Raw genomic sequence first — 72,089 nt, 5'->3', positions numbered from 1 at the left:
ATACTCGTAACTTTGAATAAAAGAATAATTAGGGAAACTAAACAAAAAATGTGTGGAATAGGAACCGGTCGACGTGTATGCATTACACATCAACTGGTTTGGGTCACGCACAATGACATTGCCCACTGCCAAGATACCGGTTGACGTGTGGGAGGCTACACGTCGACTGGTTCAGGTCATCCGGTCGACGTGTGGAATTTTATGTCGACCGGTTCTGGGATATCCAAACTCAAAATTTTTCACTGTCCGAGATACACCAACATTGATAACCAATCACCCTACATACCATACCCACATACATATTTGAAAACATTTTAACATCTAATACATTAACAACAATAACAATATTAACATAATTTACAACACGTTACATGAAATACACTAAATGATTTAGTGTAAATAAGCATAATTACAATTCCCCAATGGCCAAATATATAATGAATCTGAATATTTCACATGCTACAAAATGGTACATTTGGGTCAACACCTTACAAAATGAGGTCTAATACAAAAAGTAGCAAAATATACATTATCCTAATCCAAGCTAAAGCTGTGGTGGATGGTCGTCCGCCACTTCTTTTTCCGAATCTAAAAATATTAAAATAATGAGGTGAGCTAAACGCTCAGTAAGAAGTGTCTAATACACACTTCTTATGACCCCGTGAATCCACGTAAGGAATAGGTAAAGAAAACAGGATCATAGCATAGGGGTATATGACAACAACTTCAGTGACAAGTATATAACAATGGTCACCCAAATACATACACACCATATATTCTAATGAAGTGCAATGTCATGCAAATGTCGCTCCTCATATCCGAAACATTTCCGTTTCAACTTTCAAACCGTTAGTGTAGTCCGACCCAAGGCACCTCTAAGGCGTCACGAAAGGAGGATTGGCTAACCATCCAAGACCACAAGGCACCTCCAAGGCGTCGCATCCGGCCTGGTTAGCTCTGTTGGGATTTATATGCCTTGGCATAGCAAATTCCTGTTTGGATTAAAGTGACATATGTTCCTGACGTTTATGAAATATTTATATTTTATACAATTGGTGAATTCAATGTATTATATTTCGATTCATTATAGAATTGATAATGTCCATTTGATTACAAGAGATATTTATATATATGTTTGTGATGACAATCAATGCATGATATATAAATAAGTAATCATAAATGGTTCATAGTCGGTAATTATGGATGGACTCATAATTAATTAAGATTTGAACTAGATCCGTGTCAGGTTGAGATATATTGCGAGAGCCGTCGTATGCAATTGCTCCCTATCACCGTCATGGCATTTGACTCTTAAGTATGAGAAAATTATAGACTCTTTTATTAATTAATAATTACTTTGATTTGTTCGGCGGATTCTTCGGGATCCTTAGACCGACACTTTAGGTAGTTATGTAATTAATAGTTAGATGGTTATATTTTCAATATTTGCATCATTGCTACTTGTATTTATTTTGTATTGATTATGGTTGATCACAAAGTAAATTCGAAGGCCTTCGTGTATTTTTAGACAAAATGATTTATTATATATTTATTTATTTAAATTATTATTTTTGTCAAACAAATGTTTTATTGTGATCGAGCCAGAAATAATCAAAGGTACCAAAATAAATATATTAATTAAGTAGTCGGATTGATGGCTTTATTTATCCGATAACTAATTATGCATAGAGGGGTCAAAGTGCAATATTGACTTAGAGGTTATTTATTATTTAATTGGAGTTCAATTAATTTCTTTTAGTGGAGTAGAAATTAATTTATGAATTAATTGAATTGGGTCCATGGACCGGGCCAATTATTAATTCATTGTAGCCAATAAAATAATAGGCCCAATGGATTCTCACTCACAGCCCAACTTGATATTGGAATCATATTAGATTTGAGACATGTGAATTAGAGATTGAGAAGGATTAGTTGTTTTCTTTTCTTTACCTTTATGTTGCCTATAAATATACATGGTCTATGTATATTTTAGGGGTGATTTTTAGTAGAAGGAAAAAGGAATATATTTTCTCTCTCTAGAAAATTAGGGTTTATGTTCTCATCTAATGGAGGCTTCCACAAGCCTAATTTTCCAAGGTCATTCATGGAGGCATATGAGTGATTCCTAAAGGCAAAACAATTACCAAGAAGATGGAGATCCAAGAAGAATGCATCTTGCTAAGGAATCTACAATAAGTGAGAACATTCACTTTAGAGGAGAGATCTAAAGTTTACTCAAACCTTAATGTAAGTATTCAATCTTTTAATTGAATAATACATCATGTTTTATTTTTGCATAAAACTTGTCTCTATGTAATGAATCAAGATCTATGAATTTAAATCCCTCGAAAAGTTTTTAAAACTAGCACGTTTCCTAACAGTGGTATCAGAGCATGGTTTGATTCATTACTAGAGATCATGATTTTATGAAAATTCATCATTCATGGATCCAATTTTGATATGCATATATTTATTTATTGATGTATGTTGATGTATGAATTAATATATTGATATATATTGATACATGATGATGTATGTATAATTGTGAATGGATGATGATATATGTTTTGGGCCATGGATGAAGCTTATAGGAATATTGAATGTAATTTTATCTTTGGATGAATGTAATTAAGGTTTTGATTTAGCCGTTTGAAAGTTCAATGATGTAATTTAATTTTTTCCATTGTATTTCAAATTGTAAATATTTTTAAAGCCATGTAATCTTCGTCAAAGGATGTTATGAAGCTTCAAGAACGTCCAAGAGGGTTAAATTAGGCTTCAGGAATTTTCTGGGATTTTTTAGAAATTTTTCAGAATTTTTCTGGAATTTTTTAAGGCCTAATTTAATTTCTAGAATTTTTCGGCGATTTTTCGGCGACCGGAGAGTTGTCGGCGGCAAGGTTTTGGCCGGAGATCAAAAGGGATTGATGGGAAATAATCCCATGTGACGCGGCTAATGATAGACCCTCGCACATTACTTAGAGCATATAAATGTTAAAAGCTGAATCCATTGGCCATTTAAATTGCTTCTGTCTGTTATTTATTTATTTAACTGATGCATGGAATAATTAATTGTTTATTATTATTATTCATGCATTGGATCCATGATATTTAATTAAATGACTTGATTTATATTAATTAAATTATGAAAATTAATTGGATTTGATTACTAATTAATTTGAGAGCACTTATTGGGAAACGAAAAATTATTTTTGTAAATTATTTTTAAAGTGTGCTTCAAATTAAATATTAGTGAATCATTTAAAGTCCAAATATTTTCTAAATTTAATTGGATTAAAATCAAGACGTTTAGCATACATCATATTATGTATTTGAATAAAATGAAAACCCTAATTATGAATGATTAAAAAAATTGAGTGGGAGCGGGGATTTTTATACATTGCCCCATAGCCTTCGTTATTAATACCATTGTAATTAGATCTTCAAAAATAAGGCCCCACGCATGATTTGAAGAGTCTTAATATTACAAGAATGGTTGTCTCATGAAAATAAAAATATTAAATGTTCATTGTAATTAGATCTTTAAAAATAAGGCCCTACGGATGATTTAAAGAGTCTAGATTATAATGACAACATATTTAATGTTTTATTTTTCGTTAGAGCTTTAATAACGTTATACACTCAATCTAAAATCAATAGTGTTAGCTTCCCAACGGAGTGGTCTACACTAGGTGATTTTAGAAAGGATAAACATAATCGGGAATCATTTCATATAGATAGACAAGACATTGTCTTAAGAAATATGGAGATGATGGGATTTGTCCGCCAATAACAATAATGAACTTCGCCAACCGAATAAGTTATTGGTGTATTGGTTATCCGATTTTTCATGCAGTGGTTAAGGGACCCACATATTATTTTAATGGAAGTGCTCACCTAATAGCAAATGAATCTCTACAATAGTAATAATGAACTCCTCCAACAGGATAAGTTATTGACATATTGATTGGTTGATTTATTATGCTACAGAGTTGAGGGACCCACATTAATTAAAAGGGATTGTTCACCAATAATGATAATGATCTCTTGTTCGATTGAGATTTATTATATTATGTGGTAAACAAACTCATTTTAATTTTAAATATGCATGACAGTATTAATAATTCACCTTGCATATTGTATGAATGCATTTATATTCAGACTAATTATGTCTAATCCATTTTATCTGCTTGCTAATTTCAATGTATGTGGACTACATTTATAATGACTAGAAAAGGAATTTAGATATTTTATTCACAACATGGTGGTACAAATGTATTTACTACTCCTAAAACCTAATCCTTTTACTTGAAGATACCCAAGAGAACATTAATGCTTTGAATAAGTGAAATAAGACAAATGAGATGAATTAGTGCAATATTCTAGAGTTTACCTCGAATACGCTCCAAAGCTAATATTTACATTATTTTATTTTCTTCAAGCATCATGTTAAATGTCAATAAGATGTTTTGGTGAGATTAGATAAAGAGTATGCTAAAGTACTATATCAGACTTGAATAGCATCAAGATAGCCTAAGGAACTCCAGTATGAAATCGAATTTTGGAAAATGATTGTTTATTATTTAAAATTAGCTGGAGATCAATAGGGCTGACTTGGGTGGTAAGTTTCAAGTTGACATGATTATTGCCTTGTTACCAAACTTGTTCGACTCTGTTAGAGTGAACTAAATAAGGAATCAGTTTGAGTTCACACTCGCTGATATTCTTATAGAATTGGTAACAGATGAAGGGATAATCAAGAGTTTGGGCGTTCCTATCAATCTAACCTAGTCCATACCATCTTCTTCTAGGCCCAAGTGGACGGGCAAAGCAAAGAAGAAGGATGATAATAGGACTAGGCTAGCACAAAACATAGGTATCTAAAAGGTTAAAGGGAATAAGGCAGTGTATGTTGAGGGCGAATGAAACTGTTTCTTTTGCCGTTAACTAAAACACTATAGGACGAACTGTCTAAGCAATGACGTGGCATAGGAAAATATATATTTAATCATTGAGCTATGTTATGTGGTTGCATCTATTAATTCCTGATGGATAGATTCTGGAGCCACTAAACATGTTTGCAATTCATCGTAAGGATTTCAGGAATCCAGAAGCCTTGATGATATGGATATATATTTATCTTTTGACCTGATGCCAAGGTTGTAGTTAGGTCAGTAGGAGTATTACATCTGAAATTAGAGAGTATGAGGATATTAGTATTAGAGAACTATCTTTATGCACAAAAGTTAGACGCAATCTAATTTTTGTTTCACTTTTGGTTTATAAAAACTGTGTTGTTATTTTGTAAAACTGGTTTTATAAAATTGAATAGATATGCTATTGCTTCTGGTGCATTGAAAGATGGTTAATATACTATAATTACAAACTCTTAAGATTTGCAGGATGTAAAAACTAATGTTGCATCTTCTAGATTGAATGTTAAGAGAAAAATTGTTATTCCTGACTCATTGTATTTTTAATGTCTATTTTTGGGTTGTTATCAATCAAAATAAGATTCAAAGATTGGTCAATGAAGGTTAATTACCTAGTGAGGCAGGGGAGCCTAAACCAAACTTGTGAACCCTGTTTTGAAGGATAGATAACTCTTAGGGCTTAATCAGCCAGATGAAATAGACATAAAGGACAATTGGAGTCGGTACACACTGACACGTGTGGTCTTATGAACATCCAAGTAAGATTACTCACGTTTTGGATAAGTTTATCTGATGCAACACAAGTCTTAAACTCTTGGTATTTTCTGAGAAGGTTAAGACTGATGTGGAACACATATTAGGTAAACTTATCAAGACACTTCGATCTGATCGAGGATATGAGTATTTCTTGGGATAGTGCAAAGACTATATGGTCAATGAGGGTATTATGTACCAGTTTTCCGCAATTGACGCTAAATGTATTTAGGTGTCAAATAGGAATAATAGAATTCCACTTAACATGGTTAGATCTATGATCAGTTATGCTACATTATCTCTTTCATTTAAGAGTTTAACGTTAATGACATCGATGCGCATTATGAACTGCATTCCATCTTAGTCTGTCTCAAGGATACCGTTGAGCTGTGTTTTTTACTAAATATTAGTTTGAATTATGCACATATGGGGTAGTCTTGCACATGTGCGCTTGATATGGACAAGTAAGTTGGAAGCAGATCCTAGGCATGCTAGATTTGATAGCTACTCTAAATGTCACTAGGATGGATTATTTTATGATCTCAAAGATAAAAGTTGATTGTTTTCACTCACTGTTTATCTATAGGAGAATCATATTATGAATCACATACCTAGTAGCATAATGTTAGAGAATTTGGTATGAGTACCAGATGTACCACATGTGAACACACTTATTATAGAGATTGAGAATAATAAATGAATTCTCTATTGATGCGTCAGCATCATCTTGTACGCAGATTCCTGCATCGGTACATTAATGTAGTGGGAGGATTATCATCCAATCCGACAGAATCATGTTTTTAAGTGAGACCATTATGGATATCCCTGTTAAACATGAGTTGGACCCAGTAAGCTACATGGAAGCATGAACCGATATGGATACAGATCGTTTTGGCCAGTTACTATGAAATCAGAGTTGCAATCTATGTATTCTAATAAATTCTGGGATCTTGTAGAACTTTCTAGTAGGGTGATTCCTATGGTAGGCAAGTTAATCTACAAAAAGATACTAGAAGATTTTTTTTGTGAATAAATTATGAGTGTACAAGGGAATGTCATTATTTTTCTGATTCTATATTTATATATGACATCCTACTCATTTAGAATGATGTGGAAGTTTTGTCATCGATAAAGAGGTAGTTGTTCAATTACTTTTAAATGAAGAATTTTCAAGATTTAAGCTATATTCCTAGGATCAAGCTTTTGCAAGATCAGGTTAAAAGGAAAATAGGCTTATCTTAATAATCCTACATTGGAAATTTTTTTATCAGGTTTAGTGTGCATAACTCAAAGAATGAGTTCTTGCTTTATTGATATGGATTGCTCTCTCTAGTAAGTAGTTTTTCAAGACTATCAAAGGAGATTGAGCAAATGAGACTGGAACAATATGCTTCGGCATATGAGAGTCTCATATATGCCATGGTCTATACCAAACAGGACATCCGCTACATAGTAGGGATAGTCAGTAAAGATCAGTCCAATACTGGACTTGACAACTAGTCTGTTGTGAAAAATATCATTAAGTACCTAAGGAGAATCAATGATATCATACTCATTTATGGATGTGATGATATGGTCCTAGTCAGGTATGCTAGTTCTGATATTCAATCAGAAGTAGATACTATGAGGTTCATGACTTAGTGTATGTTCACTTAATGGAAGGGAAATCAGTTGGTAGATTGTTAAGCAGATTTCAACTGCTGACTCAAACCTGCAGGTGGAATATATTGCAGCCTTAAAGGCGGCAAAAGAAGCCTATTGGTTTGATCTCACTGATTTAGAGGTTGTGGAGCATACTAGCCTGCCTATCGAGGTATATTGCGACAATAGTGCAGAAGTAGTCCAAACCAATGACCCAAGGTTCCATAGATGAACAAAATACACTGATAGGAAGTATCATGTTCTACATGATATTGTCCAGCAAGAAAATGTACTTGTGGCTAGAACATTGCATTGGAACACAACTTTGTTGATCCATTAACAAAGGTGTCGTCGATCAATAGTTTTGATCAACACCTGGATAACATTGGAGTTAGATGCAATTTGAATTGGCTATGAGGAAAATGTACTTGTGGCTAGAACATTGCATTGGAACACAACTTTGTTGATCCATTATCAAAGGTGTTATTGATCAATAATTTTGATCATCATCTGGATAACATTGGAGTTAGGTGCAATTTGAATTGGCTATGAGGGCAAGTGGGAGCTGTTGGGATTTATATGCCCTGGCATAACAAATTCCTGTTTGGATTAAAGTGACATATGTTCCTGACGTTTATGAAATATTTATATTTTATACAATTGGTGAATTCAATGTATTATATTTCGATTCATTATAGAATTGATAGTGTCCATTTGATTACAAGAGATATTTATATATATGTTTGTGATGACAATCAATGCATGATATATAAATAAGTAATCATAAATGGTTCATAGTCGGTAATTATGGATGGACTCATAATTAATTAAGATTTGAACTAGATCCGTGTCAGGTTGAGATATATTGCGAGAGCTGTCGTATGCAATTGCTCCCTATCACCGTCATGGCATTTGACTCTTAAGTATGAGAAAATTATAGACTCTTTTATTAATTAATAATTACTTTGATTTGTTCGGCGGATTCTTCGGGATCCTTAGACCGACACTTTAGGTAGTTATGTAATTAATAGTTAGAGGGTTATATTTTCAATATTTGCATCATTGCTACTTGTATTTATTTTGTATTGATTATGGTTGATCACAAAGTAAATTCGAAGGCCTTCGTGTATTTTTAGACAAAATGATTTATTATATATTTATTTATTTAAATTATTATTTTTGTCAAACAAATGTTTTATTGTGATCGAGCCAGAAATAATCAAAGGTACCAAAATAAATATATTAATTAAGTAGTCGGATTGATGGCTTTATTTATCCGATAACTAATTATGCATAGAGGGGTCAAAGTGCAATATTGACTTAGAGGTTATTTATTATTTAATTGGAGTTCAATTAATTTCTTTTAGTGGAGTAGAAATTAATTTATGAATTAATTGAATTGGGTCCATGGACCGGGCCAATTATTAATTCATTGTAGCCAATAAAATAATAGGCCCAATGGATTCTCACTCACAGCCCAACTTGATATTGGAATCATATTAGATTTGAGACATGTGAATTAGAGATTGAGAAGGATTAGTTGTTTCCTTTTCTTTACCTTTATGTTGCCTATAAATATACATGGTCTATGTATATTTTAGGGGTGATTTTTAGTAGAAGGAAAAAGGAATATATTTTCTCTCTCTAGAAAATTAGGGTTTATGTTCTCATCTAATGGAGGCTTCCACAAGCCTAATTTTCCAAGGTCATTCATGGAGGCATATGAGTGATTCCTAAAGGCAAAACAATTACCAAGAAGATGGAGATCCAAGAAGAATGCATCTTGCTAAGGAATCTACAATAAGTGAGAACATTCACTTTAGAGGAGAGATCTAAGGTTTACTCAAACCTTAATGTAAGTATTCAATCTTTTAATTGAATAATACATCATGTTTTATTTTTGCATAAAACTTGTCTCTATGTAATGAATCAAGATCTATGAATTTAAATCCCTCGAAAAGTTTTTAAAACTAGCACGTTTCCTAACAAGCTCAACCATACTCCCTTCTAGATTACACTAACACCACGGACCATTAGGCGCCTCCTAGGCGTCCGAGTTTTTGCAAACACTTTTAGAAAACTTTTCCCAAAACAATTTCACTTGTTTTAAAGACATTTTTGTTCCCTTTTTCTATCCCAATGAATGCATGGAATATTTCATACTTCAATTCATCAATTCCATCATAAAATTCTCACACATGCTATATAAAACAAATTTCTAAGCTACATAACTAAAGTTCCATTTAATATCAACTTTGCATAACAAGCATATAAGACATGAATTCAATTTCATATAAGCATGTTTAAATACTATAGAACAACTAACAATTTATCACATCTATTCCATACTTTCATTTAAGCAATTTTTATAAAAATTTATACTAATTGAACATGCTAGACATCAATTCAAGTTATAAAACTCATAAAAGTACAAGAAATCATGCATTAGAACACCTCTACCTCAATGGAGATGAAAACCCTCAAAACTCCAAATCAAAGCCCTAATTTTTGAAATTCCTAGGATGCACCAAAGTTGCAATTGCTTACATCAACTTGAAGATCTCGCTGAGCTCTTCGATTTGCCGCAAACGGCACCCAAAATTTCCAAAAGACGAAAAAATAATTAAAGATTAAAGCTTGAAGCCAAAAAGAAAAGAAAAATGAAGAGGAAAGAGGGAGAGAGAGCTAGTGCCGGGTGAGAGAAGGAGAACGAGGCCAATGTTGGTCTCTTGGTCACAAAATCTCTAATGGTGGGTCCCACTACAAAATTTTCTTTTTGACTTTTCTTTTTCCTTCTATTTCCCACTATACACACATATATGCATATAACTATATAAAATGGTACACAACCACATTAAATATGCACAAAATAATTATGTATATATGCAATGAACCCAAAATAAAATTTCCGTACACAACGATTCCGGTAGCGAGTTCCACCCGAGATTATCAAACCCGAAAAATGGAGAAAAGTCGAAATGACAATCGGTGCATTTTCAAGAGTCCTGAACTCAAGGAAATGTTCCACCCAACTCTTGAACACAGCCGGCACACCCTATGATGTCCGGCACGCGAAACGAGAAAAAGACAAAAATACCCCCGAAAATTAGAAAATTCCAGAAATTGGAAAATGACAAAATTCAAGAACCTTACAGATATAATATTTGTATTGTGTGTTAGGACATGATAGATTAGTTTTAAGACCCAATGAGACTATTGTATTTTTTTTTTATGCATTTTAACAGGTTGTAGAGGGATTTTTCCTGTAGAGGTCATGCCGATATTTTTTTTAATATTTTATTATTATTATTTTGATATCTTTTTAGATCGCTACACATACATGACCTCATAATTTTTAAATAGAACCTGAAGAATAAACTACTTTCAGTACTAATGGATAGGAGGGCGCACATACTCATCGATCAATTTACTAAATTAGTCTTCTTTTTCATAATTCATCTTCCCTGATATAATTCATCTCCCTAAACAACCATTATTGTAAATTCAAAAATCACACAAAAAAATACATTAATCATAATCAACTATGCATGTATGTAGAAAAACAGATGAATCTAACATAACATTCTACCATGGTCTACATACTAATTGTAAATAGGTAAGTATCGTCCACGAAAGAATGTTAACACTCTCAACCATTAAACAAGGTAGTAGCAAAATTATACACCCTTATCATGATTCATCTCTCTAAACAATCATTAATGTAAATCCAAAACTCACACAAGAAAATACATTAACATAATCAACTATGCATGTATGTAAGACCATGCATGTATATAAAAAAAAAAAAAAAAGAATCTAACTTAACATTGTGCACGTACGTACTAATCGGTGGTAAGTATTTTTCAAGAAAGAATGTCAACATCCACTCCCAACCATTATTATATAAGATAGTAGCAAAATTAGAAACTAGTAAAGGGAAATTAATAATACTTACTCACGGATAGGAGGGCATTGATGAATAGGTAGAATTGTAGACTACACTTTTGGTACGAATTTATTAATATTCATTTCAAAATGAATCATCTTCCCAAACAATAGTAAATTCAAAAGTCACACAAGAAAATATATTAACCATAATCAACTATGCATGTATGTAGGACCATGCATGTATGTAGAAATACAAAAGAATCCAACTTAAAATTTCTAATAGGGTGCACATACTAATTGGTAAATCGGCACACAAAAGAATGTTAACATCCACTCTCCATCATTATATAAGGTAAAAGCAAAATTAGAAACTAGTAAGGGGAAATTAAAGGCAAAATGGGTTCTTCTTCAACAAACCTCAACACAATGATCTCCAACTCTCATCGGCCTGATGGTGATGAAGAGGAGCATTTCTCGTATGCGATGCAACTGGTGAACTCCACTACACTGTCTATGGTTTTTAATACCGCAATAGAGCTGGGCCTGGTGGAGATCATAGCCAAAGCAGGGCCTGGGGCGCACCTCTCCCCTATAGAGCTCGCGTCCCACATGCCTACTACTAACCCGGAGGCACCCGCCATGCTGGACCGGATCCTCCGGTTCCTGGTCAGTTACTCTGTGCTGACTTGCTCCGTCAGCGATTGTGACGGCCGTCCCCAAAGAATGTATGGATTGGCACCTGTCGCCAAATACTTTGTCAGGAATGAAGATGGAGCATCATTGGGCCCAATGATGGCCTTGCTTCAGGACAAGGTCTTCATAGACAGTTGGTAAGTAGTAATTACTAGTATTATTTTATTTTTCTTTTTCAAATTCCATATTGATTATTGCAACTAATTATTCCATGGTCCTAGGTACGAACTAAAAAGTGCAATTCTTGAAGGAGGCATTCCCTTTAACAAAGTCCACGGAACACATGCATTTGACTATCCTGGCAGGGATCCCAGGTTCAATGAGGTGTTCAACAAGGCAATGTCGAACCAAACAACTATAATCACGAAGAAAATCCTAGAGTCCTACAAGGGTTTCGACCAAATTAGAAAGCTAGTTGATGTTGGTGGTGGTCTCGGAGATTCTCTTAGCATGATTACATCCAAATACCCTGATATTAAGGGTATTAATTTCGACTTGCCACATGTTATACGACATGCACCACCCTATCCTGGTAAGATTCTATCATTTCTGCTAGCTTCATATTTCAGTTTGACGACAGAATACATTATTGTGGGCATTTGGATAATTTTTTAATAGGGTCTGAATTTTAGTCCGAACTCTGCTTTAGAGCATGCATAGCCCTTTCATGTACCATTTCACTGGCAACACTAAGTATGGAATTAATTTTTTATGCAGGCGTGGAACATCTTGGGGGAGACATGTTTGAAAGTGTACCAGAAGGAGATGCGATTTTTACGAAGGTAATTCATAACAGATGCACAAAAAGTCAGTTGAACTGTATAGTAGATTTAGTTCTGTTCGGTTCCATTGGTTTCATGGTTCAATTCCTATATCTATGACCGATTTCGTTATAAAATAATCTAAAATTGGTCCAATTTGAACTATGTGCACCCCTAATTCGTAATCACAAACTATGAGATTTTTTAATACTCTAACCATGAAATGCTATTCTTTTCAAAATGATATACTTGATTAAAGTTAGTACCAAGGAAAATGCTATTCTTGATTAGAGAATTGTTCTGCAACCCCACCCCAGTTGATGTGTTGATGATTCTTTTGAAAAGAAAAAGCAAAATGATGATCAATTTGTTCGGATATGAAAGGACAAGTTGATCAGATCAACATGTCCGTGGCAATTAAGAGACACATTTTTATTTCAGCTTTTTATTTTTTATTTTTTTTGGTGCTTCATTAGTGTTAGAATTAGATATTTTTCAGTGAACAACCTATTCATTTGGACTTGATAACAATGTTGTGGTAGTGGATACTTCATGATTGGAGTGATGATCACTGCTTGAAGTTGCTGAAGAACTGCTACAAGGCTCTGCCAGACAATGGAAAAGTAATTGTGGTGGAGAGAATTCTTCCAGTGCAACCTGATACTAGTTCCGTGGTGCAAAGCATTTGCCAAAATGATATGTTCATGATGACTGTAAACCCGGGAGGAAAGGAGCGGACGCAACTGGAGTTTCTGGCCTTGGCAACTGGAGCTGGATTTGCTGGCATTAGGATGGAATGTTTCACCTGCGACTTTTGGGTCATGGAATTCTACAAGTGTGAGAGAGCTTGATATACACTGTTGGACCCATTCATCTGTTGCTTAATCTAAAGGGGAAAGTGGTGTTATAACATGGTATTAGACCTTGGTTCGGTCTCAAATTTAAGTCTCTCCTTGTGTACTGCCTTTTTCAGTCTGTTTGTGTAAGTTGACACACAGCCTTTTCAGACGTCCGTCTTCTTACCTTGTAAGTTGTAACCAGCCATATCAAATAAAAATGTGGCGTTTGCAATTAGCCGATAATGAAATTCTGAAAGTCCCAAGTAGTAAATCATCACTTCTTCCATGAATGGTAGCAGCATCCTTAATTCTTGTGTTGTGGGTACTGTTATTTTCGAAAGGGTGCAGTGTGCGGAAAACCTTGAAATTTGTTTGTACACAATAAACCTCTACAGATGCCGCCTCCACATTTGTTCCACACTGCCCAAGCGTGCAGCATGAGTACAAACTTTCTTGAATGTTAAGTGAAGTAAACAATTGATTGACGGATCAGATTCGAACAATGTTGATCCAAATCTGATAAGCACAATAAGCAATTCGATCCGTTAATATAATAGTATGAATTCTTATATGGTCAAGTCAAATCCAATACTCATTTTATCCGATTCGATCTGATTTGATATATGAATTCTTATATGGTCAATTCAAATCCAATACTCAGTTTATCGAATTCGATCTGACTTGATAATGTCCGATCTGATAAATTTGATCCAATTGTAAATTATACCATTTCACAATTTACAGACACAAATAAAGCAAATTAAACCAAAATTAGGTTAGAAGGAGAGAAATGAATTCTGTAACAAAGAACTAAAATTATTATAAACAGGGAAAAAGAGAGGGGAAGAAAATTTTGAAGTAACTCTGCTTTGAAAGATGGAAGTTGGACTTGTAATCGTCCTATCTACCTAGAGATGCAGCGGGACAATTGTCCCCACTACTGGAAAAAAAATTTACACAAAAACTCTACTATTACTCCCTCAATATTCTTTATCTTATTTTGTTAAAGGCTGCCCAACATAATTTTCTTAGTTCATCCTTGCTTGTGATAGAGAAAAGAGAAGGGTAACAGAAAAAATTGAGAGAGAATAAGTAACAAAATTTTTTGAAATTCCTTCCCTTCTCGCTGTTATTGTCTCTCTTTATAAAGTAAAAGTCAGATGTCACCAAGATACTTGGTATTTTAGGTGAATTGGAGTATATTAAGACTTAAGGCCTAGTTTGGTGTGGTGGAATGAATTGAAATGAATGAGAATGGAGGTGGGAATAAAATGACAAGAGAATGGAATGAGAATGATGATTCTCATTCTACCGTTTTTGGTAAGAAAGTTGGAATGAAATGAATTTATATTGTTTCTTTAAATTATATTTTATTATGAGTAAAAAAACTTAACTAAAAAAATTAACTTCTACAAAAACAAAAAGGAGAATAGATAATAGAAACAGAAAATAAACGAGATAGAGAGAGAAAGTAGATAAACATAAATATACGTATATGTAAGTATATATATGTGAGATATTATATGTGAGATATTATTTATTTATTGTCAATTATCATAGACATAACAAGTCCAAGTTGAGTTGTAATTTAAATTATTTGTTCTACAAGTCATCGAGTTCAACAGGAATCACACAACTGGGAAGGAGTTCAAACTTACCATACTTGAAGATTTTTGAGGAAAAATGAAAGAACACCACATTGGAAGGATTCTAAACAAGGTTGGACATTCTACACTTCCTATTTTCTTAGAAACAAGTGTTTACATTCTGTCCATCTTGAACTAGTTCAAGATTTATCGAACAGGTTCAACTTTAGTATAGTCGAGATTTTACACTCTGTCTATCTTGAACCAGTTCAAGATTTATTGAACAGGTTCAAGAAGTCCTGTTCACTATACAACTTTAGTTTCCTTATTCTGAATTGTTTCCCAATTGGTCTAGAATTGTACCAAATCCTGTGCACGAATTTTACCTTATTTTCAGAGGGATTAGGTCATTCTAGACTCTATATAAACCATGTCATATACATTGGTTTATTCACGGCTTTTACATTATAAGTCATATATTTTTCAAAGCCTTAGGAAGTTTCTTTCTCTCAGAAAATCAAAGTTGATTTTTCTGTAGTCTTCCTAGATCATACACATATTCACCTAGATAAGTTAGAGTTGTGGTGTTCGAATCCTGATCGTGATCATACGATTGTATCAACATCGATCAGACGAAGAAAATTTTCTTTTACATCATTCAGACGATTGAAGAACAAAAGTAAACGCAGTCACACTTTGGAAGGATTGGAGCATTCATGGAATGCTATCTGATCTACCTGCTACTCTTCTAGAAATATCAAGTGTCAGTCTGAGATCAAGTTGCTATTAAACAAAAGGATAGGAATAAAGGAAAAGCATTGAAACTTTTTATGGTTGAAAATTCTACTTTAAGTGATAGTGATTCTCCTCAGGATGATACTAATGATCTTTCATATGTCGCTTTTCTTGATAGGGGTCCTCATGTCGTTCATTTATCTGACTCTGACAGTTCAGACGACGAAGAGAATGAAGTTCATGATGAACAAATTGAAGAAGCTGAAAAGGACAATGAAAGATTGAAGAAGATGGTCAAAGAAACCATTGAAACCAAACAAGTAATTAATAAGCTAGCAAATGAGCTTATCCAAGCAAAAGGAGAGAATGAAGATCTCAAGAAACAGATTGCTGAATGCAAACAGAAGGCTGTTGAAAGAAAGACAGTCGTCACTGAGCTTGAGAAACAGATCACCATTCTTGAGGATAAGGTAAGTGTTGCTAACTCATTAAAGGAATATCTTGCTTTGAAAACTGATTATCTTGAAATTGAGTTGAAATCTGAAAGAGATAAACTGAAAGGGTTTAATATGAGTCAAAACAGTTTGAATAAGATAATCAACATGGGTAAGGATGTGAATGATAAAACAGGGTTAGAATTTGTTAAAGGTTCTCCTGGTAATCAAAGTAAAGCAATGTTTGTTGAACCTGCTATTATGCCTAAACCATGTTTGCCTGTTACATCACATTCTGCTATGTCTTATGTGCCTAAATTGTTGCATTGCACGTTTTGTGGGAAAAATAGACATAAGTATAACTCATGCCTTCATAGGAAAAAGAAAGACTTTTCTAAAATTCATTCTCAGAATTCTAATGCTAAGAAAAAGGGGTGTTCTAGGAAGAAAAAGAATGTGTCACCTAAGTTTTCTAAAGCTGATAATTTGCCTAAGAAAGAGGTAAAGGATGTTAAAGAATTTCAAGAGTTGAGAGTGAGAACTGTTTAGATCAAAAAATCTGATTTGATCAAGTATGTGCCTGTAGAGTCCTTGGAACAAGTTTCCAAAAAGATTTCACCTTCAAACTAAGTCCTACGAATTTCAGTGATCATGGCTTGTTTTTTTTATAGAAAATGTTTTTTTGCCATTGGATCACTAGCTAGGGTTTAGTTTGGAATTGAGTTTCTGATCATAGTTTTCATGAAATATTTGTGAAAATTCTTTCATTGAATTAATGATTTATCTTGAATGCAAATTTGGACACATGATTTTTTGGTTAAAAATAGATTTTTGGCTTGTAATCTATACAATGAAAATTCATTTGCATTGATTAAGGAATGTTTAGATTTTAATCTCTTAAGTTCATAACCTTTGTGCACTAGTCCAAATCTGAAAAATTTGATTAAAAATCTTTAATTTGTTGACTATGATATATTGATCACAAAAGTTATAAAGGTTATTATTTAAAAAAATAGGAGCTTTAAAAAAAAAAAAAAAAAAATCAGCTTGAAAACGAAAAAGGAAAAAAATGTTGAATTCTCTGTTTAGGAAAAGGCTACCTATTGAGGTGTGTTCGAAAGCTCCCATTAGACTTTGAAGAGGAGCTAAATGAGTAAAAAGAAAGGTGGAGACAAGTTGAATTGGGGAATTGCTGTATACTCTTTAGAGTGAAAGCCACCTAACTTAGAAAAATTGCTCAATGATAATTTTATCTTGATGTTTTTCGATCAATATAGTTTAAACAATGTTTTATTGATAATTGATTGAAAATTGAGGAGATGGATTGCACACACACACTTGAACTTTCTAGATTGATTTCTAACTGTTTCATTAATATTTGCAAGTGAAAATTCATGTTGTGATTACTTCCTGAGAAGTGAAATTGATTGACTAATCTGTAGTGTCAAGAATTTTGTTCATAGATAACTCTATAATTCTCTGGGAAATTGGATCAAGTATGGACTTGAAAATCTTTGGTTAAATTGCTCAATGATTTGTTTTGTTTTATTTTAAAAATGAAAAAAAGAAAAAAGAAAAAAACTGAAAAAGATTCAAAAAGAATTTTGTTTTTAGCTTATAGTTTTTTTTTTATTTTTGATTTGATCATTGAGTGTATTCAAAAAGTCCAATGAAAATTTTTGGCAAAATTTCAAGTTAGAATGACATACTGTCATGTTCCTACCGGTCCCCAAAAGCCCCTACCGGTTCAAGTATGTCATTTGGCCATAAACATGTGACTGACCATCTTGAACCGGTTCAAGGAAAGTGGAACCGGTTTAAGTCTTGTGTACTAACGTGCACTGACTTTCTTGAACCGGTTCAAGAAAGCTGAACCGGTTCAAGAGCTCGGGTGTTTGGGTTTTACCCTGCCTATTTTGTTGCATATAACACTTCATCTCTCTAGTTCTCCTTCACTTCATGTCATTACCCAACTTAAACATATATATCCATATGCATCATATCATATATGTTTGTCAATCATTCATGATATAGATGATCGTTACATGATATTCATAGATTGAAGACAAAAAAAATATTAATAAATAAAATAAAAATAAAAAATTGAAGAGTGTGAATATTGAAAGTTTGCAAAATGGGTTTGAATGGGAGTTATGGAGTTTGGGTTTAAAATCTTGGAGGATTGATTTAGTTTTTGCATTGATTGAAGAAATTGAAGCTTAATTGTACTTGGGAAATTCTACTTTGCATTTGTTGCTTGATTTTGGGGAGAAGTAAAGATCAAAACAAGATTTCATACAAACACTTTTGGGGTTGCACACCAAGTGTTTGATAAAAGTTCTGAAAGAGTTACAAGCTTCAAAGTAAGAAAATTCCTAAAGACCATGGCTCCTAAATTGACTAAGGAAGCAAAGGGAAAAGGAATTGTAGATCCAAGACCACCAAAAAGGTCTCGTACTGGCATCTCCATCCAAGAACCCCAAAGTGGTTCTCAAGCTCCAAGCATGGCTCCTATTCGTTATCCTTCAGTTTCTAGCACTGGAAGGATTGAATTTACAGAAGCACATTTCTATAATGAAGAGGCTTGGAGAGTGTATAATTCTGTTGACAAGAATGGGCCAATCAAAACAGAGAGAAATGTTAATCTACAGAAGCTACAAGACACTACAGGACAAGATCTAGTGAACTACATCAAAACTCATCATTGGCTTTATTTCACTAGACTCAGCAAATGTGTTTATTTTCCGGATATGATTAGCTATTTCTATGCTAATATCCGTGAAGTTCATGACACCTACTTTGTTGTATCTCTGTTTGGAGTTGATCATACTATTGAGAAGGAGGATATTAAGACTATCCTTGGTCTTCAGGACAATCGTCTTTTGAGTGGACATACTCTCCCTTTGACAGTCTCGGGTCCTGATTTTTCCCGGATTGTTCCAAAGGTATGTGTGCCGAACTTCTCACTGAACCGAGATAGTATTCCAGATTGATTTCTGACAAATGAAGCTGTTTTCTTCAATCTGTTTGCTATGGCAAATCTGGGCTACTTTGGGAAGAAAGATGAACTCTCCCTTGAGCGTGCACAGGTGCTTTATTTTCTTACTAATAATGAGTATATTATACTTGGAGAGTCTATTATATAGCTTATGATAGCTCATTACAAGAAAAACTCACGCAAGTACTCTTCTCCCTTCCCAATGATTATCATGGAAATTCTGAAAGCAAAGAATGTGGCAATTCCTCCAAGGGCTAATCATAAGCCGATCATGACCGAGTTAGACCCTCGCGTTTTGCACAAGTCAAAAACTGCTCGTGAGAATGCTAAAAGGGCGAGGAGATCTGTTAAGGAGGGGCCGTCAAAAGGTTCAGAATTTACTCAGTTATTTTCTTCAAGAGGGACTTTCATGAAATCCGATGCCAACCTCATGTATTCTCATTTACTTCAGCATCAGAATTCATTATTTGAGAAAATGATGGTTGAGATCCGAGATCTCAAATTACAGGTCGCTCAGCTGAAAGGACAGCCATCTGGGGTGCCGGATGAAGATGTCTACAAGCCCGTGCCTCCAGATCCGTCTCAGCAAGCTGAAGATGAGGGCGATGATGAAGAGGGGGCTGAATATATAGATGCGGATGAGGAGGATTAGGATGAAGAAGAAAATGGTGAAGACTGAAGATGATGTTTTCTTATCTCTGAGTGGTTAAGGGGACATGGTACTGCTTTTATTGATTTTTCATCATGCATCATGACATCATGTTTTGTTTTAATTATTGCACAACTTGTCTTTGTTTTTGGATATTCCTAGAATATGCTTACATAGCCTTTATTATACTTATTCGGATTGTGCTTTCCTTGACTTCTTTGACTTGGACTTTACTGTTTTAGTTTTTTTTTTTCACTCCTTTGTCAATTTGTTACAAAAAAGGGGAGATAAAAAAATAAAGATAAAAACAAATGGAAAAACAATGCTAATTGGATATTTACTTCAGGGGAAGTTTTTAAATTCTTATTTATTAAACTTCACTGGTAGTTGTTGCTTGATAGTGTGTAAGAAACAGGTCAAGTTTTGAATCCAAGACGAACAGTGTTCCTATTACCTTTAAGCAAATCATGTAATTTACTTTTCTGCTTTGGGTAGATTGCAAATATTGTTTTTAGGGTTTTGTCACGAAATTGCCAAAGGGGGAGATTGTGAGATATTATTTATTTATTGGCAATTATCGTAAATATAACAAGTCCAAGTTGAGTTGTAATTTAAATTACTTGTTCTACAAGTCATCGAGTTCAACAGGAATCACACAACTGGGAAGGAGTTCAAACTTACCATACTTGAAGATTTTTGAGGAAAAAGGTAAGAACACCGCACTTGAAAGATTCTAAACAAGGTTGGACATTCTACACTTCCTATTTTCTTAGGAACAAGTATTTACGTTCTGTCCATCTTGAACTGGTTCAAGATTTATCGAACAGGTTCAACTTGAACTGATTCAAGATTTATCGAACAGGTTCAACTTCAGCATAGTTGAGATTTTACATTCTGTCTATCTTGAACCGGTTCAAGATTTATTGAACAGGTTCAAGAAGTTCTGTTCACTATACAACTTTAGTTTCCTTATTCTGAATTATTTCCTAGTTGGTCTAGAATTGTGTAATACCCCTAATTTAAAAAGGATAGTCTCGGTATTATTTTAATAGTTTTAATTGCATTTAATTATTTAGTTATTTTCTTGGCTAATTGTTTATTTGTTTAATTGATTTAATTATTTGTTTAAATTGAATTGTATGTGATGATGTGTATTTATTTAGGAATTTAATTGCTTTATTTTTATTTTTATTTTTATTTATTTTATTTTTATATTTTTAAGGAATTGGATATGAATAGTAGTAATTGACCAATCAATTGAGCTCCATGGACTACTTGGGTAAGGGGTTTAATGGGTACGGATAATTACCCATGTATATGTATATTTAATAAATAAATAAATAAATAAATATATATATATATATAAGGATAGTCCTTTAATAATAATCTGATATATATTAGTTTTTCCTTCACTATTGTTTTTCTGAGAAGAGCACGCCGAACGAGGCGCAATAGTCTTGGCGTGAATTTTAGTTTCCATTGTGAAGTCTATAATCAGATTTTGGTTTTGGTTATAAAGTGAGGGAATGATTGAGCAATGATTGAAATAATGATAATTATAAAGTAAAGTAATGATTGAAATAACGATTATTATAAAGTAAGGTAATGATTGAAATAATGATTATTATAAAGTAAAATAATGATTGAAGTAATGATTATTATAAAGTAAAGTAATGATTGAGATAATGATTGTTATTATGATTAAATTAAATTAATATATATATATATATATATATATATATATATATATATTATATTTTATTGATGGTTTGTATTACATATTTATTTAATTTAAATAGATTTATTAAGGATTGGGTTGCATGATTTAGAGTACTCATACCAAGTATGAAATTTAATTTAAAGGTTAAATTAATTAAATAGGGTTGGATTAAATTATTTAAATCAATTATTTGGGTTTAAATGAATTTAATCAAATTGTGGAGGAGTGCAATTAATTGAAAAGCATGTTAATTTCTTATGAGGTAAATTAAATGAAAGATACTTATAATTGTTATTTTTGCTTAATTAAATGTAAAGGATGTATATATGATTTATATCATGTTTATTTGGATTATTATATGTAAATATTATTTACATTATCTTTGGATTGAAAACTTTTATTGGATTATGATATGGATTAATGCATCATTATGGGATGGGGGCATATTAGGGACGGATTAACTTAAGAGTTAAGTCCTACCTATTTTTAATAAGGGAGCGGATTAACCATAGTGTTAAATCCTACTTATTCGTGTCAGGTCAACGGAATAGTTGGATGACATATAATTAAAATAATAATTGGATAGTTTATTTTTATGATTGGATAGGACGGATTTTACATATATAATTATACGCCATGATATGAGCTCGAGTCTCAGGATCAGTGGTTAGGGTGCGTATATTGCCAGGGATGTGTAGCTAGATATAGCGTAGTTGTGTACCCTGGTAGGTCTAGGTACTCATGCCCACTATATGTGCGTTTTGCATGTTGCCTACTATTCAGGTTGAGACAACTCTATAGTCTAGTGAGGTTCCTTTAGTGTGTATATATCTATATATGGACTATTTAGTTATTGTTGAATTAATTAGGATGTGTACGTGTATCGGGTCTCTGTTTGGGATGTAGTAGATTAGAACTTGTTTGTGGGCTTGACCCACCATTATTTTTCAGGTGTTCGTCAGTTCCAGTCTTAGAGATTATTCGTGCCGAGCAGAGACAGTCATTCACTCTTCCGACTCTACGTAGGACTCTTCTTCATGGTTTAATTATTAGTTTTATTTCAGTTCAGTTAATTCAGTTAGGATATTATTAGGGGTCCAAAATATGGATTCCCAAGTTGTAGTTTTAATTAATTACTGGTTTCAGAGGATTGAAGGATTTTGTATGGGATTTTTAATTATTTCTATTTGAGGATTTTTAAATAAGGATTTAATATTTAGTTTCCTTCAGTTTCTTATTTATTTATTTCTTTATTATTCTTTTTGTATTCAAATGCTTGTTTAAATATTAATTGTATGATATCTCTTATATTCTGTGCTTAGACTTAATCACCCGTGGCTCTAGAATCGAGGGGTATCACAAATTGTACCAAATCTTATGCGCGAATTTTACCTTATTTTCAGAGGGATTAGGTCATTCTAGACTCTATATAAACCATGTCATATACATTGGTTTATTCATGGCTTTTACATTATAAGTCATATATTTTTCAAAGCCTTAGGAAGTTTCTTTCTCTCAAAAAATCAAAGTTGATTTTTCTGTAGTCTTCCTAGATCATACACATATTCACCTAGATAGATTAGAGTTGTGGTGTTCGAATCCTGATCGTGATCAAACGGTTGTATCAACATCGATCAAACGAAGCACATCTTTTTCTACATCATTCAGACGATTGAAGAATAGAAGTAAACGCAGTCACACTTTGGAATGATTGGAGCATTCGGGGAGTGCTGTCTGATTTACCTGCTACTTTTCTACAAATATCAAGTGTCAGTCTGAGATCAAGTTGTTGTTGGACGGAGAGTCGCAAAGCCAAATGATCGTCAGCGGTTGGTGTGGTGTAGAACGATAGGGTGTGAGCCAGAGTCAAAGTTCAGTATACTTTGTTCCAAGCATAGTGGATTGGTTTACTTTGGATTGCACAAGTCCACGAGTTTTTTCTCACAGTTGACGTATTTTATCAACTGGGGTTTCCTCGCTAAAATCCTGGTGTCATCTCTAACTTATACTTTGCTTTGTTTTATCTGTATGTGATTAACTGTTTAATTGCTAAAATATAAAATAAGTAAAGTAAGGACACAGATCTGTTTTATAAATACAAACAAAAACTTTTCTATATACATTCCGCTGCGTACGACTCACATTATAGATATAACAAGGAGAATAAGAAATTGAATCTGGTGAAAGAAATCATTTACAAGTAAATCAGAGCTTGATAGAAATTGAATCTGAAGCGTTCATTGTGCCCAAGCAAAGAAGAGAATCTTCTCACTGTTCCGGCAAAAGTTCAGACCTTCGGCTTCCCTTAAAACTGGTGAACACTAAGACTCTCAACTTCCACTAAAACCGGTGAAAGCCCTTCAGCTCTGGCAAATCAGCGAGCTGTATTCAAAGACTCAACGGTTCCAGTGAAGATAGACCCAGCTGATGCTCCATCACCATGAACGCCGGTGAGCTTCATTCAACCAGTGATTCCGGTGTGAATTCTGAGCAACAAAGGTCTATTAATTCCGATGTGCTCCAGTTGCAGAATCTTCATCATTCTGGCGAGTTGTTAAGTTTCAGCTCACTCCGATGACCCACTAAAGTTCACATCCGAAGCTTGGTCAGTGAGCATCGACGATTCAACTGAAGCATCAGTTCCAACGTGCTTCAATTACAGCGACCAACAGTTTCGACCAACTTTGTGAACAAGTCCAGCGAGACCAGTGATGACCAAACCAAAAAGTTAGTCCGGCGAGCCTCATCCCACACCTGTGAGCCTCACTTTTACGTGTGTATTTTTGGTAGGCAGAAAAAGAGAGACCTTGGTATTTTTTGTCTTTAATTTTTTTATTTTATTATTTAGTGGGAATGAGTGGGAGTGGAATGGTCATTCCACCTCTCAAGAAGAGGAATGGGTATTCCACTTTCTAGATGGAATGGGCATTCTTAATGTGACACATCAAAACAAGAAAATGGAAACAAACGTATTTTATCCAACTTCATTTGATTCCATTCACTCACACCAAATATGGCCTCAGAGATTTATTACTATGCGAGTAAGAAAGCATACTTTATTAGCCACTTTTGCCATCAGTAATTATCTCGTGAACACTGAAACTATGACCCTGAGAACCTCCCTTATGTTGGAAGTTTAGACCCTTTGTTGGCATGTCAATCGGTAAAAACTCAACTGAGAAATCCTGCATATAATAGCCAAAATTTTCTTTTTCTTTCTACTGACAAGAAATATGTACACCACTCAACACTCACTCTTAGAAGTGTCACCATCCACTCTAGAAGGGGTGGGTGGTTGTCGTCCACTTTAGAAGACAGTCATGCTACGTTTGGTAATAGTCCAACTTGGTAGGTTAATATTTGTGGTAATAATTGTGTTGTTGAATCATCATCCCATGCGAGAAAACATTGGGACGAGTTGTTGGAATTCAAGTTCAGGCCAGACGGAAAGCTCCGATATGCCCATTACTCCCACTACCAAAATGGACACCATGATTCGCAAACAGGTCTTCGTCTCTCTCTTTTTTTTTTTTGCCTCTCTCTCACTTGATCTATTTAGGGATTCATTCTAGGGTTTCTGTTCTTTTTAGTGTTTGATCAAAATTTAGAGCGTTTGTTGGAGATTCGGAGGATGGAGATTGATTAGGGTTTTTGGAGGTTTTTGCTGCAGATGAGAGAGAAAAAAGAAGTGGGAGACAAGACGTTTTTTCCAATAGGTTTTAGTTTTAGTATTGTCCTTTTTTTTTAGCAGCGATTAGCAAAGGAAGTATTTTTTAAACCGACTAGTCAACGGGCTCTATGCGGCCATTATCTCACAGCTTTCTGATCAATTAAGTGGGATGTCCATTCGAGTTGGTTATACAATTGACTCTTTGACTGGTCTGAGCAAAAATGTGCCAAAAATACAACCAAAATAAAATAAAATAAAATCCAAGCTAACTTCACAATTGTGAATGATACACATGTAAAGAAGTGTGTAACATGCCTTCCAAATATAAAATAAAAAGTGGAACATTGCATGCAACTGGTAGGAGTGATCCATCTCTAATCTCACCAAACAAGGCCTAATCAGGCAAGAAGCTTGCTGCTACTGTTTTTGCTTGCATCTCATTCCTGAAATAATAATAATAGTAATAATAATTCCCCAGCTATATTTCGTGTCAACAGAAATTCAAGAACTCATATAATATATATTATACAACCTTCACATGGATAACTTAACAGTTACCACCCACCCAAGTGGTTCCTGTGGATGCCTATATATAATCTCCATCTGTTTCCTTCCATTTGCAACCCACTCCATTATATAAAACTAGTAGTAAGATTAGTGACTAGTAAGTGAAAATTAAAGGCAAAATGGGCTCTTCTTCAATTAACAAGAATACACTGATCTCCGACTCTTATCAGCTTGATGGTGATGAAGAAGAGCATTGCTCGTATGCAATGCAACTGGTGAACTCTGCTTCGCTGCCTATGGTGCTGAATGCAGCCATAGAGCTTGGCTTGCTGGAGATCATAGCCAAAGCAGGGCCTGGGGCGCACCTCTCCCCGATAGAGATTTCATCCCAGATACCTACTACTAACGCGGAGGCACCTACCATGCTGGACCGGATCCTCCAGTTCCTGGCCAGTTACTCTGTGCTGACTTGCTCCGTCAGCGATTGTGATGGCCATCCCCAAAGAATGTATGGATTGGCACCTGTTGCCAAATACTTTGTCAGGAATGAAGATGGTGCATCATTAGGCCCCTTGTTGGCTTTGGTCCAGGACAAGGTCTTCATAGACAGCTGGTCAGTACTAATTAGCAAAATGTCATACCCTGCTTCTATTCATCTTTTTATTATTTTTCTTTTTCGAGTTTCATATTGATTATCTTGTTTGATCATAGAAAATCTGTTCTATGTCGAGTACAAGGCAATCATATTATAGTATCATCATGATAGAATATTGCTAGGTATACCAAACTCCAAACGCTTCTTATCCATTTACTTGCTTATATGCAAGTCTTCGTTGTTTCTGTTTTTGAGTAAAAATTCTAAACTTGTAACAACTTTGAATTCTTTTTCATTAAGAAATTACAAGTGAATCTTTTATAAGGGTTCAGGGTACAATACTATTGTTGAATTTGTATTGGAATTTGCAGCTAATTCCATGGTTGAATTTGGTCCTAGGTACGAACTAAAAAGTGCAGTTCTAGAAGGAGGCATTCCTTTTAACAAAGTGCACGGGGCGCATGCATTTGAGTACCCTGGCAGGGATCCCAGGTTCAATGAGGTGTTCAATAAGGCAATGAAGAACCAAACAACTATAGTCATGAAGAAAATCCTAGAGTCCTACAAGGGTTTTGAGCTCATTAGAAAGCTTGTTGATGTTGGTGGTGGTCTCGGAGTTTCCCTCAACATGATTACATCCAAATACCCTGCTATCAAGGGTATTAATTTCGACTTGCCACATGTTATACAACATGCAGCATCGTATCCTGGTAAGGTTATTAGTTTCAACATGTACATTTTTTTTTTCTTTCATGTTGATAAGTTGCATCATTTCTGGTAGCTTATAATTCAGTTTGACAAAATTGTTTCAAACCACAACTGCCCCTATGTATGATTATCTACTGTGATGAATATATGTTCTTCAATAAGATGGTAAACGCATTGCTGACATAAGGTCTGAGGTCTAGTCGCAGGATTGTGTTTCACAGCACACATAGCCCTGTCATAAACCATTTCACTAACCTAAGTATGAAATTAACATTTTTATGCAGGCATTGAACATCTTGGGGGAGATATGTTTGAAAGTGTACCAGAAGGAGATGTGATTTTTATGAAGGTATTTGATAATCACAAATTATAAGAATTTTTAACACGGCAACATTGAATAGTAATATATAAAATTAGTACCAAGGAAAAAGCTATAATTGATTACTGAATTGTTCTGCGACCCCACCCCAGTTGCTGTGTTTGTGGTAATTTTGAAAACAATAGTAAAATGATGATCAATTTTTTAGGAAATGAAAGGATAAAATGATCAACATGTCAGTCGCAATGAAGAGTGTAAGGATATATTAGCATTTCCGTTGTAAACTATTAACATTTTCTTTCAGGTTTTGTGGTATCTCGTAAGTGTTAAAATTAGATCTTTTTCAGTCTATACAAACTATTCACTTGAAAACTTGATAACTATGTTGTGGTAGTGGATACTTCATGATTGGAGTGACGATGACTGCTTGAAGTTGCTAAAGAACTGCTATAAAGCTGTACCAGACAATGGGAAGGTAATTGTGGTGGAGGGAATTCTTCCAGTGCTACCTGATACTAGTTCTGCTGTGATAAGCATGTGTGAACTTGATGTGGTAATGATGACTGTAAACCCGGGAGGAAAGGAGCGGACGCAACAGGAGTTCCTCACCTTGGCAACTGGGGCTGGATTTGCTGGCATTAGAATGGATTGTTTCACCTGCAACTTCTGGGTCATGGAATTCTACAAGTAGACAGTTTATTATATAAGGCTGAAAGCTTGGCCAATTTATGTTTTAAGTGTGTGAGAGCTTGATATACATTGTTGGACCCATCCATTTGTTGCTTAATCAAATGGGGCAAAGTGGGGTTCTAATATTGTATTAGGCTTTGATTTGGAAGGTCTTGGATTCAAGTCTCTCCTTGTGTACTTGTTTGTTTCCTTTTTCAGTCTGTTTGTGCAAGTTGACACACTGCTTTTTGAGCATGTCTTCTTACCTTGTTGTAACCAGTAATATCAAATAAATATGTTGCATTTGCAATTATCAGATAATGAAATTCTGAAAGTTGAAGAAATAAATCATGACTACGCGTTCCTGATTTCTTCCATGAATGGTAGCAGCACTCATCTCGTGTTGTGGTACTGTTATTTTTATTCAGGTGCAGAGTGTGAAAAGCCTTTAAATTTGATTGTACACAATAACCTTTACAAGTGCCTTTCTGCACATTTGTTCCACACACAAATCCCAAGCAGCAATGACTACAAGCTACTTTCTTTTTTTCTTAAATGAAGTAAAAGATTGAATGCTTGTTGGGTAATGCAGTTAGCCTGTGCTTGAGCTCTTACATGCTTAGGAACTTCTATTGAGCTCAATCTACAGGAGATCAAGGCATTGCAGATGCTGGAGCTCACTTCTCTTCTGATTGACTTTGTTTATGTTGGTGGCAAATCATCGCCTGTTACGTATTTTTTTTTTTTTTAAAAAAAAAAGGTATTTTGGAATCTGCATATCAGAGTAGAGTTGAGGTGCAAATCTTGTGACAGCAGACATTTGAAAAACCTAGGTATTTAGGTGTGACTCCTGAAGCACCACTTGTGGAAATGAGCTCCTAGAAAATAGGGATTGACTATGGAAATTTCGTTGGAGTATCTGAAGATGCAAATAATTTTATCCCCCCCAATTTATAGAGTCTCCTTACATTTTCAACAAAAATCCAAATCCCCCCCCTTTCACTCTCTTCACTGCCCTTTTATAGGCAATTACAAGTGTTGTTGGACTATCAGTCTTGGGCCTTCTTTCTAATGGGCTTGGTCTTCTTTGGTGGATCCTCCGAGCTCGGCCCATTCTATGGTGCTCTTGCATGGGCTGTATTTAAATTGTTTGCCCCAATGCCACGTCCGCGGACTATAACTGGCCCATATCACTTATTGTATCCTCAACTACCCCCATAATTACTCCCTATTAATTAGGGGGTAATTATTAGAGGCTGCTAATCATGACTTGACGGCTCGAGAAGATCGCATGGAAGAATGGACGGTCGGATTTGGGGACCAGTACTTCGAGATTCAAAAAACTCCTCGCTTTCCTGACTCCTCGGCCTTCGGGCCCACCTTGTCTTTATAAGCCTCATAGACGTTCCATCGATTCTCTTTACCGTCTTCATATTGCTTTACTGTTGTCCAAATCCTCTCCGGCGATCTCCTGCAAAAGCTCCTTTTTCCAGCAACCTTGCAGTACCCTTGGTGTTTTCTCTCTCTGAGGTTAGTTTTGTTCGCCTTTTTCTTTCGGAAGACCTCTTTTTCTCCCTTAAAATCCTCATTCATTCTCACCATGACTATAGATCTAGATGTTTTTCGCATGAGACTTCATCTCCCTGACGATATAGAAATTAGAAATTGCCCTAAAAAGGTGAATATTAGAACTGGTGCCGGCCTTCTTTCCGGCGAGGTTCTATTTTCCCACCTTCATCTTAACCTCCTTAGGTTCGCTCTGCACCCCTTCTTTGAAACTTTCACCTTTACAAGTGAACCCAAGTTTCCTTAGGGTTTTATCTGTTATGTTGCTTCTAAACCGTGACAGAGGTCTAGATCTGGACCTCGTAGATCTTCTCCTCAGTTACAAGGTTAGCAAGATCAGAACTGATGAACCGTTTTACCACTTCTATCCAATTGAGAAGAGGTCCATCTGCAAAGATAAAATCAACTCTGAGAAGGGTTGGAGGAAAAATATAATTGGGGTTAGAGGAACCTGGTTTTCTCCAGCCTCAGAGGATTTCCCTATCCCGAGTGCTTTTGGAGAGTGCTCTGTCTCTTCATATAAAAAATACAAAACCCATAAGAGTGATTGTCCTTGCGAGATTTGCTTTCCTCGCTTTTGTACTTTCTTATGTCGTTCCTTAGGCATTCCTTGTGATGATTTGAGCTACGGTATGTGCAGGGATAGGGATAACTACTTGAAGCAGTACGTTCTGAACAACATTCTCTCCTGCTCGGATCTCCTTACTTCAGACAACCTCCTTGCTATCTCAGCCCTCGACAAGACAATGAGTCAGCTCTAGATCCCTTCCTTTAGCAGGAGGAAGGCTGCCCCCAGGGCCGTTGTTGCCCCTGCAGCAACTTCTTCTCTAGTTTCAGTATCCTCATCTGCCACTATTTCGGATACCACTCCTTCCACCAATCCGAACGTGACGGCTACCTACCCGATCTCCAACACTACGACCGTTAACCCGAACGTGACCCCCTTTGTCAGCAACCCTCCCAGCTCTGTTACTGCTACCGCATGGGAAAAGAAGAGAGGAAAAAGGCATCAGCCTGAGAGTGCTCTTAGCCCTGATGACATTCCTCTGTCACATAGGGTTAGGCCTTCTAGGCCGAATATGTCCGTGCAACCTCTAACCAGGCCTCCTCTGATTAGGCCTCCTACCCCTTCTGGGCATGCCTCTGCCTCTGGATCGGCACCATGGAACCCTTGCTTCATTCGAACAGACGGATCGTCTGTGCAGCCGAACGAGACCATGTTCAGGGATGGTCAGACCGCTATGGCATACTACAGGAGCATATGGACTCCTAAGGACATTGAAGTAGCCATGGGTCTGTCTCAGAAGGAAGTGTTCAGCCGGTTCCCCTTATCTACCATGGAGGTAACTTCTACCTCTCAGTCAATGAGTCTTTAAACAGTCTTTACACTTGATTTCTTCTAACCATTTGTTTGGTTTAATCAGTTGTCATGTATATCTCTACAGACCCTGTACGGGATAATGGCCATGCAGAAGCAGATTGAGCTGGTGAATGCCAAGGTTCGCACGCTCTCTGACAGCCTTGGTGCAGCTAATAAGGAGAACGATGCTTTAGCTGCTCAGAAGACTGGGTTGATGGTTCAGCTCGGTAAAGTTGAAAAGGAGAGAGACTCTCTGAGGAAGGAGACGGACTCTCTTCAGGATGAAAGGAACGCTCTGCAGCTTGAGAAGAGCGTTTGGCATACCGAGCGAGAATCCCTTAAGGCTGAAAAAGAAGAACTTCTATGCCTTCTGAGTGATGAGCAATCCGCTCGGATGGCCTTTGAGAAAAGGGCTTTGGATGAGCATAATGCTTTACTCGACACCATCAGTAAGGTAAATGGTGGTATGCTAGCTCTGCACGCTCGGTTTTCCAGAGTTGGGGCCCTCAGATATGCTCAGGGGTTCCGAGAGGGTTATACTGATCGTGTTCTGGATGAGGGTCAGACTGGTTCTACCCTTGATGAGGTTAACAGAGAGCTGGAGATTGATCCTCCGGGTGTTTATGCCGATCCAGACTCCACCCCTGCTGAGGGCATATTTGATAAGTGCCAAGAGATTGCCTCTTCCAGGATCACTCCTACTCCTTCTACCGTTCTGACTTTGGACGTTCTTCCTCTGTCCACTGTGACTCCATCTGTCACTGCTGCTGAAGATAACCCTCAGCAGAATGATTCTTCCAATGCTATTGAGGATAGAACTCAGCAGAATGATTCTGTCATTCAGCTTGATTCTCCTCCCTGGGAGGATGGTAACGCCAACAACGATGAGGAAGCCGTTCAGCACCATCAAGAAGCTGACGGGGCAAATGCTTCTAGCTAGAACCTTTCTGATGTATTGACCTTATTTCTTTTGTTTTTTTGCCATCTGTATACCTCATCATTTTTTTTGTAACTCTTAAACTTCATCATTAATGAGATGGCCGACTTTTGATTGAACTCTTACTATAAATCCCTTGATTTAATGATTCAGTGCTATCTGATCTGGTTCTTCTCTGTATGTCAATGGCTGGCTTTCAGCTAGTGTGTCATTTTTCCACACAGCAAAATTTTTTATGCAAGTTTTTGGCGCTCGGCTCATGGTGCCAGTTGCCACTTACTTTGCTGAGTGGTTGGCGCTCGGCTAGATTGCCACTTGCCACTTTCACTCTTTTATATAATTTTTTTTTTTTTTTTTGTAAGTTTTTGGCGTTCGGCTCATAGTGCCAGGTGCCACTTACTTTGCTGAGTGGTTGGCGCTCGGTTAGAATGCCACTTGCCACTTTCACTCTTTTATATTTTTTGGCAAGTTTTTGGCGTTCGGCTCATAGTGCCAGGTGCCACTTACTTTGCTGAGTGGTTGGCGCTCGGCTAGAATGCCACTTGCTACTTTAACTCTTTTATATTTTTTGGCAAATTTTTGGCGTTCGGCTCATAGTGCCAGGTGCCACTTACTTTGCTGAGTAGTTGGCGCTCGGTTAGAATGCCACTTGTCACTTTCACTCTTTTATATTTTTTGGCAAGTTTTTGGCGTTCGGCTCATAGTGCCAGGTGCCACTTACTTTGCTGAGTGGTTAGCGCTCGGCTAGAATGCCACTTGCCACTTTCACTCTTTTATATTTTTTGGCAAATTTTTGGCGTTCGGCTCATAATGCCAGGTGCCACTTACTTTGCTGAGTGGTTAGCGCTCGGCTAGAATGCCACTTGTCACTTTCACTTTTTTATATTTTTTGGCAAGTTTTTGGCGTTCGGCTCATGGTGCCAGGTGTCACTTACATTGCTAATTTTCAAACATTCAATTTTTTCATAAAAAGATAGCTCTTTATAGATTTCAAAATTTCATTCATTCGTGCGTACACAAATTGAAAATGAACAATGATAAAATTGGAACTCGATTTTCTATTGATAATACCTTTTCAGAGACGTAGCATTCTATGGCTTGTTGACCAGTCTTCCGGCCATGGTTTCTAAAGTGTAAGCTCCCTTCCTTAAGACTTCTGCAACTCTATATGGGCCTTCCCAAGGTGCCACCATTTTCTTAACCATTCCTACCTTCTTCTTCAGAACCAGATCACCTGGTGCAAAGTTTCTGTGCTTTACCTTTTTGTTATGGCTATTCATAAGTGTCTGTTGGTAGGATGCGAGCCTTACTGCCACTGCATCTCTCTTTTCCTCCAACATATCAAGGTTAAACCTCAACATACTGTCGTTATGTTCTCGGTTCCATGCCAAACTTCGAACAGTCGGAACTAAGTGTTCGACCAGTATAACTGCCTTGGTACCATACGCCATGGCGAATGGGCTTTCTCCAGTCGATCGCCTTGGGGTCGTTCTATAAGCCCATAAGACGTTCGACAGTTCATCTAACCATTTTCCTTTCTTATCTTTAAGCTTCTTCTTCATGCAAGCAAAGATTGTTCTATTCGTGAATTCTGCTTGTCCATTAGCCTGGGGGTGACTTACTGCCGCCAGCTTTTGATTAATTCCATATTCCTCCAACAATTCTCTTACTTGCTTGCTGTCAAGGTTGGTCCCATTATCCATGACAATTGACCTCGGAACACCAAAACGGCAAATAATATTACTCCAAATGAACCGTTTCACATGAGTCTGAGTTACGCTCGGGTACGGCTCTACTTCCACCCACTTAGTAAAGTAGTCTGTAGCCAGCAGCACATACTTGTTCTGAGCTCTTGCAGTTGACAGAGGACCAACCACATCCATCCCCCATTATGCGAAAGGCCATGGTGTGGCTATTACGTGCAAGTCCTCAGGTGGTTGGTGGATCAGTGGTCCGAACTTTTGGCACCTATCGCACCTTCTGGATAATCCTTCTGCATCTCGCGACATGTTCAGCCAGAACTACCCTTGCGTCATTGCTTTGTGCGCTAAGGACCTTCCTCCTGAATGGTTTCCACATACACCTTCATGAATAGCTCGCAGTATCTACCGAGCCTCTGTGGGGGTGACGCACTTTAAGTACGGCCCAGAAAAAGATCTTCTGTATAACTGGTTATGCACTATGGCGTACTTTGCAGCATTCGATTTGATTTTCCTAGCCTCATCTCTTTACTCAGGCAGAATACCATTCCGGATGTAAGTTATGATCGGATCAATCCAACTTGGCTCATATGGAATAACATTCACTTGCCAAGGATCTGAGCCCGAAGGTTCTTCAAAAATGGATGGCTGGTTTAATATTCCCACTGGAATCACCCTTGCCAATGTTTCTCCAGAACCCGAGGTGCTACATGCTAGCCGATCGGCATCCTCGTTATGCTCTCTCGGTATTTGGATGAATTCAATTTTTTCAAAGTTTTTCCGCATAACAGCAGAATGATATGCTTCCATCGTTTCATCTTTGGTTTCATACTCGCCATTCACCTACCGAACAATTAACTACGAGTCACTAAAGACAGTCAAATTTCTGACCTTCAGCTCCTTGGCAAGCTTAAGTCCTGCCAGCAGTGCTTCATACTCCGCTTCATTGTTGGTGGCTCTGAATTCAAGCCGGAGAGCTTGACTTAAGGACGTACCTTCTGGTGTCTGCAGTTTGATCCCAATGCCTGCCCCCATCTGATTTGAGGATCCATCGACAAAGAGTTTCCACAAACAACCTCGAAGGTCTTCCTCCATGTCTTCTGAATTGCATTCTAGTAAAAAATCTGTCACCGCTTGCCCTTTGACTGCCGTTCTGGGTTCATATGTTATATCAAATGAGCTTAACTCTATGGCCCACTTCGTCATCCTTCCTGAGAGGTCTGGTTTGTGCAGGATTATTCTGATAGGGAAAGCGGTTAGAACGATGATATGATGGGATTCAAAATAATGCCTGAGCTTTCTTTTCGCATGCACTAGCGAGAGTATCACTTGCTCCACCTTTGAATAACGTCGTAGGCCTCAGTCATCATTTTGCTAACATAGAACACTGGATATTGCTTCCCCTCTGCACAACGGATCAAAACGCCACTTGTCGTTATGCTGGATACCCCGAGGTATAAAAATAGTTTTTCGCCTGGTTCTGGAGTTGACAGGACCGGAAGGTTCTGCATATATTCTTTCAGAGCAGTTATTGCTAGGCGCTGTTCATCCCCCCAAACTTGTTTGCCATGGCTTCGTATTGTGTCAAAAAATGGTTTGCAACGATTTGACAATTTGGAAATGAACCGGCTCAACGCAAGGATCCGTCCCGTAAGTGTTTGCACTTCTTTGACTGTCGTCGGCTCGACATTCTTAGTCAGAGCTCCTGCTTGGGCAGGGATTGCCTCTATGCCTCTATGATTAACCACATGTCCCAGTAATTAGCCAGAACTCACGCCAAATGAGCACTTGGTTGGATTGAGCTTCATTCCATATTGTCTCAACACATCAAATACGTCTCGTAGATGTTTCAGATGGTCAACTTTCTTCTTACTTTTTACCACCATGTCATCAATGTAAGCTTCCACAGTCTTCCCTATTTGGCCCTTGAAAATTTTGCTAATAAGTCTTTGGTAAGTTGTTCCGGCGTTCTTCAGTCCGAATGGCATGACTTTGTAACAATAGGTCCCGCATTTGGTAACGAAAAAAGTTTTCTCTTCATCAGAAGAATCCATGGGGATCTGATTATAACCTGAATAAGCATCTAAAAAGGTTAAACGCTCATATCTAGTAGTAGCATCCACCATTTGATCAATTTTCGGCAGCGGAAAGCTATCCTTCGAACAAGCTTTGTTCAGATTGGTGAAATCAATGCACATTCATCATTTCCCATTCTTCTTCTGCACCACAACAACGTTTGACAACCAGTCAGGATAATACATTTCTCTTATAAATCCCGCATCAAGCAGCCTGTCAACCTCCTCGACTATGATCCGGTTGCGCTTGGGAGCAAACCGTCGCTGCTTCTGCTTTACAGGTCTTGCATTGGGATTAACGTTCAAGGAGTGACAGGATACAGAAGGATCGATTCCAGGCATGTCTAGGTGGCTCCATGCAAATACATCGGCGTTTTGAGACAAGAAATTAACTAACTCCTGCTTCTCCTCCACGACGAGTCGTTCCCCCACTCTGGTTGTTCGTTCCGGTTGGAACCAATCGATCTGCACATCAACCAGGGGTTCTTCGGTCAAGTCCACTGGCTCCTCCTCCCCACTCTGCTTGGGGGGAGGCTCCTATAATTGCTATCTCGGGCTTGCCGAACAAATGGGAGCTTTCCCTTTTCCAGCATACTTCAGTGTTATTGAATAACATTCCTTAGCTGCAACCTGGTCCCTATGAATGTCAATCACCTTGGTTCCGTCTGGCCTCAGGCATCTCATTACTTGATGCAGAGTGGAAGGAACACCTTGAACTCTGTGGATCCACCCTCTGCCAATCAGAAGGTTGTAAGAGGGACGAATCTCGACAACTACAAAGGTCTCTATCAGAACCCTCCCTGCAGCGTGTACTGCTACCTCCACCGTACCGATAGGCTCCACTCGTTTTCCATCAAACCCTAGCAAGAGATTTCCAGTGGGCTTGAGCCGATCCGGTTTGATCTCGAGCCGATCAAATGTGTCCCTCGGCATGACGTTCGCACTACTTCCAGGATCAATCAGAACTCTGCGTACCAAACATTCAGCTACTGTCAAACTGACGACCAACGGGTCCTCATGAGGGATCTGAACACACAATAGATCTGTTCTGTCAAACTTTATCTGTGTTGATGCGCTCTGTTGGTACAAATTATTGACACTGCCTATCCTCTTCTTTATCCGTGCCTGGCGAAGGCGTGTTCGAAGCAATTCATCTGACTCCTCAGTAGGCTCAGGCCGACCGTGAATTGCATTGATTATTCGAACTGGTTGCGTATTGTGAGAGTTCGAATTTTGATTCCTCTTCACGTGCTCTATTGGTCGGTTCTGTTCCATCGTCGGGCCTTGAATATAACTTGCAAACTCCCCTCTGGCTATCAGCATCTCTACCTGTCTTCTTAAGTTCTTGCATTCATTAGTCTGATGGCCAAAGTCAGAATGAAATGCACAATGCTTAGACTAATCCCTCTGTTCGAAGGGTTGTCTGATCGGTAAAGGAGATCGAAACTTATCTTTTTTTTTCTTGGTACAGCCTTGCTAAAGTGACTTTCAACGGAGTAACCAGCTCTTCCTCCCTGGGCCTCTTCTCAGATTTCCACGAGGTCTGACGCTGTGGCTGAACCTGTTTTTGTCTGATCTTTGCTTTGGTTTTCTCCTCTGTGGATATGACGGATGTCTTCTGAGCGTTAGCTGCCTCTTCTTCTTCCAAGCACATAAATCCATCAGCTCTTTCGTTAAGTTCATCCATAGTCTTCGGCGTATTCATGACCAAGCTTGTGTGGAATGGAGTGCCACGAGTCATGGCCAGTATAAACGCTTGAACCGCGGTAAAAGGATGACATTCAATCACCATACTCTTAGTAAGGTTAAACCTGGTTAGGAAAGCCTGGAGACGTTCATCCTCATGCTGCTTCATTGTGAATAGGCTCGAAATGTCCTTTGCTGGACGCTTATTTCCATAATATTAGCTTATAAACCGATCACACAAGCTTCGGAAACTGTCCACTGAACCCCTCGGTAGGTTCTTGAACCAATTGAGCGCTGGTCCAGCTAGACTTGTAGGGAAGCACTTGCACATCAAGGAATCATTTTCAGTGTTCAGAGCCATTTTCAACTGGATGTGATACACATGATCAATCGGATCGGTCGTTCCGTCAAACAGAATGAAAATGGGCATGGAAAATTTCCTTGGACTCGGGGCATTCAGAATTTCATCGGTGAACGGTGAATCAACCATTCGAGCTGCTGAACGAAGGGCTTCATTTTCCCTCTGGAACCCCGCAATCGCTCTCTGATCTACAGATCTCCTCTCTGAGTTGTAATAGTCGAACGTCGCCATGGAAGGCCGATAAATCGGATCGAATGATCTGTCCTTAATAAATTCTTTGTGCCACGGCGGTATAGCTTTGTGACGATCAAACTCCATTGCTTCTCCTCGGTTGGGCATTTCTTGACGTGGATCGAAAGTCATGGCTTTGTTTCGCCTGATCTGCTCACACCGTGGATCTACGTGAGTTAATCCTTCGCGATCATCAACACGACGAGGATTTGGCGGTAAATCGTTTGGCCGGACCTCCTCGCGGTGAAGATCTGTCTAATTGTTCCCTACCTCCTCGCCTTGTTGTGCCGCATCGATACGTGCAACTTCTTCTCCTGCCGGGAGTGGTCACGGAATCACCGGAACTTCTTGACGCTGCATTTCAATCCTTAGATCTGCATTCTCTCTCCTAAGAGCTTCGATCATGCTCATCAACTCATCAAGTTTCATCTGCTGGATATTCTCTACCGTATTGGATTTCTCACCCCCTATCATGATTCCAGAGCGAAGCAAAGGCATGAATCACGAATTCTTAATCAGATCTGAGCGTCACCGATGCGAATTCTGTCAGATCTAGACTCAACTTCACCGAATCGTGGTCACCGTTTGCTAGATCTGAGCTTTTCTAGCGTTGAACTCACCGGATCTAACTGCAATTGAACAAATCACAGTTGCGTAATTCTAAAGCAAATGCCTCAAAATCAACAATACTCAAGAATCTTCTCTGAACAAACTACAATCTCACTGATCTGGATTCAACTTCCATAAATCAAACTTTTTGTTCACGAATTTGCTTGAATCAACATGATATTGATCAAGCTCGAATCGATCGTCTTCGTCCTTTCCCACAGACGGCGCCAATTGAAGATGCAAATAATTTTATCCCCCCCCCCCCCCCCCCCCCCAATTTACAGAGTTTCATTATATTTTCAACAAAAATCCAAATTCCCCCTCTTTCACTCTCTTCACTGCCCTTTTATAGGCAATTACAAGTGTTGCTAGACTATCAGTCTTGGGCCTTCTTTCTAATGGGCTTGGTCTTCTTTGGTGGATCCTCCGAGCTCGGCCCATTCTGTGGTGCTCTTGCATGAGCTGTATTTAAATTGTTTGCCCCGATGCCACGTCCGCGGACTATAACGTGCCCATATCACTTATTGTATCCTCAGTATCTCTTCTGTTGATTATTGGTAGAAGTTCATGTTCATAAATCCCTCCTGTTGCAGTTTATGTTGATTGTCTTTTCATAAAAAAAATTAAACTTTTGTTGGAAAATGCATAAAATTCTGGGTATTGCATGGAATCATTTTTCAGTGTGTAGTTTTAGTTTGATTTCTTGCTGTTTCAACAAGATCAAGATTAAGAGACTATGTGGCTAGCTTCTTGTATGCACACTTCTCTGCCAGCTAAAGTAGAACGCTGAATCGAACCATATTTTTGTCACATAATAGCATCCTTTTCCCTTGATGGAAAAAATAAAATGAATTATTTGTTTCATGCAACTCTAAGAATAATCTGTTGTAAGTTGTAACAACGGGAGATCCAACAAAAAGAAATAAATCAATCACATACTCGAACTTGGCCTACGTCCATGGATATGTAGAGATATTTAGAATTTCCAACACCAGACTACGTACACCAACCGGGATTGGGATCAGATGTGGAGTTGTAGACTTGAATCTAAGACCTCTAGAACCAAAGCTCTAATACTCACTACCGACTATCGCAGAAGCTTAACGTGTTAAAGAAATGGATCTAATAATGTATATTGAAGTCTCTCACACAGTCGCACACTTAGTTACATGGTGACTTTTTAATGAAGAGAGCCATATAGCACGAGTGCAAACTGAACACCAAATAGAGATATATGAATGAACGAACAGATACACACACTTGTATCTAAAATCTCCCAAAATAGATGCTCCTAAATTCGGCAGACCTAAATCATGTGGTCTAGATTTAGGCACATTATCATCCATGTTGGAATTATGTTACAATTGAATTTGTAAGTGGCAGACTTCGGCGAGATGATGATGTGGCTGAAGCTAGACAACATGATTGAAGTATGCGGAGTCCAGAGAGGGATTTGGCTGGAGAGGATCCAAATCCAACATCTAGCTAATTTTCATAATTGTTTACAAATGCACTTTGTTAAACTTGAATCCTACCATGATCATACTATCCCATAAATCAAAGGATTGTGTTCATCAAATAGGCCACATAAAAGGCCAGCCTCAAGGTTTTTAGGGCAAATTGTGTAAATGGACGAGGGAAAAATAAAAGAAGGGCCAAAAATAGTAACAATTAAAGAGGGCAAGTTCAACACTAATTGTGGACTATGACCCAATCAATGCAGGACATGCCTTCAATATAAAATATATAAAAAAAGTGCAGGACATGCCTTTCAAAGAAAAATAATGTTGACATTAGGTACAATTGTTTGTACGGCAAGAGCAGCAGGAGCTCACTTCTATATGCTGAGCACACAATGTCAAATAGGCAAGAATATTGCTGCTTGATTCCATGATGTATAAATTGTCTTCATCTGTTTCTTTCCATTGTATCTGCCAATGACAATAGTAACTAGCTAGTGAAAATTAAGGTCAAATGGTCTCTTCTGCAACCAAACAGGGCTATGCTATTAGTATTTTTCCTTAATTTTCACTTACTAGTTACTATTTTAATTAGTCAATACAATGGACCGAAAGCGTGATGGATGATCTAATGGCTGGGAGACCCCCAGGGGTATGGTACCCCGGGTTATTCTAGAACTTCTCAGAAGGGCAAATGGATGCAGGAAACAGATGAGAGCCTATTGATCCACAAGCTATGTGCTAAGTGGGCAATCTTTATTCCTGGAATGAGTTATAAGCAATAATAGAAAATCAATGCAAATGTGGCCTCTTTTGCCGAACAAGAGCCAAGCACTGCCTCCTCTTATCATGATAATGGCAATGAAGAAGAGAATTGCTCACGTGCCATTCAATACTTTGAACTCTCAAAAATTACTACATTAATTATTACTACTATTAATTACAAAGAAATTAAAACAATCACTACTATTGCAACCATACAATAGTATGATCATGGTAGAATTCTCTAGTTACAGCATTCTCCAAAGCTTCTCTTCTTAGCCGTCTACTTGTATCCATGAATATCCTTATTGTTCCTGTTTCTTACTAAAAATGATGTAAATGTTGTAATTTTTTTAGTTATTTTCTAGTTAAGAAAATGTTGATAAATCTCGTGTTCTGTTTGAAGGGTCTATACTATTGTTGAATTTGTTGCAGTCCTTTGTACTAGAAGTTGCTAACATGCAGATCTAGGTTGCATTCAGCTTAACGAAGTCCATGGTTTGCGTGCATTTGACCACCCTGGCAGGGCTCCTATGTTCAATAATGAGGTTTCAAACAAGGCAATGATCAACCAGAAAACTATAGTCTCCAAGAAAATCCTCGAGTCCTACAAGGGTTATGAGTTTCATCCAAACAGCCCACTCTATACCTGGTAAGCTTTCCAGCTGTAGCAAATATAACTAATTGTTGTTCAAACATTTTTTCTTTTTCTTCTAGCTTCATATTTCAGTTTGGGGGAATTTGTCATTGGCATTTGAATGTCAAATTTAAACGAACCACTCATTTCAATACATATATGTACATATGCATATATTTATATTTGTTGAGGAACCACTCATTTCAATTTTTGTAGCATTTGAACACCAAAACATGTTTTGGTCAAATCAAGGCATCACAAAAAATTGAAATGAGGCCATTTCTAGCTATCCCATTATGGCTTCTTTAATATTTGTTCAAAGAAAGAAGTCAAGATTACAATAAAATGGGTTCAATGCTATGCTTCTCAGCTTCTCAGCCATACAGGTCCTCTACAGTTGGTTCACTAGCATCGTTGTAGCAACAATTAGAATCAATAATTCATTTGATTAGACACAAAAGGAATATCGAGAATTCAAGTTGCTGTTTTAACAAATTCACCCTTTAAAACTAAAAGTCTCAGACCACATATGGCTTTGTATTAATTAGATTATATGCTGTGATGCTTACATTTTCTTTAATATGGTAGTTTTCAGTGACTAAACTCTGAAGGGTATGAAGTTTAAAGCACAGATAGCCATGTCACATTCATACCATATCACCAGCAACCCTGTCAAAGCATAGAATGAGTCTTTTGTGCAAGTTTTGAGCAATTTAGCCGAGACAGCGTTCCAGAAGGAGATGCCATTTTATGATGATAAGTTTGTGGACGCAGAGTACTTTACTAAATGCATTGTTCAAGCACTTACAATTCACAAAAGCTAGTTGAGTAGGCACTGTAAATAGCACTAATTTAGGAAGATGTATTATATTGATACATGTACCTTGGAAAAGTACATTACATGAATTTACACTGGTTAAAGGCTTATCTGAACAAAAAAGACTGCATATTCCAAATTCCTGAGTGCTGCTGCAATATATATATATCCTTCAGCAAATGAATTCACCTTACCTTAGCAGCATTTCTAGCTTCTCTTCCTTTCAGCTGCTCCCAAGAATATCCTTGTATGTGTCTTTGATCTTTTCTATCAAAGCTTCCCTGAAATTTCTTTGCTCATGAGTAATGATTCGATATGCACAGAAGCATAATTCATATAAATTTGATCCTTAAGGTTATACGGTTTAAATTTGAGAAAGAAAAAAAAAAAAAAAAAAAAAAGTAAGAAAGAAATACCTGTCTGGTTTGAAAACCAGGTTCTGGTATACAAACCACTGCAAGAAGTGGAAAAACAAGGCAATGCATTAGTGTTTTGCTTAAAAATGCATTGTAATTAGGCTTTTCTTTTGCAGTGGTTATTAATTAGGTAAATCAGGTCCATGAGTACTAAGGTTGTATACAAGCAGATCATAAAAGAATCATAATTGTTAGTTCATCAGTCCAGTAATTGCAATTTACCATTAACATTGACATTGACCGGATCTAATTAAGTGTAAAGATTGGCGTTTGAACTATATGATTTATTACATGAGTACCAGCATTAAACATAATTCAACGTACCCCTGTGTAACCAATGCCTACAAGCTCAAGAGCGCCTGGAATTAATGGAAGCCTGTCAATTGCCTGAGACAAGCAAAACCCATCACTCAGAAAACTTTTCTTTGATTAATTATCATGTAATTGAAAGCCCTTCACTACAATGATGAATAGTTTGCTCACCCCTTATTACAATTTCAGTTTTTAGAGTAGATCCTCATAAAAGCATAAACATATCATGATTGATTAGTATTGTAACATAAAGATCAATGAGCAGTTGGAGGTGCTCACCGAGATCAATCCAGTGGAGCCCCATAGCGCGACGACACCAGCTACACCAAGGGAACTCACAGCATACTTATCTTCAACTTTCTCCCACTACAAAACCAAAAATCCAAGTGCTATGTTTAACTAAAATTAACAACATAGTATATGAGAGTAGGAGTGGTTACTACATACAGCTTCTTGAATTGTCTTGACAATCTCTGGCAACTCAGTTTCTGCAACTTCAGCAGGTGCTTCTCCAGTGGCCATGGCAATCACATTTCGTGCAATTTTTCGACCTGGAAACAAGAAGATCAATGGATAAAAACATGTTACATCTAAACATTCGTATATAATGCATTTTGGGTATGTGTGTGTGTGTGTATATATAAGGTCTACTTACAATGGGCAGTGGTCTTCCAGGTGCGGCGCTGAGACTGCACCGGTGGGGGAGGGAGGGTGGGGAGAGTGACACATTGTGATGAAGCGGCAGCTGATTGACGAGGAGCCCTGCCGTCAATTATGGTGGAGGAGGAGGAGAGAGAAAGTGGGGTGGAGGTGGATGAGGCCATGGCTTCCAGGCTAACAATACTTGGTTTTCCCGAGAGAGATTCAGAGGCGGCTAGGGAAAGAGAATGAATGAAGATAGAAGAAATTTGGGGACTTTTTTATTTATTTTTTATTCCCCTTGCTAAATTTGCTTTTTGTTTGTTTGTTTGTTTCCTGAGAAAGTTTGATATTTTTATTTTCTAAATGAATGAATGTAAGGATCCATATTCTCCAAGTATGGAGCAGGACAACCACTCATTGTTGATCAAGTGGATAGTGTTGTGCTGACATGGCTCCTGGATAGGCATTCAATGGTGTTTCATTGGATAGGATACTCCAGGTCTGATTTTGCCGTGCCCAGACAGCATTAATTTTCTTATCTGTCTCATCTCTTAACAGCAGGACTTTAACCATCAAATAACAACTCTATGCAATTACCAATTGGTAACTGCAACAATTATCTAGAAAAAATAAATATTTACATAGGTAGCGACTACAAGGACTATAACACAAAATGTTGTATATGTATAGATAGAAAATGTCGCTATTTATCCCCAGAAAATATCCATTGTTCTATGTGATCATGCTTTGGACCACTGAAATTCCCAACTTCACATGATTCAACGGAATTCTTTAATACTCGCTTTCATTATTTAAGGTTTTGTATTACCAATTTAGAGTTTAAAGGAGAAACAAGCATATTTGAGTAGGCTTTTTCTTTGTTGAAAGTGAAGCCTAGTCAATTTTTTTTTTTTTTTGGAACCGAGTATAGGGGGCTTTACCTCTTCTGATCCAGCCAAAATGCCAGGTAGTTTGGGCCAAACAAATTCTCTTGAACTCCACCAACTAGGCCCATAATACTTCATCGGGGAATTGGGGAAGGCAAGATACGGCCTTATATTGGGTTTCGCATCCTTAAAGATGACTTATAAGTTTACCAAGCGATTCAAACGGAAAACTTTTAAAAATAAATAAATAAAATAAAATAAAAAAGAATAAATTTTACTTACCCCTCCTAAGATTGTTGTTTATGTAACAAATTTCTTCTGAGAATCAAACACACAACAAGAACACATAGATTTTTTTTTTTTATTTCACTCAAAACTACAATTACGTCTAAAGAAAGTTGCAAAGATTTTATACTCATAATTAAAAAACAACATCAGATACTAATAGTTTATAATAAATAACAACTCTCGCACTAGAACAACATAATAAGTGAAAAAATTATCAAAATATCCTCCAAAAATTCGAAGAAGGTCGGCCTTGATGTAAAGTAAGGTGATATTACTCGAAATTAAAAGATTACAAGTACACATAAAATGAAAACAAAACATGGACATGGTGCTCCATCTTCAATGTTTTTCTTGGGATTTATATAGTTGCAGTAGTAGTAGAAAATTGTAACAAATGGGCGCGTGCTCATTTATCCAAAAGTTCAAGTTGTTGGATAGTGCTGTATACCTACTCATTTATACCCAATCACTTTTCTATCCGGATTCGATATGGAACAAATAACCCTTGTTACATTTTCCCACATCCAAACTTGCAACGCTCTCGTTGCGACTCAGGCCACCCTACCTACTCGGCCTGCAAACTCAGACGGGTCTAATACTCACCCATTATTACATTTTCATCCAAATTCGATATAAGCCAAACGACGGTTATTACAAAAACCCACTACACTTGACCTTTGAGATCTTCATAAGTGGTCTAATATGATTTCATATATATACATCCACCCAAGTCTATTAACCTTAGTTATACAATTTGTTTTTTTGTTATTTACACCTTTTATTGAGAGAGGGGGGTGTAAATAAAAAATAAATGAGAGGTGGGGGTGCAGGGGATGCGTGAGAGTGAGGGTCGAAGTGTGGAGGAAAATGGGTTTGGTTTCCAATGGGTAGGTTTTTGTTTGACTGTAAAATGCAGGACTCAGGCTGGAAGTGAAGGGTTTAGAAGGTTTTTGGGCTTCCCGAGGAGTCATGAGTGAGTTCATGGGCCTACTATAGGCTATTACAGTATTACACAGACAAAAGAAAGAAAAAGAAGCTACACAGTTGCAAATTAAGAAACTGTCTCCGAGTCAAAGGCGATCTCTTCTTCTCTCTTCTGTTTCATGAGATCCCAAGGAGACAACACACACTATCTCATATATACACACACACACATACGTACGTATCTAGTTCTAGACAGAGATTATGATCATCTTAGAGTCAGCGGCCATTGGTGAGACCTCGACAAGCTTTTGGACATGTTGGGGTTTAGTTTCCTGACATTTTCTATTAAAATTGTATGCTTTTCAAATTTTTTTTAAAATGTGTTATGTCAATCTAGTTTAAAATATAAAAATATTATTTATTACTCTTAAACTCTTGACCTTCTACTATGTGAAGGTATTTTGTAACTAAAGAATATTATGACTCTGGTGAAGAGAACCACCTCATTATTGGTTTTTCCTCAAAAAAGTTTAAAAATTGAAATGGGTTGTTGTTATGGTCATAGAGCTATTGAAAAACGATTTTCAAAGTGAATGTTTAGACTTAATTTTTTGTATAACTTTCATATGCATCAGAGTAGATCTCTAAATAGGGAAAGATATTAGATGAGCAAAACATAGTACATTATTGGTCTCTTTCAACTTAGTTAAAAAAGTTTATAATTATTATTTAAGCAAGACCCATTTTGAATAGTGTATTTTGACATGGCCGGCCCACCCAACATGTTCTCCTCTACTATGACCAATTCAAAGACATTTGGTGATAACAATTAATTAGGTCATGCTATTCCCTTCTAATAACATTGTTCATTGCTATTTTCAATGTAGCAAACCTTTTTAAACACTTGGATTCTGCTTGTTTTGGGTTGATATAGTTTTTGCACTATCATTTTTACTAAAAGTATATTAATTTTTTTAAAAAAAAGGGGGGGCTTGAGGGAGACCTCGTAATAATATCAAACAAGTAAAATGATAGAATTATCCTTCAAAAGCACTTTTAAATCAATTAATATAAAAGGATGCAATTTGGGTGTACTGAGTACAAATTCAACCAGAGTCCAACCGGTTTTTCAAATTAGTTTGGATAACTTTTGTTATTACTCTATTTCGGCCAAGTAAAGGTAATAGACCATCAAAACTAACTTTATTTTTGTTTTTATTTTTTTATATTACTGAGGCACGAGGATCAAATTCTTAACCACTTAAAACAACTGCTTAAATCAAAACTCACTTTTATTTTATACATACATATATATATATATTAGTAACCCGAACATAATGCAAGCTTAACTTGATTTTAGGGAAATAACTTGGAGTTTGGAAATGAGCTCAGGTCGAACTTGGACTTGGATTGAAAGTTTAACATCCGAGAACCTCCTGTCCAACCCTTGACCTTCATTCCTACTCTTACACTCCAATTTTGTAAGAACAATTATGTCACGTCTCTATTAAAAAACAAAGCAAATCAAAATGTAAGAATATAAAAGAAATGCAAATGTCACATTCATGTAGGTATTATACATATTATTTTTATAATTATAATAATACATGGCCAGGGATCGAGGCACATTACGGTGCCCAAATTTTATTTTTTACCGTTATATATCATTAAATTTTTTATTTTTAATTGTATACCTATAAAATTTTCCCTTTACACTCTTTAAAATTACAAAAAAAATTACACTAAATTCACTTGTCCGCCTCGGTCCTGTACATGACAATCAAAGGAGTGTGGGTTCTTGGTGGATTGGTCAGTCGAGCATGCAATTTGTCATTAAAATGCCTGAAATCTGGGTTTATTTTATTTATTTACTGGAGTTTTTCAGAGAAATAAAACAGAGACAAACTATATTGTTTCCCTCTTAAAGTATACTTCAACGTCAAAATGTTGGGGCCGGGCTGAAGCAGAAGAAAGTCAAGCCCCAGAAGAGAAAGGGAATTGGTAAAAGGAGAAGACGATGGAAAGGACAAGAGAGCATAAAGTAATGTAATGTAATGATGATGAATCAACCTATCATCAAAAAGCAACAATACCCACCCAAAGTCAATTCATACAAACAAAAGAGACGGATCATTCGCGGATGCGTAATCATGAATTCATGAGAATGGAGATCCGCAAATTCAATGATCCAAAACTATGGAAGGTGGACCCATTATCCATGCAATAAGAATCATAACCCTGAAAAAATGAAAAGATTGAAACAAGGAAATTTGAGTTATTCCTCCTTTACAATATTCCTATGGATAAAGTACCAAAAAAAAAAAAAAAACAACCCTATAATTATTGACCATGTGTAAATAATTCCCTTGAACTACAATTTGCTCTCTTAAACTATTAAATTTGGTGTAATTAACCCCTAATGTCAGATCTCTGGCCAATTGGTGTAAACGGAAATAGTGAAAGACAATTTTACCCCTTATAAAAACTGCGTCGTTTCAATTAAATTATCAGCAACAAAAAGCAACCTTATGACCATGGTCTGACACTGGCCAACCCTTTGAATATATTGTCTGATAGAGATATTTACATACAATTTGATATTGATTTAGAGAGAGAAAGAGAAGATGAAAAGCGAATGCGTAAAAGAAAAGGAACGCCCAAACAACATGTTCACCAAGCTCAACCAGACCCACAATTTCCACCACTACAATCACTTTTAACTCACCCAAACTACCGAGGAAGCCGACAACTGTAGTCCAAGCGATGCCATCACACCCACCGTAAGAGGCGGCGACGAAGCCACCATCGAGGTGGTTCGTCGCGCCAGAGGACGACCTCCTGGTTCCAAGAACAAACCCAACCCACCCAGTATCATAACCCTCGACACCGAGCCTTCCATGAGCCCGCACGTGCTCGAGGTCGCCGGCGGCGTCGATGTGGTCGATGACGTGTCGCTGTTCTATCGGAAAAGGAGTATGGGTCTTTGTGTTCTCACCGGTTCGGGCACCGTAGCGAATGTGACTCTCAAACAACCGTCGACCATTCCCGGAGCTACAGTCACATTTCATGGTCGTTTCGACATACTTTCTCTCTCTGCGACAGTGTTCCCCAATACGACAAACTGGGTTCATTCAGCGATGGAGCCACTGGTTATTCCGACGGCGGTGAAGTCGAAGCTGAAGCCGAAGAGGTGGCAGTGATTGCGGGTCTTAGTCTACACTGCGAGACAACCACCACCATGACCACCAAATCCAAACCCCAAATTGAAAGCCAAGAACGCACAACACGACCACCGGTCTTGATTTACAGGTGGTTACCAAATCGTCGTCAATAAATCGATTTGCTACAGTGGTGGCGACTGATAATTTCATCGCCGGTTAAACCATCACGGTCGAACCCTCACCAGACGACCTCTTCACAGCCGACCCTCTTGCTCGATTTTGGATCTGTATATATATTTTTTTTTTAATCATTTTTTGGATTGTATATTGTGTTTGGGCTTTACAATAGGATATAACAGATACTTAGGCCTTGTTTGGTTGCACCTCGAGCACTATTCCGAGACTAGACAATAATAAGGGTATATGTGTCATTTGATTCACTTAACTTAAAGAGTTGTATGGTCATTAAAAGAAATTTGGGTAGTCATGTGACCCATCATGTGCGTCTTCACGGTCAAATTCAACCGGATTATCACTGGACGGGGTTAATTGCACCAAATTGGTTAATTCAGGGGGGTTATATGCTAAATTAGTAGATCAGGGGGGTTTCTGCTTCATGGCCAATAGTTGAAGGGGGTTTTTTGCACTTTACCCTATTCCTATTACTCTCGTTTTTGAATTTGAATATTGGAATTAAAATTGATGGAATTTGAAAAAAATAATTTAAAAAATTAAATTAAAATTTTTATCGTTAATTTTAATTTTAATTTTATGCAACCGAACGCAATCTAAGCAATTTCAATCGAGTTTGCGAAAATGGAGTTTTATTAGCCCAAACTTTATTTTTGGCGTACGCCTACAATTGACTCACCAAAAATGAGGTCTCAAAATTTGAATTATGAAATGGGTTGCCAAATTCAGCGACTTAACGTGCAATCGCTGGCCTGCGCATGTAAGCCCCAAAGCATTATTAAAAAAGAAAAGAAAAGAATAGGCCCAGAGCACCGTGCAACAACTTTAAGGCTTGTTTCGGTCAAAAATCAGTTTATTTTTTTGCATTTTTTGGTTTTTTTTTTCCCAAATTACGAGCCGTCAGTGCACGATTTGGCTAACACAAACAATGCCAAAACGACTGGCTTTTATGGGCACAAAATCAATTATGTTTTTTATTTATTGTATATACATGAATGATAGCCATTAAGGCACTATACGGTATTGGCCCAAAAAATAAATTTGAATTTTTTTAAAAAAATAATGTATATTTCCCTGGCTTTTCTTTTCACCTCTATAAAATACATCAACACCTACCACCATTCACTTCGCATCCAACCCATCCATATTATCTAGATACTCCTTCAATATACAAATTCTTTATTTTCTCAAACTTAACTATTTTTTTAGTACCCAAGTTGAATCTCATGATCCTCAATCGCCATATTACAACTACAACCCCAAGTCAACCAATTAAACGATGATTTTAACCTCTATTTTGGGTCTCGACCACCACCGTAACCACTTCCGACGCCGAAGAACTTGTCCACTGTGTGTTTTTTTGCCGACTAGAACTTTCATTCCTTATTTGGGCAAAAAAGACAAAAGACCACATCACATATGAGAATTTCAATTGTGCTATATTTTTATTGAATTTGAAGAGGAATAAATTGATAATTTAGGTTTTCAAATGTGAGAAAAAGATTGAGAAATCTAGGGAGGGAAAGAATAAAAGGTGGGTGTGGAGAGAGGGGAACGATGGTGCAGAGTAGGGATGGCAACAGGGGTAGTTTTAGGTGGGTGTACCCTCCCCCGTCCCTGCAACCGTTTAGCAACCCCCTCTTCGTCTCGGCCTAAAACTGCCTAAACGGGGGGCCTTTCCACCCCATCTATGCCCCCGTTTAACTTTTTCACCCCCCACAGGCAACCGTCCCGTCCCGTTTAGTTCCAAAATTTCTCCTCATTTTTTAAATTTATTTTCCTAAAATACAATTATATAACTATTGAAAAAAATCATAAAAAATGGACAATCAATAATTTAAAATAAAACTCAAAGGTATGAGCATTTTTAATTTGTAGAGCTCTACCACTCTCTAGAACAACAAAGGAAGTGAGTGAATGTGGCCTAGGATTTTTAGAGCTAACTATATATACTAATAAAATAAGAGTAACTTAGTAATTTACTTACCTAAACGGGGCGGGGCGGGGTGACGTCCCCTGCCCTCGCCCCACCCCGAACCCACGTAGGTTTTCATTAATAAAAATTATCCCCACCCAAATAAGCTAAAAGGTCCCCCAAAATTGCTATAAACAGGGAGAGTACCCATTGTCGTGGGGTAAATTGTCATTCCTATTGGAAAGAGAGATAGAAAGGGTGGGAACCAGCGGCATTTAGGGTTTGCTAGAGAGTATCTGAGAGTTTTTTTCTAGATGGGTCCACCTAGGTTCCATTAACAAATGGGTCGAATTCAAAATTTCTAAAATCTAATATTTTATGATTTTTATAAAACAAGTGTAATACACCGATATTTTAAAGGATTTATTAATTAAAATTAATTACTTTTATTTTATTTTTAAATGATTTATTTTATTTAATTAAGTGCGTAGATTAATTGTCTTATTTTAATTAAATTATATTTTGTAATTTTATTTGTTAAATTTATATGGTGTCTAATTTGTGGAATGTTATGAGTGAATTGTTTATTTATAGAAAAACCCTAAAAGTGCCTTGAACGGGTCCCATTAGGTATGGAAAAGTAAAATCTGCGCAGACGCCCTCAAATGGTAAAACACCGTGAATGAAAAAGAACCGAAATGAGAAAAAAATAAATAACAGAAGAAACGACGTCGAAAACCGAGTCTCGTGCAGAAAGATATGCCCCAAACAAGTTCGGCGGCAACCGGGGTCAGAAACCCTAAAACCGGGGAAAAACGACCAGAAGACAATTCTAAGAGTACGCTACTAAACGAAAAGTAAAAATAAATCCCGTACGAAGATCCAGGCTCAAAACGAGGCATTTTACAATAATTTTTGTTAATTACACAATGGTCCCTACAAAAAGGGATAACTGCAAAACTGATCCAGAACCAAAAGATATTTTCTTAAAAACCCCTAATCAAAATATCTCCAAAAGATATTTATGAAAAACACCCCAAGAAACATAAATGTTTTCGAAGAATCCTTTCATCCACGCTCCTACGAGAGAAAGTAATTAACAACCGGCAAGCTTTTCTCCAAAAGTAAAACTACGTATTTCGAGGAAAACAACTGGAATGAAAACTCATGAAGTCAAAACTCAACTCCGAATACGAAAAGTGAGGTTACGCCAAAAAGGTGACGAATGGGGAAAAGACGAAAAGTGAATAGTGCCAAAAAACGAAAATGTGAAAATAATGCGGTTCTCATAAGAAAGTTGTCAATCCAAAGAAAAGAGTCTCGGAAACCATTCCTGAGCACTCGAAACGACACCAAGTGATGAGAAACCGAACTCAGAAAAGAAAAGACAACGGAAAAAAAATTATCCGTAAAATTTGAGAAAAATGAAATGAAAGAAAATGACCGGGTCATTACAATTACAAAAGTAAAAATGTGATAAATAAGCACTTTTTTTTTTTTTTTTTAATATATTTAGCAATCCTCTCTGATTTCCTTATTTATCACTTTCTTGATTTTGTAATCACATATACGTGTGCATTTATGATTGGATCATATCAGCGGTTAGTAGGGATGACTTATTCACCATTGAGTAGGTAAGTGTTATCCTGAGTAGGTGATGACTAAGGATGGCAACGAGGTGGTTTGTGGCGGGAAACATCATGATCGTCATCGTCTTCCCCGTTTAGTATAACTGGGGAGAGGCGGGGATGAGTTTTGTTAAGTATTTTTGAATAATTGTATTACGAAATTAACAAAAGTAAATTATGGAACAAATTTTCAACTATGATAATTTTTTTTTTTTCTCTTATGCAGATACAAATAAGATTCAACTTCTCAATTAGAACTTGAGACTTAATATTATTTTTGGAATATCAAAATAATACATAGAAGTTCTCGAATAAAAATAATGCAAAATAATATTTAGTGATTAGAATGGAATAAATTATGATTTGCTATATATATATATAACATTATTGAATATAAAATAAAGTATTAGAATAAAATTGTACTTTTATCACAATAAACAGGACGACTTTTTTCCATTCTTGCTCCAAAATCTTACGAATTTTTAATCCTAGCTTCATTCTCGCACCAAAATCATTTAACTACCCTAATAAACGTTATAGACGAGGTGAGATGTAACGGAATGGAATATTTTGTCATGCATACAAATAAAATATCTTTAATGTCTTGAATCTGTTGGACATGTTCACACATGACTCCATTTGATACGGATTCGTTATTATTTATCTATTTGTATCATATTCTTAATTTTATCTATTTGTATCATATATTAACTCTTACCATTATCAAACTTGTTACAATTCTATAAAATATACATGTATTATAAGCAACCTGACTTGTACTGATTTTTCATTCACAACCGAATCGAATAATATTCAAGTTTGACTAGTTTGGTCAGCGTGTCGTATAACAAACAAAGCTTGAGCTCAAGTTAAATTTCTAAAGAACAAACAAAGCGCATAATTAGAAGTCAAAGCTACTCAAGTTTAAATTGTGATACGAAAAAAAAAGAAGGCTTAAATTGTGATAAGTAACGGATTTATTTGCAGTATTATATAAAATCATGATAAATGTAATGAATTATAATTTTCCTTAGAGCAAACCTTGGTCCTATACTCCTAGAGGGAGGATTTTGTTATGTACCTTATTAATATGACAAATTTATTTTAAATATACAATACTCATACAATACATTATTTACATAAGGTTACTTCAACCGATATTACATTCCTAATATAATGGCATACAAAATTTTATAACATAGATGATCTCGATCTTAAGTTGATTGTAGCTTGTTTTTTTAGAAGGTATAACTTCTTTTCTTTTTTTTATCATTTTTTTTTTCCCGAAATTTATGGTCAATCACTTGTTTTTTTTTTTTTAAAATAAGGGGTCAATCTCATTTCCTTTGTACACAAGACTCATAAAGAATTAAGTTTGCACTGGTTAAGAAAATTGAAGAAAAATCTTACAAATTTCCACTCAAAATATAGATAAAAATAAACAAAACACAAAAAAAAAAAAATTGCAAATGCTAATATTCTACATATATTAAGCTAAGCTAAGCTTAAGCAGTAAATAATAATGAGTCCCCTTCTCTGCCTTTTCCTGCAGCACCCCTTCTCTCTGTAGAGTACAGAAAAGCAGATGGAGACAACTGGGGTGCGCACTGTTCCCCATCTTCCATCACCCAAAACCCTACTGACACAACCTTTTTCTTTTCTTTCTAAACCCACTTTTTCATTCTACTCTTTCCGAGAAAATACAAAATGTAGTTGGCTTTATGGCTACAACCCCACCATCATAATCCCATTCAGATCAAATCAGATCCATCAGCAGCTGCTGCAGTTGATGTAATTAAATATCTGATGAACCGCTCCTGTAATCTCATCCACTGATCTAACCGTGCAATCATCTTCTATCTATACAAATATATACACACACACATATATATATATATATATATCAGTACATATTCAACCAACGTCAAGTACTTGATTAGTCAAACACACATGAAAAGGCAAAACCCAGAAGAGAAATGAATATTATAATAAGATTTAGGGTTTGGATTTCTTGAAGGTTGGTCAGGATCAGAAAGGAAGAGTTGTTGATTCGTTGGGCTGGTTCAAAGTCAAAATGGTTGACCAAAAACCCAAAAGTGGAATCAAAAGAATGAACAGCAATAAAATACTAAGGTTGATTCGATTGATTGATACCTTGAGATTGAAAGAGTACTGAACTGATGTTTCCGAGGACGTGATGTTTAGGTGCAACACCGTGAGTCTCAGCTCTTCAAGTGCGACAATGGCCTTCAGTAGTTGACCAGCTCTTCTTCTACACTCAATTTTGAGATTCGCGTGGTTCTGGATCACCCTTGCTTGCACGTGCGCCGCCGCGGACTTTTTCTCCGCCGTGAACTCGTCGCTCCTCCCTCCTTCCGCCGCCGCGCAATTGGCCGCGTCCTGCTTGATTTTGGGTTGCGGGGATGATTCGAACATACCGTCGAATGAAACCGCCGCGGAGGAGGAGGTGGCGCCGCCTCCTCCTCCTCCTCCGTGTCCCTTGATTCTTTTCTGGGCTTGTAGAGACTGTAGCAACTGTTCTAGTTCCTTCACGAAGTTTATTGCTCCACCAATAATCGACGCTTGGTCACCCTTTTCACCAAAATCGTCATCATTCAAACAACATAGTATCAAATTTCATGAAACTTTAGAAGGAAAAAAAAAAACTAAATTCATCATGAATTCAAACATGGAAGCAACATATTTCATCAAACTTGATAAAATAAAAATTAAAAATTAGAATAATGAACTGATTGCTATAGAACTTTTAAAAAAAATATCAATGCGTGTGTATATATATAGAAAGACATACCCTTTGAACGTAGGAGGTGGGCATGAGGGAGCGGAGTGCACTGAGATGGTCATTCATTTGGCGTCTCCGATTGCGTTCCACGGTAATGTGGGTCATCCTCTGGCTCTCCACTTCCTCCTTGTTCTTCGCCAGCTTAGTGCGCTTTCGCTTCCTTCGTTCGCGGTTCTCCGGCGGAGATACAGAGAACCGGGAACTTCTAGGCCTAACCACCGAGTCTCCCTCACCGCTGAACTTGTCTGCGGAGGTGGGTTGGTCTTGGTTGAGGTCGGAGCTGGCACCGTCGACACAAGAAGCCGAATGTGGGTAGTGACGGTGGCCGTCGGCCTCGGATTTGGCCGGGGAATGGAGGTCGGAGACGTCGTGGGTGACGCAGCTTTCGTGCTCTAGTGCTTGAATTGTGCGATATTTGGTCGTAATTTGGTCACCCATTTCAGAGAGGTGGTTGTAGTGGTTGTGATTCCATGGAATTTTCTGGTGTTGAAGCCTCAATAGGAGCTGAAAGCTGGGTTCAGAGAAAGCAGGCTCAAATGGTGGTGAATCAGCACTTTGTAACATCTGTAAAAATGGGATTTTGTCATCTTCCAACCATGTCAAGTACTGCGATGGTTGTTGTAAAAGCATGCTCTCTGCATCCACAAAGTGTCCATAACCACTGAGTCCCCATGTAGAATCCCTGTCTTGCTCTGTGGACTCCACATCCAAAATCTCCTCCCCAAACAACTGCAAAAAAAACACAGACATACATATAATACATATACATTTATGAGAAAAAGCAACAGTGAAAATGAGTTTTCTTAGCTTAATTTTCAATCAATAAAAGGGGAAGAGAGAGAATATGGGGTCATTGATTGGTGAGTGGGTGCAATGCAAACAGAGAAATAGATAACGAAAGTAGAATAAGAATGGAATGTTAACAAGAAAAGCAGCAGAGCACAGCAGATGTTAGTATTTTCCAGGAAAATTAATGACCCTATTGCATTGAATGCTATATATCTACCATAGTGAGAAGTTATTGCATTTTTATTTTTCAGATTTCTTGAAGGAAAAAGAAAGTATGAAGATTTTGAGCTAACATACACGGGGATTAATGGGTCCTTGGAGCCCCTCCATTGCAGCAAAAAGTGAGCAGGCGTTGTTGTTGAGTAATACCACAATATATATATACAGACACACTATATATATATATATATATATATATATATATATATATATATATTGTAGCAATAAATTGCTTCTCTCTCTCACCAATGTCTTAAATTCCTTCTCTTCATCTGTTACCAACATTCCATAGTGATACCAACAAAAGAATAGTAATTAATATATATTCCTTCGTTTTTGCTGTTTGGGTATACCCTTCAATATAGAAAATAAATTAAATGCTTTGAAGAATGGAGAGATGTTGATATATAGAGAGAGAGAGAGAGAGAAAGAGAGATGACTAGATAGAGAAATAGGGCTTTAAGAGGTAAATGGTGAAGATGGGTTAAGGGTTAAACAGAAAATGAAGTGGTGAGAAATGGAGGGTGGAAAATAGTCATCTGAGTGAGAAGATATAAAGCCAGGTAGCTAGTACTCACAGATATATTTGGGGCCTGAGAGGAGTTGGTGAGATCAATGCAGAGAGAGAGAGAGAGAGAGAGAGAGAGAGTTGTCTGGCTTAACAAGGTCCCAGGCATTATTGGCGTGGCAGATTTGTCCAGCAGCGGGGACAGAGTTGTGGGGACTCTCTCTCTCACTCTTCTTTCTCTCTCTATCCCCAAACGTACAGCAAATAGAACGTTTCCAATTTTAACCAAAATAAATAAATAAATAGAACGTTTCCAAGGTCCCCTTCCACGGTTATCTGATGAATGACCATTCCTTCATCACATGTATGTATCACTACCATACACACACTATATACACAATTAGGTTGACCAGAGAACAATTGAGGTACATGAGTTTGCAAGTATTTAACACTATACTAAGTGAGGCATGAGAGACACCAAAGTTCAAGCAGTTGAATAATTCTATTGTTAGTGGTTTCAAAAAGTTTGAATGAGATAGAAAGACGAAAACTCTTATTTATTAGGTATACTTAACTAAGAGTGATGTGAAACACAGTTAAATGTATTCATTAAAGGGTGATTTTCATCTTTATCTCCCCATTTCATTCAAACTTTTGGGGGTGTGAATATTATACAAAACTGTGAGTATTCATCTCCCCATTACCCTAATTCTATTGTTAGTATCTTCTTATTCTAGTTTGAAGATTGAAGATAGAACAACAAGACATTTATTAAAACCTAGTTGGTAACCATATACAGTATGACATTTCTGGCCATGCACAGTTGCTTCATTTAATTTCAAAATAGGTACACTTAAAAACCAAGTACACACATAAATTTTCCAGCCATTGCTGAGGCAATTGCCTCCTTGGTGTCTCAGTTAAATGTTGGGACCTGGGTGAGGGGTCAACCTTTGATAGATACATCAATATCAATAATTGCAGAGATTTATGGGTTTGGGCCAGTGCCAATTGTAACACGCAATTTAATGTGGTCTGGAAGCAAATTTTGTCTTTGAGGGAAAGAGATGGACAAGATTGAGCATTGCACTTATTGTTTTAGCAATCCATCAATCATTGTTTGTACCCATGATTAAGTGCCCATCTTAAAGCAAATGAAAAGCTAGTTTTGATTCACTTTTGATTGTTCAATGGAGGCTGGAGCAAATCAATCATCTACATTTTTACCATACTTTATAGCAATTATTAAGTACCCATCATCTAAGTGCAATGTAAACATTGAATTTCAAAAAGGTGTTTGATGATTATAGCTTTTGCATTTCAAAAGCTATAAAGGTTGTTTGATAAATTAATGGAAAATGGTTCCTAAAACGATTTGTCAAAACCTACCTGTCTAAAAGAAGGGGTTTCATACCTCAAATTCATCCCTTTGATGTATGAAATGTGATCCACCCTTGAACTTATCCATCAGCATCAAATGGATAGAGACCCTAAATCAACCTAAATATCATTACGCTAGATTAATTACTTGGCCAAAGTGGGAGTCCCCATGGTAGTCTTCAAAGCCCTAGAACAGACCTTTCCTGCTTTCATCCATATATGTCACAGCTTCAGAGAACCTAATATAATTCCAAAAATAATGTGTTATGTCAGTCTTCGTTATAAAGAAAAGAGGACAGCGGATCACTGCTGGTCATTTCAGCTTCCCAATATGATCTTTTTTTAAAAAAATAAAAATAAAAATTAGGACGAAAATACTAGTATCATACTTTAATACAACAAGATCATGTATTGATTAATATATATCTCAAAGTCTGAGAAGCCTAACAAAACAACCTTGTCAAAAAGCCTGGGCCACCAGTCCTCCATTTATTTTTACAATTTCTCATTTTCTGTTCCTATCAAAACACTCACCATCAGCCTTCTAATAAACAAACAGGCTCTTAGGTTCTCTCCCATGCATTTATCCAATTTTATTCATTTTTATCTTTCCCTGCCCTCACCATGTGGTAGCCTCTCTCTCTCAACACACCATGGGAAGCTTTCAAAACAGCTCTCTCATGGCTTCCTGTCGGTAATATTATAATCAAGACGTGTTCACATAGGAAAAAGAAGACACACATGAGGCACAAATTTAACAGAGAAAGACAAATCCAATCCCATGCTTGAAGGCTGCCAAACTAATTCTGATAAGTCTTGAGAACCTTATCCTCTCAAAGTTCAAACTGTGGCCTCCATTTTGCTCTTAGAGACAAGTACTGGGACACCTCAAACCACACTGATAGAGGCATTCTCTTTCTCAAGAAAACTTGCAGAAGTGTAACCTTGTCTTCTAGCTCATTTAATACCATATGAAAATAAAAATAAAAACTACAATAATCATGCAAACATAGGCTAACAATACAAAAATTATTGCAGTAACTTGTCAAAGGAGGCCCTATTTTATAAATATATGTGCATCAAAAACTTAGGGGCATCTTATCCTCATCTCACATCTTACATTCTGCAGCCTCTAGCCATTTCTTTGATCCATATCTAAAATTTTTTAGTCAATCAAATCACATGCCTTTCAAGTAAGGTAATACCTTTCACATGACATGTTTATACACTTGAGGACACGGTACCCTTTCAAGCAGGGTACACTACAGTTATTCAACTTGCCTAAACCAATCCCTTACCCACCAACTCAATAATAATAATAATAATAATAATAATAATAAGAAGAAGAAGAAGAAGAAGAAGAATGTAGGCAATGAAATAGAACAAAGAAATGAAAAGGTGTTCAACAGTGAGGCTGTGAATTGTACCCGAATAGGTAGTACCCGGAGCTTCGCAACAATACCATAGAGGGATTGTGGCAAATGGCAGGCCCCAACTCACAGTGTCGGTTGATGGGTACAAAGGGTTTTGGAGAATGACTTCCCTCTTTTCCGAGACTGACGAGAGCTTCTACCTATAAATATAACAAAATACAGTAGATGCCTATGACACCAAAATGGTAACTTGAATGAAATGAAGCAAAAGAAAGATTCCATTAAACTTGAAATGTGTGTGTGTCTCCACCATCAGTATAAACCTTGTAAATGGGATACTAGGAAAGGATTATATGGGCTGTAAGCTTAAACACCAAGTAAGAAGAAATACATTCAATAATCATAGAACCTGCTGCCAAAATCAACTTTGATGCTTAAAATCAGAAACAGCTAACCATTGTAAAGAAATAAAAATGGAACCCCATGACTAAAGAAAATTACTCTTGCGTAGGAGGAAGATAAAAAATACAAAGGAAAAGAGCTGTTTTTTTAAATAACGAAAGAGGGCCCAAGTACCCATAGAATTTGGTTGATAATATCCACTCCCAATAGGTACTAGCGCTCTATCTGTATGGTTACATGAGTGATGTTATACTCCCTTCTAATATAGTCTATCACCTTGTCCAATACCACGTCCGCATCAGCTTCCGGCCTTGTTTTGACATGGCAAGCCAACAGAACCTTACCCACTGTAATGGCCCATATATGCAGCTCATGGATGGCCACCACATCATCCATCTCACACAACCCCTTTTCGAGCTTTCTAGCATCAATTTCTCTAGGCGTGCTTTCCATCAGGACATCAAGTATGTTCCGTATCATTTTGATAGTTGTCCCCAAAACAATGATGGAAAAGATGAGTGTGCATATCAGATCAATTATCTTCCACTCTGGCTTATACCATATGATAGCCCCTCCAATCATGACACCTATACTCTGGATAGAATCCCCAAGTACATGGAGATAAGCTCCCTGTAAATTGATGTTTCGTTGCTTCTTTTGTTCGTGATCACTTTTTGGTTCATTTTTGTCCTGGGAAGAATTTTTCAGCAGTGATACAAGATGATCTTCATCAGCATGGTGGTGCTCTTCATCCCCTGAGTGCCCCTCATGATGATGATGAGGATGCATGGTAATCTTCACTCCATGGGTGTGACCATGATCATGACCATCATGACCATGATCATGTCCGCCATGGCCATGATCATGGCCTAACAAGACCACCATGACAATATTTACCACCAGACCAAAAGTAGCAACAAGAAACATTAGAAAGCCATTGACGTCACTAGTGCCATCAATAAGTCTTAAAATGGCTTCATAAACTAAAATCCCTGCAAGCAGCCATATGAGCTGGATGGAAACCAGAGCACCAAGAATCTCTACCCTAAAGAATCCATAAGTCTGACGGGGGGTGGCTTCCCAGCCTGAAGCCCACAAAGAAAACAAGGAGATAGCAAAACCTGCAACATCTGAGAGCAGATGTGCTGCATCAGTTAAAATTGCAAGGCTATTGGCTTCAATTCCACCAACCACTTCCACAGTCATAAAGACAACACAAAGTGCAACAGCTATAAGAAGTTTCCTCATGGAAGCGGATCGTTCTTTGGCATCCTTGGAGCTGGTTCCAGCATCTGCGAATCCACAAGGTGCTTCACCACATATCTTGCTCCCTCCAAGACTCTCCTGTACAACAGGCAGTTCTCCACTTATTTCGATAATCTGTCCGTGCTGATGATCATGTCCTTCCATCTGAATGTACAAGAATAATGATCATGAACTTCAATTATAATCAGCAAATGTACTATCAGGGAAGTGGACACGATTTTGTTAGAAGTTAGCGGGTAAAATAGTATGTATCAGTAGACAAAAACATCAGAATGATGTGCAGTAATGGTGGATTCAAAACATATATGCACGGCATAGAAAACAAATTTTGCAGGTGAATGGATGACATAGCTATTTTAAAAGAGGCAGGATTGGCCCAATGAACTAGAACAAGAACATTGGAACCCAAAATAAGAGAGAGAGAGAGAGAGAGTACTGGGTGGTTAACAAATCATTGATAATCAAACAGTAAAATTTTCTCGAGCACTTCAGAGAAATGATTCAACCACTTGGCAAGAATGTGACAAGATATGGGATCGGAAATTGGGATGAAGAGAAAGGTACACTCTTCACCTTCATGATCACAAAATGCAGAGCAAAGTGCAGAAAGGTAACCAATGAAAGAGCATTGAGCTGAAATCAATGCACCAATGCCACTGAAAAGATGAAATTTTCTCAGAGACGATGGATATGATTAACTATTTGTTATCAGGTAGTTTCGTGTACAAAGATCTCACTTTCCCCCTATATTTGAGATGCAACACAGTGATGTTAATGACAAATGAAACCTAACAGTCTTGTCATCTTACATCTTAGGGAATAATTATTCAAATTTAATTCATATCACATCTACTTTTGGTGTGATAAGTGGGGTTATCAAATGCAGAAACATCCAAATTTAAATTATATATGCATCTTAACTTTCTGACAAGTTTTAAAGGTGTGCAGTAGCAACATATATGATTTAAGAAGCTAGTAGAAAAAAAGAAAAAAATATATAGGCACAACATTTTGTAATCAGGACAATATCGAATTACCTTATATTTCCCTATAAATCTCATACCTTAATGTAACCTAGTGAAGGAAGTCAAACAAAACAGTGGCACTTATTAGCATTATGCCGAGGATGTAGGAGATAATGAGCAAACCACGTATACTATAGTTCCTTTCTTACTTTCATGCGTTACCAATTTCTATTAATTTTATTCAACGACACAAAACAGCTAGATCCCTTAATTGGGAAAATGCAAACAATTCAGACACAGGGTATAAGAATAGTTTGAGATACCTGGCAGATTCAAATCTTTGAAAGAGCAAATGCTAAGCAGTAGTAAACTATAAAATGACATAAGTTAATTCATGATGCAGAAATCTAAAAGTTTGTGTTCTTTTCAGAGGATTTTAGTAATATAAATATACAATTTCCAGATTTGTAGAATTCCCTTGTGGATATTATGAAGTTGAGTTCGCTACAATACATCCTAAAGACTGACAAAACCATTCCATACACTTCTCAGCTCCCACACCGACTTGCCTATGCATGAATTCTATTGTCCTCCTCACTTTTACTCCATTCCAGTTTTCTCTTGTTCTCTTTCTTATTGCAGATTGTATTGACACACGCACTCTCTCTCTCTCTCTCTCTCTCTCTCTCTCTCTCTCTCTCTGTGTTCTACAAAAGAAAGGACTGATGATAAGACCAATTTCCGATCTAAAGATGAATTTTGGAGAATTTTCACTCTATTTGTGATTTAATTTTGACAGACAGCATCATTACATCAAAGATTTATTAATTACAGAGTACTTTTAGTTAAGAAAAACCACACTACTATTTCTCTTTCACTTTTACAATATATTAGCCCCCGTGGTGCGCAGTTTTGTTATCATTTTCCCATAAATTATCTTCTCCCAACCACCAATTGAGTAAAAGGGATTAGTAATTGTTCCTATACATCCCTAAATCAGCATCACTAAACTCATGTATGAACAGAAAGTACAAGTATCAGAGAAAAAATCAAAACAATATCGTTCAAATTGGAGAGAGTTTGACTTTTGTTCAAGAACCTGTGGGGTTTTGGAGTTTCTAACAGGGTTTGAAATTCAAGGGAAGATTTTGAATGCGAGACATTGGTTCAACACGCAAAATAATTTCTAAATCACTAGATTTGAATTTCCTTGGATTTCAAATCCTCATTTGTAAAATCCTACAGCCTTTTAATTGTCATGAACACAACCTAAAATCATGACCCAATAATCAATCCAGCACTACAATCAAGAAAGATGAAGCAAGCTCGTATAAAGCTAAAACCTCAATTATTCACTAAATGTCTTCTAAAAATTCATGAAGAACCGCAATTGTTGCATCCATAAAATTCTTATTCCGCACAAATGAACTAAAAGAACATGATAATTATATAAAAGAGATCAAGGTATACAATGCAAAGGCACAAACACTCACAAATACAATATAAGAAGATGACTGAGTGATGTTACTTTCAACATCAGAATCTCATTTGAATGAAAATAGCACTTCATGTTAGCAAATAATCCGCTACACAAAATGTTTGTCAAAGAAGAAACTGACTATTGTAATACCTCTCTTTCAAAACAGAAAACCTAGTCTGTTGTGGGTATCTTAGAAGGGAAAAATTATATTAGGAAATACATGGATTAATTACATAACATATAATTGTAGTGCATAGTGGCTCTAATAGCATTTCCCAACGTATGACACTAAATTCATCAAAAGTCAGTAATCCAATTCTCGCGCAGACTCAGAGCATCCCTGAGTTCACTTCTACCAGTGCAAAAATTTACCACTAGAAACTTAAGCACAAAAGAAATAAAGCCTTTTAAATTTATGAAATCAACATATGTGGAAAGTGTGAGGATAAGCTGAAGATTACAATCAAAGGGAGTCAGTTTCAAGCAGCTATGAATTCATAACCCCTTAATGAAAAATCGATCTGATATACACACAGAAAAGTACTGTCGAATTTTTATTCTTGAACTAGAAAAAGAAAGCAGCAACTCATCAATTAAGCACCCGGGAAGCAATGATGATTATACATACTGCAACATAAGTAAATCAATTATGGATGTTCATCTAATGAATGGTGCAAGACAAAGCAAAAATATATGTAAGATAAATTAAACTGAATACTAAAACACTGTTACTGATTAAGTGAGAGATCCACGTGATCCTTCTTTGCACGCAATCAGAGCCAAACGGAAGTTATTTCCTTTGCCTTTGGGAGGAGAAGGATGAAAAGGAGGAGGGGTTGGAGAGGACACAATGAATGAAAGTTTTGAAGTTTATAAGTCTATTAAAATATAGTCATAGTTAGCAAGTAGTACAAACACGATATTTCAACAATATGGCAAGATCACAACATCAAAAAAACAAATACCAAAAAAGGATTAATATTTAAATCAAACACTTGATGAGGATAAGATCTTAAACAGAAAAATATATCAAGTTCATAAATTAAACATGAAATGTGTCAGCAGCCACTAATAATCACAAAAAAATGTCATAAACAAATATATACATATACATATACATGTACATATACATATATACACACACACAATCAGTCACACATCAAATCAAAAGTGGAGACGAAGGAAAAATAAGGACAGGACATTCCATGAGCCCTACATAGCATATTCAGCATACATTAATAAAAAAAATAAAAATAATAACAATCGGAAAACTATTAGTGATATAAACAAAGATAGAAATAGTCAATAAAATAGTGTACTCGCTAAAAAGTAACAATCAAGAAAAAGGAAGAAATTTCACCCACCTTGAGAGTTATATATGCATATATAATCTGGAATAGAGAGCGGCGAGGCTGTCTCTGGGTTTCGTGGGGGGTTTTGGGTTGGTGATCTTAGAAGAGTGTATCTTTAAAGTTTGGGTTGGGAGTTCAAATCTGTTTGGATCATCTTCTACACCCTTGCCATGGCGAGATTACCTTCTTGACCTCCACTTCCCATCCGACCTTCCATTCAACACACACCCACCTCCACTTGAAAAGAGCATAAGCAAAATGTTGGGAACATAAAAGAAAAAAGAGAAGAAAAAGAGAGACCCAATAGCGGGAGTGGGGCAATTTTCTAAGGCCTGTTTGGTTTTGCCTAAAATAGTGGGGAGCTATAAAGCAGACAAAGGAAAGGGTTTGAGTCCAACAAGAATGGACAAACAAACAAAACACATACTTTAATTGCGTATTAGCGTGCGTAAGATTGTGTTTTATATACACACAGCCTAATCATTGCTGAAAATATATGTATATATTCGAAAATCTCCATATTTAACAGAATTTAAGAAAAATACAAATGATTCATTATTATGAACTATATTATGGGTGTTAATATTAATTTTTTTTTGTTTCAAACTAGTGTTTTTAAATGAAATGTCACCGGACGATGAGAGAGTTTGCGTGTCTCTTGTAACTTTAACTTTTATTAATGGTGAGGAAATAGAACACGTAAAGAAGAGAGAGATTGTGTGGTCAATTGATTGGAAATAATATTTTTTATGTTAAGAAGTGACGTGGCTTTTATTATTGTTAGGCTTAATTACAAATAGTATTCTTAATGTTTTAAAAATTACACTAAGCTTACTTCAATTTGATCACCGTTCAATTATATTAAAAATATGTATGAATATACTAATATATCTTTATTATTAAATTATTAATAATAATTTACTATCAAATTACTCTTTTACCCTACAAGCCTTGAATGATTTGATATGTAAATGAGCCTAAATTTGGAGCGCAGAACCACAATCTTCATTGTCGCCAAAGTTCAGAGCCATCATCTTCACCACCGCCGACAGAGCCACCAACTTCATCACCCCCGGGACGGCCACAACAAAACCACCTTCTTCACCACCGCCACCACAACAAAACCACAATTTTCACTGCCGCCACAACACAACCACCATCTTCACCACCACCGGCACAACTCAGCCCACATCTTCACCACCACTGCCACTGCCGCTGCCACTGCCATAGCTACCACCACCACCGTCATTCCCCACTCCCACCAACATAGTTGAATCCATTAAAGTCGGCCCAGTTACACCACCACTACATACCCACCCCAACAATCACCACCATCCCCCACCCCCAAACTACCGTCGCCATCTCCACCCCAACAATCACCTGTGTATTTCAGCATGATTAAATCACCAATCCGACCTTCACCCTCACAACCACCATGATTAGCTCATTACCCACAACAAAATCAAAAACAAAACCCTCACTTATTCATCACTGTCTGTCGCACACAAACCTTATCGGTGGCGAATATGGGATCCATGATTCCGAGGACCATGGAGGAGCGGATTGATTGTGGCGGGCTTTTTGTGGCGGCGAGTTTGAAAGATTGGTAAGGGTCGATGTGATTGAGACTCTCTCTTTATACACACATAACAATAGTTTTTCACTGCCAAATTTTTTATATTTTTTTGAGAAGCTCGTACATATGTTTAGGGATAGAGAGAGATTGGTAAATGTTGTAGACACCCAAGCAAAGTAAAAATATATATGGAGGACATGGAAGTTTTTTTTTTCTTCACCATATTGAGGGTATATAAGTAAATTTTGTATCAAAATGTGAGGGTGCATTGTCTTTGCAACCTATGTAAGGGCAAATATGGCATTTCGCTCTAAAAGAAACTGACTTAAGCAAAAACCGGCGTAAACCGGGACAAAGTGATAGGAGGTCAGTGTAATATTTTAAACTATGAAAGTATAGGTCTAACCTGAAAGTAGGCAAGTGATTATTCTAATTTTTTAATATGAATAGACACATTTACACTTGCTTCAATGGAACCAACCAGGGAAGAAGGTACCTTGCTTCAAAGGAACCAACCAGGGAAGGTAACGGGACGAACGAGATGGGTTTGGGCTGACTCGTCCTTTTTCATATGGATCCTGTTTAACAAAATAGGCCTCTTACTCTGTCCAAAATTGTTTACCAAAACATGTCACACTTGTTGCCGCTTAAATTCCTCCCTTAAGAAAGATCACTTGTTGCCCCCAACATTTTCTTTTCACTAAAATTTTATGAGTATGTAATATACTAAAGCAGGCTCGCTGGAGCCACTACTTTAGAATTGACTCTTCAACCTCCCATAAACAAGAAAACTTACAAGCCCATATTACACTTCTATGAGTATTTGTATTTTTTTTTTTTTTTTTTTTTTGCATAGGCATATAAGTATTTGTATTATTGACGTTATAGTCTAAAGATGAGAAAGTACTAATATAAACCCCTTTTAACCTCTAGCATGAGTAATGAGAAGGGGAAAATATTGTTGGAGTTGAAGTCTTGATAGTGATTCGTAACTTAATTATCATTGCTTTATGTGGAAGAAGTAATTTATCTCGTATGGTTCTTCACGTGAAAGAAGTAATTGAAGTTTATAAATGTTTAAGGTAATAGTTTATGAAAGTGACATTTGTGTTACTTATGCAGGAGCTCCCAGTGACATCATAGAAAAAATCAGATCTGTAGGTAAGGATGAACGAGATGCCCATATCGATATGCAAATCTCCACTCGCCATTAAAGATTCTGTTGGGCTTCAACGTCACAAAATTGAAGAGGTGCGATACCCAGTACCTACGAGGGTAGAGTTGTCACAAACCCCATACATTGACTTAATTAATTACTGTGACTTTATGAATGAGTTCATTTAATGGGGCATTAATTTAACACCCGCCCATACAATCATTGCAAGTTTGTAACAATTATTAAAGGAGAAGAAGTTGGCTCAGCAATAGGAAACTCGACTGTCAAATCACAAGGACAGGTGGTTAGCAAAGCCTTATATTTTTTTTTGGGTTAATTACATCCATACATTTTGAGGCTTGCTCTATTGATAATTAGATGAAAGTTAATCTTTTTTTTAATAATAGCACCCTCTTAAGTTTGGTAAAGTTAACAAAAGACTCCCAAATCATCAATGCGACATCCTATGACGATAAAATGACCTAAATACCCTTTAAATTGTCAACAACCATATTTATATCATAAAATGACTTAAATGCCCTCTCTCTCACACTATATTAACAATCCATAACCACAAAATAGATATATATATATATATATATATATATATATATATATATATTGTGAGACTCCATTGATGTTCTATAGAGAGGCAGAGTCTCCACCTCCATTGATGCTCTTATTAAATTTTATATATATATATATATATATACACATACACGTGTGTAATATTGTGTAAAAAAAAAAAAAAAAAAAAAAAAAGGAGGTATATTCCGTAGTTAATTCATTTCTAAATCATACCTCAAGCTTCAAACAATGAACAAAGCTAGAAATTGAAAAACCCATTAATAGAATCAAGGCGGTTGCTAAGCCTATCATCTGACTGACACCAATTACAGAGCCTAATCGAACCCACCACTATCAACTATAACCAACCTTATAATGTGTATATCAACACTTACATACTCGTGTGTGTGTGTGTATATATATATATATATATATTTCCATCTGCAAACAAGGACCTAAATTGCAAAGGTTTTTTTTTGTTCTCTACGCACATATATAGATATATACATATAGAGAGAGAGAGAAAAAAAAACCTTTCATTACGGTCTAGCATGCCTTGGAGATAGTTCTTGTAATGGTTCTCAATGAACTGCGCACTGGCAATGACCGGCGACAAAATATAAACGTTAGGCTCGAAATTGAAACACTGATTAGGTTTCAAATTCAGAGTCCCCAATTTCATGGTCCCATCACCATCGTCCATTTCTCTGGGTTTGCTCCAAACCCTAATTCATATCACAAAGCGGATTAAATAATAGCAAATAAAATCACCAAAATCTGCCACAACTGACTCTCGAATCTTCTCAAGCTTTTGTCGTCATCAACAATTGTCGTCCTTGGAGTGTCTTCGCTGTTGCGTTATCGTCGGAATCTGCTGTCATCGTTGGAATCACATCTCGCTGTTGTCGTTGCCAATAACCACCGTCGGAAACCAGTCGTCATGTTGATTCGTCGTCGCCAGAGCTTTTTTGTCGAATCTCTGTTGCCTGAATCTTCATCGCAACTTTCCCACGTAGCAAGATGTGGAAGAATTAGTGGGACCTCAAATGGTTTTGACTTTTGGGGAAGAAAGGTCAGAAAAATTAAAAGTAAAAAATGAATATTAATATTGCATAAGGGCATTTCGGTCATTTAATTTTTTTTGATATTTTATATTAACAATTAATAAGATATTATAGGGTGAATTAGACATTTCACCAACTTTTAGGCTTTGTTTGGATCCAAAATCTGACAGGGGGTGTCATTGTTCAAAAATCCTCCAACTTTCATTTGGCTGTCAATAGAGCAAATCTCAGGGGGTGTGAATGTAATTAACCCTATTTTTTTCTTTCTCTATCATTTTTGTTTGCATATATTTTTTCTTTTCTTTTTTTTCCTTATTGGGACTCACACACACTATTTCTACTGAGGTTCAAACTCCTAACTTTCCTTTAAAAGGTACGAGTCTTATATCGTTAGGCCACATGCCTGTTGATATATATTTTTTTCTTTACATTCTATGTCTTTCTCTAATGGCTTTTGATAGAAAAAAATAAACCTAACCAGCCTTGACCTAACGATAAAGACAATTAAGTATTTACCAGCCGCCAGACCTCTTCGACTTGTCTTCGACTTTCGAACGATGATATTTCCATTGGATAAGAATTATAATATTTCATTATCAAGGATAATGAAAGATGACGTAGTTCAACAGGGTGAGAATAACCTTGACACAATTTGCACAAGCGGATGATAAGGGAGATCTCAACCATCGACATCGGCTCAACCAATTTAATTACGATCGATAACCATAAATAGGATACCAAGCCATTAAAGAATGTACGAGAAAAATCCCTAAAGAGAAATTACATAATTATTATGTGATATAATTACAAGTATTAACTTGATCGTCGGAGGGTCCTCGGCTGACACCCCACCGGTGCCATTCGAGGGGACGTCCATTTGTTTTGCAGGTAAACGCCATCGTTCTGAGTCGCGAAGATTTTCGCATCAACAGCTTTCATGTATATAAATTATATATTTTTAATACTAATAATAATAAATAAATAAATAAAATTTATCTTTATTTAAAAATTCTTCTTATATCCTAGTATGTATCATAAGCTTTTTGCATGCCTATGTGTGAGGTCTTGTATCGTGTATATATATACGATAATATTTTTTAAAACATAAAAGTGATTTACATATTATGTTAGTAATTTATTTTTCTATATTTATGTAATCAAATAATTAAATATTAATTTACTAAAAAATGAATAAAATTAAATATCAAGAAGACAAATATATACACCTAAATGTCTATACCTATTATATATTTTTTTAAGAATGAAATATTTGGTTAAGCAGTTTGTCATTTGTATAAAATAAAATAGTTTATTCCATACGAAAAATATATAGTAGTTATATATTTATTTATATTACTATTCAATATTATTCATAGAAATATGATTTAGCACTTGAAATTATATACTCACTCTATCCCAAAATAATTATTCACCTTCAGAATTGTGATTCACAAAAATTCTTGTCATTGACAACTATTTTGGAATGGGAGGTTTTCGTTATATTTCATTTGATTTTTTAGATAAAAGCAAAAATAATAATTATTTTTTATTTGATTTAAAGGTATATATTTTTTACATTATACATATTTTATTTATTGATTTTTTAGATTTTACTCTCTAATTTTGTAAAAACAATTTTAAGTAATTTCAATTTTTACTCTATCTTTTATTATTTTTGTAAAAAGAATTTTAAGGGACATTTTTATAATTTTATCTATCTCACTTTGTGACAATAAGTTTTTATTTCTTCACTTTTCATACTATATGAATAAAATTTAAATACGAAACATATTATTTGCACATATTTTTGCACTTCACGGCAACCTAAATAAAGAGTCCTAACTTTATTTGTCCATGCAAATCCTTTGCCTCGTGTGCTGTGTCTAAAGACAGTCAAAAGACGTGGCACCACACTTTTCTTGCGTTCACCACTAAAGAAGCCAAATAATGAAAAAAAAAATAATGTCAAAAGGGTGAATATGTATATATTTGTATTAAAAAAATAAAAATAAATAAAAAACAGGAGTACTTCACTTCTTTTTTATATGTGTGAATATAATGTACATTTAAATATAAACAAATAAAGGAAATAACAAGTGCAATTCACTGAAACTTATCTTGAGATGAGTCATTTACCAAAGAATTTAATTTGATTTACGAAAAAAAAAAATAATTGTATACATGAGTCAAAATTGCAAGTAGGACCAATCACTTTTAATAAAGGCTGAGTACACCGACTTTTTATAAAGTTCAGTTGTTTAATGTTTATTAAGGTAATTTTGAGTTTGAAAAGTTAATAATGTCTTTATATTTATAATAATAAATTATGTATTGTAAATATTTATTAATCTAAGAATTTAGGTGATCCTTATGTGAAGATGCAAGAAACTTCTTCTTTCTCTCTTTAGAATTCTTACACTTCAATAGAAAAAACTCCCCCTTTTCCTTTCGCAATGGTCTATTTATATGTAATTACAAGTGCTGTTAGAGTCCTTCCTTTTGGGCCTGACTTTGTTCGGTGGAT

General features: G+C 36.5%; 5 protein-coding genes and 2 pseudogenes across 7 annotated transcripts; 3 read left to right on the top strand and 4 right to left on the bottom strand.

Annotated features, from left to right (window-relative positions):
• Nucleotides 1–11,612: 11,612 nt before the first annotated feature.
• LOC132279741 (caffeic acid 3-O-methyltransferase-like) lies at nucleotides 11,613–13,678 on the top strand (annotated as a pseudogene).
• An 11,190-nt stretch (nucleotides 13,679–24,868) lies between these two features.
• Nucleotides 24,869–28,447, top strand: LOC132276853 (caffeic acid 3-O-methyltransferase-like). Its single transcript, XM_059778478.1, has 5 exons — nucleotides 24,869–25,137; nucleotides 26,039–26,421; nucleotides 26,803–27,113; nucleotides 27,396–27,460; nucleotides 27,825–28,447. Exons 1-5 carry the CDS (start codon nucleotides 24,952–24,954, stop codon nucleotides 28,119–28,121), a joined length of 1,242 nt encoding a protein of 413 aa, XP_059634461.1. The 5' UTR covers nucleotides 24,869–24,951; the 3' UTR covers nucleotides 28,122–28,447.
• A 7,416-nt stretch (nucleotides 28,448–35,863) lies between these two features.
• Nucleotides 35,864–37,012, bottom strand: LOC132278353 (uncharacterized). The gene is made up of 2 exons (XM_059780147.1): nucleotides 36,299–37,012; nucleotides 35,864–36,202 (listed from the first exon to the last, which is right to left on the bottom strand). The coding sequence occupies exons 1-2, from the start codon at nucleotides 37,010–37,012 to the stop codon at nucleotides 35,864–35,866; spliced, it is 1,053 nt and encodes a 350-aa protein (XP_059636130.1).
• A 5,313-nt stretch (nucleotides 37,013–42,325) lies between these two features.
• On the bottom strand, nucleotides 42,326–44,007 carry LOC132276852 (protein CURVATURE THYLAKOID 1B, chloroplastic). Its single transcript, XM_059778477.1, has 6 exons — nucleotides 43,684–44,007; nucleotides 43,476–43,579; nucleotides 43,308–43,394; nucleotides 43,041–43,103; nucleotides 42,717–42,754; nucleotides 42,326–42,581 (listed from the first exon to the last, which is right to left on the bottom strand). Exons 1-6 carry the CDS (start codon nucleotides 43,850–43,852, stop codon nucleotides 42,524–42,526), a joined length of 519 nt encoding a protein of 172 aa, XP_059634460.1. The 5' UTR covers nucleotides 43,853–44,007; the 3' UTR covers nucleotides 42,326–42,523.
• Nucleotides 44,008–48,393: 4,386 nt separating this feature from the next.
• LOC132278352 (AT-hook motif nuclear-localized protein 17-like) lies at nucleotides 48,394–48,969 on the top strand (annotated as a pseudogene).
• A 5,060-nt stretch (nucleotides 48,970–54,029) lies between these two features.
• Nucleotides 54,030–58,543, bottom strand: LOC132276849 (transcription factor bHLH70). Of its 2 annotated transcripts, none has more exons than XM_059778474.1 (4): nucleotides 58,399–58,543; nucleotides 55,478–56,197; nucleotides 54,820–55,257; nucleotides 54,030–54,525 (listed from the first exon to the last, which is right to left on the bottom strand). In XM_059778474.1, the coding sequence occupies exons 1-4, from the start codon at nucleotides 58,456–58,458 to the stop codon at nucleotides 54,436–54,438; spliced, it is 1,308 nt and encodes a 435-aa protein (XP_059634457.1). In that variant the 5' UTR covers nucleotides 58,459–58,543; the 3' UTR covers nucleotides 54,030–54,435. The 2 variants fall into 2 exon arrangements, with proteins under 2 accessions (XP_059634457.1, XP_059634456.1); XM_059778473.1 differs by lacking the exon at nucleotides 58,399–58,543 and adding an exon at nucleotides 56,555–57,065.
• Nucleotides 58,544–60,225: 1,682 nt separating this feature from the next.
• On the bottom strand, nucleotides 60,226–65,537 carry LOC132276851 (metal tolerance protein 1). Of its 2 annotated transcripts, none has more exons than XM_059778475.1 (2): nucleotides 65,215–65,537; nucleotides 60,226–61,549 (listed from the first exon to the last, which is right to left on the bottom strand). In XM_059778475.1, exon 2 carries the CDS (start codon nucleotides 61,547–61,549, stop codon nucleotides 60,353–60,355), a length of 1,197 nt encoding a protein of 398 aa, XP_059634458.1. In that variant the 5' UTR covers nucleotides 65,215–65,537; the 3' UTR covers nucleotides 60,226–60,352. The 2 variants fall into 2 exon arrangements, with proteins under 2 accessions (XP_059634458.1, XP_059634459.1); XM_059778476.1 differs by lacking the exon at nucleotides 65,215–65,537 and adding an exon at nucleotides 64,583–64,814.
• Nucleotides 65,538–72,089: the final 6,552 nt, after the last annotated feature.

The sequence above is a fragment of the Cornus florida genome, unplaced genomic scaffold, assembly GCF_030987335.1.
Source record: "Cornus florida cultivar Cherokee Brave unplaced genomic scaffold, ASM3098733v1 CherokeeBrave_3.0.0_Hap2_Chr10, whole genome shotgun sequence".
Classification (NCBI taxonomy): domain Eukaryota; kingdom Viridiplantae; phylum Streptophyta; class Magnoliopsida; order Cornales; family Cornaceae; genus Cornus; species Cornus florida.
This window is presented reverse-complemented; position numbering and strand designations above follow the sequence as displayed.

Coding starts and splice junctions, on each gene's coding strand:
- LOC132276853 (XM_059778478.1), top strand. CDS start 24,952: ATGCTACGTTTGGTAATAGTCCAACTTGGTAGGTTAATATTTGTGGTA. Junction 26,422..26,802: donor AAGGTCTTCATAGACAGCTG/GTCAGTACTAAT, acceptor ATTTGGTCCTAG/GTACGAACTAAAAAGTGCAG. Junction 27,461..27,824: donor GAGATGTGATTTTTATGAAG/GTATTTGATAAT, acceptor ATGTTGTGGTAG/TGGATACTTCATGATTGGAG.
- LOC132278353 (XM_059780147.1), bottom strand. CDS start 37,012: ATGGAACAGAACCGACCAATAGAGCACGTGAAGAGGAATCAAAATTCG. Junction 36,203..36,298: donor GGAAAGCTCCCATTTGTTCG/GCAAGCCCGAGA, acceptor GTTGATGTGCAG/ATCGATTGGTTCCAACCGGA.
- LOC132276852 (XM_059778477.1), bottom strand. CDS start 43,852: ATGGCCTCATCCACCTCCACCCCACTTTCTCTCTCCTCCTCCTCCACC. Junction 43,395..43,475: donor TCAAGACAATTCAAGAAGCT/GTATGTAGTAAC, acceptor TTGGTTTTGTAG/TGGGAGAAAGTTGAAGATAA. Junction 42,755..43,040: donor TAGGCATTGGTTACACAGGG/GTACGTTGAATT, acceptor CACTTCTTGCAG/TGGTTTGTATACCAGAACCT.
- LOC132276849 (XM_059778473.1), bottom strand. CDS start 56,761: ATGTTGGTAACAGATGAAGAGAAGGAATTTAAGACATTGGTGAGAGAG. Junction 56,198..56,554: donor AAGGACCCATTAATCCCCGT/GTATGTTAGCTC, acceptor TTTTTTTTGCAG/TTGTTTGGGGAGGAGATTTT. Junction 54,526..54,819: donor AGTACTCTTTCAATCTCAAG/GTATCAATCAAT, acceptor ATATTTGTATAG/ATAGAAGATGATTGCACGGT.
- LOC132276851 (XM_059778475.1), bottom strand. CDS start 61,549: ATGGAAGGACATGATCATCAGCACGGACAGATTATCGAAATAAGTGGA.